General features: G+C 47.2%; 1 protein-coding gene and 1 non-coding gene across 2 annotated transcripts; one reads left to right on the top strand and one right to left on the bottom strand.

The window, feature by feature from the left end:
* Positions 1-2,793: 2,793 nt before the first annotated feature.
* Positions 2,794-39,380, bottom strand: PTAR1 (protein prenyltransferase alpha subunit repeat containing 1). The gene is made up of 7 exons (XM_072151134.1): positions 39,191-39,380; positions 32,111-32,280; positions 23,159-23,225; positions 22,044-22,148; positions 18,619-18,832; positions 14,949-15,211; positions 2,794-4,801 (listed from the first exon to the last, which is right to left on the bottom strand). Exons 1-7 carry the CDS (start codon positions 39,274-39,276, stop codon positions 4,444-4,446), a joined length of 1,263 nt encoding a protein of 420 aa, XP_072007235.1. The 5' UTR covers positions 39,277-39,380; the 3' UTR covers positions 2,794-4,443.
* A 7,573-nt stretch (positions 39,381-46,953) lies between these two features.
* Positions 46,954-47,025, top strand: TRNAQ-UUG (transfer RNA glutamine (anticodon UUG)). Its single transcript has one exon. It is a non-coding gene; the product is annotated as a tRNA-Gln (tRNA).
* Positions 47,026-60,948: the final 13,923 nt, after the last annotated feature.

The raw sequence follows: 60,948 nt of genomic DNA, 5'->3' as shown, positions 1-60,948 counted from the left end.
CGCTCTATCACCCGCAGAGAAGACTGGAAGAGGCCTGCGTTTCTTGTCACCTTGGGATTTGAGATCTCGGACCAATTCTTTCACGGCAGGAACATTCACAGAGGGAGAGGTGGTTGTGGATGTTTTCATTAAAAAGGGAGCAGAGGCAGAGTCCAATTCCTTTCAATTGTAGGAAAATTCTGCCCAAAGTAACAGGATGGACCAGTTGTTCCGTCCATTAGACGGCAGATGCTACGTAGAGGAGAAATCCGGCTTTACTTAGGGTTGGCTGCAGTGGGAACACCAGAACTGAGAAACAAACTGGATCCCCGGTCCGACACAATATGCAGAGGAGATCATGAAGTGGGAAGATGAGGAGGTAGAACAAGCTGGCAAGAGAAGACTGCAGACCAGGCAGAAGAATAAAGTGGGACATCTTTGAAAACAGGTCTGTAACCACCCAGATGACGGTACTACCGAAAGGTGGCGGAAGATCCGTAACAAAGTCCATGGCAATGTGAGTCCATGGTCAACTGGGGTATCTGCAATGGCAAAAGTAGACCTGTACGTTTGAGGCATGATGACTTGTTATGGGCACAGGAAGTGGAGGAGCCCACAAAACCTTGTACATCCCTCTGACCGACTTCATATCCAGGACCTCTTTTACCTCAAAGACATTGATGGAATCAGCCTCAAGAGCAGGAGGGGGTACTTGTCGGGGAAAGCGGTTGAGGACGACTGGCTTCAGAAGAGAGATATGGAAGGTGGGATACACAAGTTCTTTCTCATTGACTGGAAGGGGTTTGGGCCGGAGGAGAGGTCTTTGGAGCCCGAGGACAAGATCCTGGATCATGGTCTTCTGCATTATCTCCTCCAGACCAAGAAGAGGGGGAACCCCAGGAGGGAGTACTGTCACGGGTGCTCGTGCACCCCTGTCTCCCCCAGCACAGCCGCGGCAACTCTCCTTTTTGCATCAACCTGCACTAAGCCTTCTTCACTATTAAAGGCCAGTGCACCACTGATTGGCGCCGGCCGCCCCCCTTAATTAATAGTACCCTTTCCTGCATACCCCGCTGAATCTTTGCGCCTAGTGCCCTAGAGAAAGTTTCCCAGTTGTTACCCTTGTGATTCTGTGATTCCTGCTGTGACCTCCTGCATGCCATTGACTGAATAAACTCCACAATATTATAAGGACCAATATATCTCGGTGCAAGTTTATCTGCAGGAACCTTAAGCAGAACATTTCTGGTACACAGCCATAACTCCTTCTTGAGACAAAACAAACTCAGCTGATGTCAAATTAGACCCCATGCCCACAAGGGCCCATGCACACAAATGTATGGCACCCATATGCTATCTGAAAGAAGTTGCATTGCACGGCCATCACTGGAAAAAAAGATACAGCATGCTCCATTTTTCCCTGTACTTACAGCCCGGCTACACGGCTCCCTATGGAGAGGGAGGGGTGAGGACAGGCCCTACTACCAGGATAAGCTGGTCTTAATGATCACGCCCTTTTTATAGTCCCGTCGACTTAGCCACATACAAGCCAGATATGGTTGGTGTAGGAGTAGCTGCATATGGCAACCCCTGCACCGACCTGTTGTACTTTGCCAACACTAGGGAATGATGATTGACTCCTGAAATAGCCATTTTTAAATACTTGCTTTTTATAGCATATTTTAAATAGCCCCCATTTCTCATCCTGGATCCTGTCGGGGTGGCAGCTGATTAGGGCTGCAACATATAGGGTATTCTAGGGCTTTTAATCACCTAGGGTGTATTAGGGACAGTCTCCTTAGTCCCAGGGGGCAAGATTTTACCCTATTCTACTTATCACAACAGCCTCAGCTACAAAACATACTTCTCTGACTACATAGTCTAAAGTCGCAACATAAGGTGATGTTACTCAGGGAATACCGATCTCCCGTTTGGCTTGTATATTCGACTATTGGTAAGCATTTTCCCTTAATTTCTACATCCATCTATACACTGTATATCCTTTAATCCTGGGTGTACCAAAGCCAAGAGGGATTATAGCAATGTCTCTGACCCTTGAAAACTGTAGATATAGTACTTTTTATTTTAACTTTGGGGGGGAAAAAAATCATCAAAGATCAGGAGGAAGGGCAGTAATCTAAGAGGGTCAGGCATCAGTGGTTTGCACTACAGCCTTGCAGTTGCTGGGGTCCTGGGTTCAAGTCCCACCCAAGTCAACATCTGCAAAAAGTTTGTATGTTCTCTGTTTGCGTGGGTTTCCCTTGGGTCCTCCGGTTTCCACCCACACTCCAAAACATACTAGCAGGTTGATTATATTGTGAGCCCCATGGGGAGAGGGACTAATTTGGCAAACTCTGTGCAGCGCCGGGTAATCTGTGAGCGCTATATAATGGAATTATTAATTAATGCAATCTCCAAGTGGGTATGGACAGTGGCAGACTTCACTTGCTACAGTTAGTAAGTGTTCAAGCATGAATGTACGCTGGCTATAATGCAATTCTACATCAGGCCCCCTGATATACAAGGCGGGACTTCATTGTGTGCCGGTGCACAAAGTGCCAGTGTATGATAAATCTCCCCCATTGACTGTGTTTTCTATATATGTATTATCTTCTATTGTTATCATATCCATTGTGTGGTTTAAGGGATGTCCAGACTAAAAATTGAAAGATACAGCAATAATTATTACATATAAAAAGACTGAAAATAAAACAGAAAAGTCAGTAAAATGTACTAAAAATACATTTCATTTAAAAAAAAAAACTGAGACTGAAATACACATATCTACAAGTCACACATGTAGAGGTCTATGGATTTAATGTATAAAGAAACAGTTTTTATTAAACCAGCTTACAGATATAGGAGAGCAAGTTAGCATTGTGCCAAATATGAAACATTGGATTCTCTTCTGGCAAGTGTCCCTCTTTACTTAACAAATGAAATTAGGAAATGATCCACACCAATCCCAGTTGAATTAAGAGAGTTCCAAAATTTCACTATATTACTGGTTCTGAGCAGTGAGAGAATGGCACCCTATAGCTTTCCAGCTGTTGTAATATTGCAACCCTTGAAATAGCTTGCACGGCCTGCTGGGTGTTGCATCTTCAAGACAGCTGGAAAGCCACAGCTTGTCTTCCACCATTTCAGACTATGTGTAAATGAATACAATGAAAAAAGGACTGGAAACAATCAGTAAAGGTTTGTGTATTCATGTGTGTAAAACAAACCCTTAAAAAGGGGTTGGCTAGGATTTAGTATTGATGGACAATCCTTGATAGGTGGTGGGGTGACAGCCTGTCCTTGAGATGATCCCTTGTTCGCCACCCTGTAAGCACAAGGACATACAACCGGAAGCAGTTGACAGTGTTTCAGTGGATGAGGAAATTACACCCATAGCTCAGATTTCATCTGGAGAGGTTCCATATGCTGATGTAGCAGAGTTCTGTACACTTTTTATATGGGAGAGATAGCAATGAAAAACAACAAGACACCTATGATTTAGGCTGCATTCGTACGACTCTATGGGGGATGTCTATGGCACCCCAGGCTCAGTACGGTGAGCACAACGAGCCGTCACCGATCCGAGCTGTAGCCACAAAAAAAAAAAAAAAAAGATAGAGCATGCTCCATCTATGACCCTAAGAACGACTGTGCGGCTTTATTATATTTGTAGAGGGGAGGGGGCGAGCAGTGCTATGCCCGGCTACGAATGCAGCCTTCGTTATATAAATGTTGCCAATGTGACTATGCACATTGCTTGACTTCAAGTTAAAAGTAGTTAAGTAAATTACAAAATGTAAGCTCATGTAGGTCACCTGGTAAGCTAAAAAGAAACCACAACATGCAAAAATTCATGTTCACCATCTTCATTTTCGTGTCTTTCGAGAAGTTAGTTGAACTAAGCTCCCATGGCAGCCAAGCCACGTTAATTATTGTGCTGAAGTCCTGCAGCACACCGTCTCTACCCGAAGCTTCTTAATATCGGTCATTGTTCAAGATGCCTTGTTCATCTATTGTCTGCATTTTGTCTTTATTTTAGCAAAATAAAGTTACAGCACAGTGATGTCGCGGAGGACTGAATACTTCATCCAAGCCCCTCCAGTTATAAAATCAAAAGATTAAGTTGTAACTTGTTACCTAAATTTTGTTAAGTAACCCCCTTACAATCCCCAACGCCCCTAGCTTTAACTAAAATCAATATAGTTTCATGTAACAGTTTGAATTGAGTATGGCAGAACATTGAGAAGTCCAGTGACCGCCGTAGTGTCTTCTCATTCCATCCTTGTGTATTGAAGAAAAATGGAAGAAAAAAAACTGAAGATGGAAAGATGAGGAAAAAATAAATTAAACTGAATCTTGCTGCAGTCTTGAGGAACGTGGTTCGAAGGCTTTGGAACCAAGACATGTTACAGCTAAAGATAATATTGCACCATAAGTAATCCATACATAATGCAGAGAGCAGGGTTAGTGACCTAGCAATGACAGCAGCCATTTTCTGTATGAAGCAGCAAACCTGGACTGCTCAGCATTTCTGCAGCTGGACAAAATGCAACTAATGAACCTGAGCTCGGATTCGTACACAAGAGAGTCTTGGACAGGAGCACGTTTTAGTCGTTTCGTTTCTTGGGTATAGCTCTGCTTGCTTGCTTCGCATACGCCATCGATTTCCATAGTGTTTGTGTGGTAAGCCAGAAAATCAGTGCAGAGATGCTGCAATTCACTTCCCGTGCTAACAGCAGCTGTGTCCACACATGTGACCTGTGGGGGCTCCACGTGAGATTGCTCGATGTGCAGTTGGTGAACCAAGCCGAGGACATGGCGCCTGGAGAAATTATAAAGAAAAAAAACATGTTAAATGTATATTTAATTCCAACCATTTCATTAAAAGAAATCTACCAGCAAAATAAAGCATAATAAACTATATGCACTAATTCATGGATCCAGATGCTGAAAAAAAAAGTCTTATATTTGTTATTCATGGCCTTATTCCTTCTGATATCAACTTTCCAAATTATGCCAATGAGCCTGTGATCTGGCTTTACAGGCTGTTACACGGTCTACCCTTACTTCCTCAGCACTGCTGCAGTAAGCACTTCCTACTACGGCGCACAGCACGTTCCGCTCCCTCCCTCCCCCCCCACCGGCACCCAGCACGTTCCGCTCCCTCCCTCCCCCCCACCGGCACCCAGCACGTTCCGCTGCCTCCAACCCTCCCCTCCACCGGCACCCAGCACGTTCCGCTGCCTCCAACCCTCCCCTCCACCGGCACCCAGCACGTTCCGCTGCCTCCAACCCTCCCCTCCACCGGCACCCAGCACGTGCCGCTGCCTCCAACCCTCCCCTCCACCGGCACCCAGCACGTGCCGCTGCCTCCAACCCTCCCCTCCACCGGCACCCAGCACGTTCCGCTGCCTCCAACCCTCCCCTCCACCCAGCACGTTCCGCTGCCTCCAACCCTCCCCTCCACCCAGCACGTTCCGCTGCCTCCAACCCTCCCCTCCACCGGCACCCAGCACGTTCCGCTGCCTCCAACCCTCCCCTCCACCCAGCACGTTCCGCTGCCTCCAACCCTCCCCTCCACCGGCACCCAGCACGTTCCGCTGCCTCCAACCCCCCCCCCACCGCACACAGCACGTTCCGCTCCCACCAAAACACACAGCACGTTCCGCTCCCCCCACCCTCCCCCCCACCGCACGTTCCGCTGCCTCCAACCCTCCCCCCCACCGCACGTTCCGCTGCCTCCAACCCTCCCCCCACCGCACGTTCCGCTGCCTCCAACCCTCCCCCCCACCGCACGTTCCGCTGCCTCCAACCCTCCCCCCACCGCACGTTCCGCTGCCTCCAACCCTCCCCCCCCACCGCACGTTCCGCTGCCTCCAACCCTCCCCCCACCGCACGTTCCGCTGCCTCCAACCCCTCCCCCCACCGCACGTTCCGCTGCCTCCAACCCTCCCCCCACCGCACGTTCCGCTGCCTCCAACCCTCCCCCCCACCGCACGTTCCGCTGCCTCCAACCCTCCCCCCCACCGCACGTTCCGCTGCCTCCAACCCTCCCCCCCACCGCACGTTCCGCTCCCTCCAACCCTCCCCCCCACCGGCATCCAGCACGTTCCGCTCCCTCCAACCCTCCCCCCCACCGGCATCCAGCACGTTCCCTCCCTCCAACCCTCCCCCCCACCGGCATCCAGCACGTTCCGCTCCCTCCAACCCTCCCCCCCACCGCACACAGCACGTTCCGCACCCTCCCCCCCACCGCACACAGCACGTTCCGCTCCCTCCCCCCACCGCACACAGCACGTTCCGCTCCCTCCCCCCCACCGCACACAGCACGTTCCGCTCCCTCCCCCCACCGCACACAGCACGTTCCGCTCCCTCCCCCCCACCGCACACAGCACGTTCCGCTCCCTCCCCCCCACACACCGCACACAGCACGTTCCGCTCCCTCCCCCCCACCGCACACAGCACGTTCCGCTCCCTCCCCCCCCACCGCACACAGCACGTTCCGCTCCCTCCCCCCCACCGCACACAGCACGTTCCGCTCCCTCCCCCCCACCGCACACAGCACGTTCCGCTCCCTCCCCCCCACCGCACACAGCACGTTCCGCTCCCTCCCCCCCCACCGCACACAGCACGTTCCGCTCCCTCCCCCCCACCGCACACAGCACGTTCCGCTCCCTCCCCCCACCGCACACAGCACGTTCCGCTCCCTCCCCCCCACCGCACACAGCACGTTCCGCTCCCTCCCCCCCACCGCACACAGCACGTTCGCTCCCTCCCCCCCACCGCACACAGCACGTTCCGCTCCCTCCCCCCCACCGCACACAGCACGTTCCGCTCCCTCCCCCCCACCGCACACAGCACGTTCCGCTCCCTCCCCCCACCGCACACAGCACGTTCCGCTCCCTCCCCCCCACCGCACACAGCACGTTCCGCTCCCTCCCCCCCACCGCACACAGCACGTTCCGCTCCCTCCCCCCCACCCCCGCACACAGCACGTTCCGCTCCCTCCCCCCCACCGCACACAGCACGTTCCGCTCCCTCCCCCCCACCGCACACAGCACGTTCCGCTCCCTCCCCCCCACCGCACACAGCACGTTCCGCTCCCTCCCCCCCACCGCACACAGCACGTTCGCTCCCTCCCCCCCACCGCACACAGCACGTTCCGCTCCCTCCCCCCCACCGCACACAGCACGTTCCCCTCCCTCCCCCCACCGCACACAGCACGTTCCGCTCCCTCCCCCCCACCGCACACAGCACGTTCCGCTCCCTCCCCCCCACCGCACCAGCACGTTCCTGCTCCCTCCCCCCACCGCACACAGCACGTTCCGCTCCCTCCCCCCCACCGCACACAGCACGTTCCGCTCCCTCCCCCCCACCGCACACAGCACGTTCCGCTCCCTCCCCCCCACCGCACACAGCACGTTCCGCTCCCTCCCCCCACCGCACACAGCACGTTCCGCTCCCTCCCCCCCACCGCACACAGCACGTTCCGCTCCCTCCCCCCACCGCACACAGCACGTTCCGCTCCCTCCCCCCCACCGCACACAGCACGTTCCGCTCCCTCCCCCCCACCGCACACAGCACGTTCCGCTCCCTCCCCCCCACCGCACACAGCACGTTCCGCTCCCTCCCCCCCACCGCACACAGCACGTTCCGCTCCCTCCCCCCACCGCACACAGCACGTTCCGCTCCCTCCCCCCCACGCACACAGCAACGTTCCGCTCCCTCCCCCCCACCGCACACAGCACGTTCCGCTCCCTCCCCCCCACCGCACACAGCACGTTCCGCTCCCTCCCCCCCACCGCACACAGCACGTTCCGCTCCCTCCCCCCACCGCACACAGCACGTTCCGCTCCCTCCCCCCACCGCACACAGCACGTTCCGCTCCCTCCCCCCACCGCACACAGCACGTTCCGCTCCCTCCCCCCACGCACACAGCACGTTCCGCTCCCTCCCCCCACCGCACACAGCACGTTCCGCTCCTCCCCCCCCCGCACACAGCACGTTCCGCTCCCTCCCCCCCACCGGCACACAGCACGTCCGCTCCCTCCCCCCCACCGCACACAGCACGTTCCGCTCCCTCCCCCCACCGCACACAGCACGTTTCCGCTCCCTCCCCCCACGCACACAGGCTCCTTCCCCCCCACCGCACACAGCACGTCCGCTCCCTCCCCCCCACCGCACACAGCACGTTCCGCTCCCTCCCCCCCACCGCACACAGCACGTTCCGCTCCCTCCCCCCACCGCACACAGCACGTTCCGCTCCCTCCCCCCCACCGCACACAGCACGTTCCGCTCCCTCCCCCCCACCGCACACAGCACGTTCCGCTCCCTCCCCCCACCGCACACAGCACGTTCCGCTCCCTCCCCCCACCGCACACAGCACGTTCCGCTCCCTCCCCCCCACCGCACACAGCACGTTCCGCTCCCTCCCCCCCACCGCACACAGCACGTTCCGCTCCCTCCCCCCACCGCACACAGCACGTTCCGCTCCCTCCCCCCCACCGCACACAGCACGTTCCGCTCCCTCCCCCCCACCGCACACAGCACGTTCCGCTCCCTCCCCCCACCGCACACAGCACGTTCCGCTCCCTCCCCCCCACCGCACACAGCACGTTCCGCTCCCTCCCCCCCACCGCACACAGCACGTTCCGCTCCCTCCCCCCCCACCGCACACAGCACGTTCCGCTCCCTCCCCCCCACCGCACACAGCACGTTCCGCTCCCTCCCCCCCACCGCACACAGCACGTTCCGCTCCCTCCCCCCCACCGCACACAGCACGTTCCGCTCCCTCCCCCCACCGCACACAGCACGTTCCGCTCCCTCCCCCCCACCGCACACAGCACGTTCCGCTCCCTCCCCCCACCGCACACAGCACGTTCCGCTCCCTCCCCCCCACCGCACACAGCACGTTCCGCTCCCTCCCCCCACCGCACACAGCACGTTCCGCTCCCTCCCCCCCACCGCACACAGCACGTTCCGCTCCCTCCCCCCCACCGCACACAGCACGTTCCGCTCCTCCCCCCCACCGCACACAGCACGTTCCGCTCCCTCCCCCCCACCGCACACAGCACGTTCCGCTCCCTCCCCCCCACCGCACACAGCGTTCCGCTCCTCCCCCACCGCACACAGCACGTTCCCGCTCCTCCCCCACCGCACACAGCACGTTCCGCTCCCTCCCCCCCACCGCACACAGCACGTTCCGCTCCCTCCCCCCCACCGCACACAGCACGTTCCGCTCCCTCCCCCCCACCGCACACAGCACGTTCCGCTCCCTCCCCCCCACCGCACACAGCACGTTCCGCTCCCTCCCCCCCACCGCACACAGCACGTTCCGCTCCCTCCCCCCAACACGCACACAGCACGTTCCGCTCCCTCCCCCCCACCGCACACAGCACGTTCCGCTCCCTCCCCCCCACCGCACACAGCACGTTCCGCTCCCTCCCCCCCACCGCACACAGCACGTTCCGCTCCCCTCCCCCCCCACCGCACACAGCACGTCCTCCTCCCCCCGCACTCTCCCCCCCACCGCACACAGCACGTTCCGCTCCCTCCCCCCCACCTGCACACAGCACGTTCCGCCCCTCCCCCCCACCGAAAAAACACACAGACGTTCCGCTCCCTCCCCCCCACCGCCACACAGCCCCCACCGCACACAGCACGTTCCGCTCCCTCCCCCCCACCGCACACAGCACGTTCCGCTCCCTCCCCCCCACCGCACACAGCACGTTCCGCTCCCTCCCCCCCACCGCACACAGCACGTTCCGCTCCCTCCCCCCCACCGCACACAGCACGTTCCGCTCCCTCCCCCCCACCGCACACAGCACGTTCCGCTCCCTCCCCCCCACCGCACACAGCACGTTCCGCTCCCTCCCCCCCACCGCACACAGCACGTTCCGCTCCCTCCCCCCCACCGCACACAGCACGTTCCGCTCCCTCCCCCCCACCGCACACAGCACGTTCCGCTCCCTCCCCCCCACCGCACACAGCACGTTCCGCTCCCTCCCCCCCACCGCACACAGCACGTTCCGCTCCCTCCCCCCCACCGCACACAGCACGTTCCGCTCCCTCCCCCCCACCGCACACAGCACGTTCCGCTCCCTCCCCCCCACCGCACACAGCACGTTCCGCTCCCTCCCCCCCACCGCACACAGCACGTTCCGCTCCCTCCCCCCCACCGCACACAGCACGTTCCGCTCCCTCCCCCCCACCGCACACAGCACGTTCCGCTCCCTCCCCCCCACCGCACACAGCACGTTCCGCTCCCTCCCCCCCACCGCACACAGCACGTTCCGCTCCCTCCCCCCCACCGCACACAGCACGCTCCGCTCCCTCCCCCCCACCGCACACAGCACGTTCCGCTCCCTCCCCCCCACCGCACACAGCACGCTCCGCTCCCTCCCCCCCACCGCACACAGCACGCTCCGCTCCCTCCCCCCCACCGCACACAGCACGCTCCGCTCCCTCCCCCCCACCGCACACAGCACGCTCCGCTCCCTCCCCCCCACCGCACACAGCACGCTCCGCTCCCTCCCCCCCACCGCACACAGCACGCTCCGCTCCCTCCCCCCCACCGCACACAGCACGCTCCGCTCCCTCCCCCCCACCGCACACAGCACGCTCCGCTCCCTCCCCCCCACCGCACACAGCACGCTCCGCTCCCTCCCCCCCACCGCACACAGCACGCTCCGCTCCCTCCCCCCCACCGCACACAGCACGCTCCGCTCCCTCCCCCCCACCGCACACAGCACGCTCCGCTCCCTCCCCCCCACCGCACACAGCACGCTCCGCTCCCTCCCCCCACCGCACACAGCACGCTCCGCTCCCTCCCCCCCACCGCACACAGCACGCTCCGCTCCCTCCCCCCCACCGCACACAGCACGCTCCGCTCCCTCCCCCCCACCGCACACAGCACGCTCCGCTCCCTCCCCCCCACCGCACACAGCACGCTCCGCTCCCTCCCCCCCACCGCACACAGCACGCTCCGCTCCCTCCCCCCCACCGCACACAGCACGCTCCGCTCCCTCCCCCCCACCGCACACAGCACGCTCCGCTCCCTCCCCCCCACCGCACACAGCACGCTCCGCTCCCTCCCCCCCACCGCACACAGCACGCTCCGCTCCCTCCCCCCCACCGCACACAGCACGCTCCGCTCCCTCCCCCCCACCGCACACAGCACGCTCCGCTCCCTCCCCCCCACCGCACACAGCACGCTCCGCTCCCTCCCCCCCACCGCACACAGCACGCTCCGCTCCCTCCCCCCCACCGCACACAGCACGCTCCGCTCCCTCCCCCCCACCGCACACAGCACGCTCCGCTCCCTCCCCCCCACCGCACACAGCACGCTCCGCTCCCTCCCCCCCACCGCACACAGCACGCTCCGCTCCCTCCCCCCCACCGCACACAGCACGCTCCGCTCCCTCCCCCCCACCGCACACAGCACGCTCCGCTCCCTCCCCCCCACCGCACACAGCACGCTCCGCTCCCTCCCCCCCACCGCACACAGCACGCTCCGCTCCCTCCCCCCCACCGCACACAGCACGCTCCGCTCCCTCCCCCCCACCGCACACAGCACGCTCCGCTCCCTCCCCCCCACCGCACACAGCACGTTCCGCTCCCTCCCCCCCACCGCACACAGCACGTTCCGCTCCCTCCCCCCCACCGCACACAGCACGTTCCGCTCCCTCCCCCCCACCGCACACAGCACGTTCCGCTCCCTCCCCCCCACCGCACACAGCACGTTCCGCTCCCTCCCCCCCACCGCACACAGCACGTTCCGCTCCCTCCCCCCCACCGCACACAGCACGTTCCGCTCCCTCCCCCCCACCGCACACAGCACGTTCCGCTCCCTCCCCCCCACCGCACACAGCACGTTCCGCTCCCTCCCCCCCACCGCACACAGCACGCTCCGCTCCCTCCCCCCCACCGCACACAGCACGCTCCGCTCCCTCCCCCCCACCGCACACAGCACGCTCCGCTCCCTCCCCCCCACCGCACACAGCACGCTCCGCTCCCTCCCCCCCACCGCACACAGCACGCTCCGCTCCCTCCCCCCCACCGCACACAGCACGCTCCGCTCCCTCCCCCCCACCGCACACAGCACGCTCCGCTCCCTCCCCCCCACCGCACACAGCACGCTCCGCTCCCTCCCCCCCACCGCACACAGCACGCTCCGCTCCCTCCCCCCCACCGCACACAGCACGCTCCGCTCCCTCCCCCCCACCGCACACAGCACGCTCCGCTCCCTCCCCCCCACCGCACACAGCACGCTCCGCTCCCTCCCCCCCACCGCACACAGCACGCTCCGCTCCCTCCCCCCCACCGCACACAGCACGCTCCGCTCCCTCCCCCCCACCGCACACAGCACGCTCCGCTCCCTCCCCCCCACCGCACACAGCACGCTCCGCTCCCTCCCCCCCACCGCACACAGCACGCTCCGCTCCCTCCCCCCCACCGCACACAGCACGCTCCGCTCCCTCCCCCCCACCGCACACAGCACGCTCCGCTCCCTCCCCCCCACCGCACACAGCACGCTCCGCTCCCTCCCCCCCACCGCACACAGCACGCTCCGCTCCCTCCCCCCCACCGCACACAGCACGTTCCGCTCCCTCCCCCCCACCGCACACAGCACGTTCCGCTCCCTCCCCCCCACCGCACACAGCACGTTCCGCTCCCTCCCCCCCACCGCACACAGCACGTTCCGCTCCCTCCCCCCCACCGCACACAGCACGTTCCGCTCCCTCCCCCCCACCGCACACAGCACGTTCCGCTCCCTCCCCCCCACCGCACACAGCACGTTCCGCTCCCTCCCCCCCACCGCACACAGCACGTTCCGCTCCCTCCCCCCCACCGCACACAGCACGTTCCGCTCCCTCCCCCCCACCGCACACAGCACGTTCCGCTCCCTCCCCCCCACCGCACACAGCACGTTCCGCTCCCTCCCCCCCACCGCACACAGCACGTTCCGCTCCCTCCCCCCCACCGCACACAGCACGTTCCGCTCCCTCCCCCCCACCGCACACAGCACGTTCCGCTCCCTCCCCCCCACCGCACACAGCACGTTCCGCTCCCTCCCCCCCACCGCACACAGCACGTTCCGCTCCCTCCCCCCCACCGCACACAGCACGTTCCGCTCCCTCCCCCCCACCGCACACAGCACGTTCCGCTCCCTCCCCCCCACCGCACACAGCACGTTCCGCTCCCTCCCCCCCACCGCACACAGCACGTTCCGCTCCCTCCCCCCCACCGCACACAGCACGTTCCGCTCCCTCCCCCCCACCGCACACAGCACGTTCCGCTCCCTCCCCCCCACCGCACACAGCACGTTCCGCTCCCTCCCCCCCACCGCACACAGCACGTTCCGCTCCCTCCCCCCCACCGCACACAGCACGTTCCGCTCCCTCCCCCCCACCGCACACAGCACGTTCCGCTCCCTCCCCCCCACCGCACACAGCACGTTCCGCTCCCTCCCCCCCACCGCACACAGCACGTTCCGCTCCCTCCCCACCGCACACAGCACGTTCCGCTCCCTCCCCACCGCACACAGCACGTTCCGCTCCCTCCCCACCGCACACAGCACGTTCCTTCCTCCCCCCCCCCCACCACACCCACCATGTTCTGCTCCCTCCCACTACATACACGTTGTGCTCCTCCTCACCGTCCCCAGTATGTCCTGCTTAATAGAGCCGTAATGACAACAAAAGGACATTTTATAACCTACCTGAGGATACTTGTCGGTTGGGGAGGGAGTGGGAATCTGGTGACAGATTCCCTTTAACATTTTTTTAAGTATATTCAAATAGAGGTAAGAGACAAATACATTTTGGAGCACGTCTGGCTGATGCTTGGTCTCTGCAACCCAGAGAAGTTTATACCTGAATCCTCAATGATAGTAAGAAAATACATTGTGTATACTTGAAGCAACAATATTTTTCTCTGTGGCTCTTCAGCCAGAGGCATATTCCAGGAATAAACCTCCACTGTTCTAGCAGAAACAACTGGTCGGGCTGGTCACATTGTCAGAGCAGCGAGCTGAGAATGATTGCTGCAGAGCTGCTGGGGAGCCATCTGCTTACACAGATAACCATAACTTTTCTATGTTAATGCCAGCGTAACACTCAGGTCATTGGCAGGACAATAAATTGCACGGTTATAAACTCTTTCACTCATGGAGTATACTGCAGAGTTTCATAGGGAAATCAAAGATTTACAGTTTTGTTTGTTGGAGAAACAAGTCTACAATGTTCCCTTCTTGGCACTGCACTGCTTAGGCGTTATAAACCACTGATTCTGGTACACAGGCATGCAAAATAGTCCTATCCCATATTGGACAATGAACTTAACTAAAATTTTAATGTAGACTTACCCAAAACAAGTTTATATTAGGGAAGAAACCAAAACAGTTTTGTCACAAGAGTTGAACAGTAGATGCACTGGGAGTCGGGAGCCTGGCAATATTATGTTGATTACCTAAAACAAGTCCTGGAATACCCTTTACATATAGTACCATAATATTATATATACAGACAGTCCCCCTGTTATGTACATGATAGCTATTGTAGTTTTTTTTTTTGGAAGTTGTAACAAGTATATTTAAGTGCAAGGCTACTTCCACACTAAAAGTATGCTCCCCCGGCTACAGCCGGCAGCGCACTGGGGAGGCGTCTATGGGGTCATATATACAACCCGATATATGTCCCCACAATGCCTGTGTGTAAGGGTCCTTATCCAATTTTTTGGGTTGTCAAGGGAACAAGGAGTAACAATAACACTTTATTGCAGACACTTGAAAATTTTTGCAGTTGATTATTGCAGCCTGTGGCTAAAGGTCATTAAAATTAATAGCATTAAGAGATCATCACCAGAAGTCATGGTGGGTATAGAGTCATCTGTAAGTCGTATTCTCAGTAGCTGGCCAATCATGTATTGATCCTAGACAACTCATTTACATACATAGTTAATTAACCCACCTGTGACACCATAGCGCTTCATGTCCGGGGTAAGACTCAATTAGATCTCTACTTAGTTCCAGTTCTTCTTCTATCAAAACGGGAAGATTTGGCCGTGGAGTCTCCCCTTCTCTGGAAAGACTTGCACTGCTTGTGTTTTCACAGTCTGTTTGTGCCCTGAAGAGTAAAGACTTCAGCAGGAATTGACGGTAATGGAAGCCACTATGGTCTGATACATGCATTGAGACCCAGTGTTTTGTGGAAGACAACTCATCTATGAGAAGCTGAAAACAAGAAAAGACATGAAATTATTGTTTATTTCTTGCAGATACTTAATTAGGGGGAATTAAATATAGGATTCCATAGCCGAATGGGAATCAAAATAGTCACCCAAGTCAAGCACATGCAGAGAACAATTAGAAAGCTGGAATCACACACAATGACATCTATTTTATATCTTCACACGGATTACAATGACGCCAAACCACAAATATAAAAGTACCTTCAACTAAGGCCCTTCACATTACCAACGGCATCATTCTGCATTTCCATCATTGCAGTTTTAGTTATTCTGCAAACTTGGAATAAAACAGATGACAAAGACCCATCCCCTTCAAAAATAAAGACCCTGTAGACACCTTAGCAATATGCAGTGTGCGCTATTGCAAAAACAGACTAAAAATAATTTAATTTTTTATACCAGCAACAGCAAACAAACAAACAAAAGTAAATGGCTATAAATACGGGCTGGGTGATTTTGGCAGAAAATTAAATCTCTATTTTTAATTGAGATGATCTCATTCAAGCTCCTTCCTCCTAAGATATGTCCCCATTTTTTCAATACCACCAAATTCTCTATATTTGATCTTCTTATCTCTGGGAGAAACGGAGAGGTGGGGGCAACATAGATGAAGCTTACAATTTTTCCAATGTTCTTCCAATCATAATCCACAGGGTTTAAAAGGAAACCTGTCACTAGAGAACCTTTTTTACCCTCCCCCATGCCCCACAAACAATAAATAGCATATCTCCAAACCATTTTTATCAGAATTCTGTCATTTGTGGTTCAAATGATAATTTTTGTTAAAAAAAGCAAAGAGCAGTTATTTACTATCCTGGGCAACCTCGGCTACTACAACTAGTCCACTATAAAGATAGAATCCATTTAATTCATACTTCTTTGTAAGAAATTGAAAAGCCTGGTACACTAATATGACATTTTTGTATGCAAATGTAGAACAGCAGCGTAGGGCAGTGTTTCCTTTGGGTGTGGTTTAGTGAGTATTTCCACCATTCACATTAAAGGGACACCACGAATATGAGATGAACATAGTCTTACAAATACGTGACACGCAGAATATATGACTATCATGATGATAGTGACTGGAGTGTAGCTATCCGGAACATGAATGCCATATATATATATACAATTTGCTTACCTCCCCTGAAGTAGGGTTGAGGTGAAACTTTATAATAATTATTTAGCTGCACATAGATAATATGGATTTAGCAGCAGAAATCTATAGGCAAGAGAGCGCTTCTCCAAACACTTTGCAGCAGTCCTTCCCACCAATAGTGGATAAAGCACAAGATGCTTCTCATTTTACAGATCTTTTCCCTAAGGAGGAAACTAAAACAGCTTCCATTACTATAATCTTTAGGTGTCAAACTCAATTTCAATAAAATATAGTTAATTTTCTTGGATACTTTATAGGAAGCTTTTTGAGGTCTCTGGAGACATTGTGATCCGTTAAAAAGAAATATTTCAACTAAAAAATGTTTACAGCAAAATAAAGTAAAAAATAAACTAGCAGCCTTCTTAAACACATGTCAAGAAGGGACAAGGAGAAAAGCATTCTGGTGGCTTCTTTTATCACCTAGAAGAGTGGGGGGAAAAAAATCTATGGAAACAGCTAAGTGCAGGTTACACACATACAAAGGGATGTGTGAATTCATTTTACACTACTGTCAGTAATCCCTATGTGTATTAATGGTAGTCTCTATGGTCTGCTTAACAGTCACAAACCAGCGTATGGCTTAATATGAGGAAAGAGCTTTTGCTTTTATGAATGGTAGTCTAACCGGTCCTGAAAAATATATTATATATGTAATGTTGAGAGAGCAGGATAACACTGCAATTGCCTTCTTTTGGCAGGTGTACTGCTCACAGTTAAAGGGTAACCGTCATTTCAGATGATCTTTGATAATGTGGGGAGGGGGCAGTTGTGAACATTTTTCTAGTATACTTCTTTAACAAATTATCAATAATTACAGTAACAAGCTGTAAAGTTCCCCTTAGTTAGGCGCTTTTCTCTATGGAGGGATCACCTCCTGCTCCTCTCCAGCGCACAGCTGTATACGGCTGTGTAAATGTGCCCTAACTTCTACGTTGCTAGGGAAAATCTGTCTACAGGATTAAAGACAGATCTCTCTCCTATTTTCTCGACAGCTGTGAGTGTACATGCTGGAATATGCATCTATATAGGAGGGAGTAGCTTTATTTATTTTATTTTTTTTTCAAACAAAGCTAAATTTGTTAAGTATATTAGAAAACGTTCACTACATCCTCCCATACAGGATATAAAACATTATTTCAAATGACAGCTACGCTTTAAAGGAAATCTACCATCAAGTATGATAAACCAGGGACACCTACTCATAGATTCAGGCATCATGACTGTGGTAATATCCTTATTTGTTAAGGGCTCTGGAGGAGGGGGTTTTCAAGAGCCCCTCTGTGCTGTTTCTTCACAGGCTGTTACAATGAGCAGATAAGGTTTCCTCCTCCCCCTTGCACTGCCTGCTGCTAGATTACACATGCAGAGGTAGAAGAGAGCAGGGGGAGGGCAAGATATGTCATTTATCTGCTACATCAAAACCATTTTAGGCAGGTGCCTGTTGCTTGAGATATAGCTGCAGAATTACCACTAGTATTCTGCAGATTTCAAGCCAATTAGTATCTCTTTTTAGCCTACAAACAAACCATCATAGCAATCAATATAAAATAATGGGAGAGGTTAATCTTTCCTCACAGTCTACAGTTTTTTATGGCAATCTAAACCTTGGAGATAAGCACTAACAGTCTATTGTAAAGGCATCGAGGACCATCACAGTACTGAGACAATTAAGAAGGAGAGCACCAGTCATCGACAAAGGATGTAATACCAATGGCAACCAACCACTGAAGAACGATCAGAGCATTGGGAGATGTGCTGCGATAGAGCTGGAGGTCACGAGAAACTCAAAGACCAAAAGATTCCTGTTCTTACCTACTGTACCAGAACCTTAACAGTAAATTACAAAGTTCGCCTCCTTTACAGACAACCTGATTATCACCAAAGCTTATTCTGTATTGTAACGAGGAAAAAACATGGCCCTTTTCTATTTCATGTAGGGGGCATACAGAGATCACAGAGGAAGGGTCCAGCTATGGAGAATTCAGCATCACATCACACGGCCCTAACAGTCTGCAGCCTTCCCTGACAACAACATCTACTGCTCGAATATCAGAGCTTGAAACTAAAGTGGATAAATCCTTCAAGTAAAAGCAAGGTCAGAGTGTGTAACAACTTGTCATTTCTTACAGAGTAACATCAGAGCATGTAGCTTTTGTTTTTAGCACAATACTATACTGAGATTAAGTTACTAACAGAGCCATATCCAAAGCTTTACTTTTCACTTTTGCAAATACCTTGACATTAAGTTTGCCCAGGTGCTGCAGAACCCAAATCCTATGGGACCAGGAATTGTAGTTGCTTGGATATCTTCCAGCGGCTTCAGAACAGACGTTCATCTCTTCATGCACAACTCCCTGGAGCTGCTCCGAGAGCACCTGACAACTCGCTTCCTTATTCACAATGGACGGAGGGATGTTCTCCTGCAGAAGGCGCTGCAAAACCCACCTCCTGTGAGGCAAAAACAAGGCATCATCACAACTGCTGAAAAAACAAATCCAACAAATACATTTTAATCAAAATAAGTAAATACCTTCCTTACAGTGCACTGTATTAAAGCTACAGCCAGTTTTTGGCAACTTGTTCAATGTTTCCATTGAAAAAGTGTACAGTAATATTAAAAGGTCTACCTCATCTTTAAATCTTTTAGCGAACAAGGGCAGAGCCCCCGTACAGCGCTGTGCGCCCATTGCCATCTTTGGGGGATGTATATACGTCCCCCATTCAGCCGTGTGAATGTAGCCTTACACAGTGAGCCCTGCTACATCTCACAGACATGTGCCTGACTCCCCCTTCCTCTGGGTCACTTATCTCCTTGTAGCTTGTAGTTTGCAGCCTCTCTCTCTGCTCACCATGTGCTGACAGGCTGTGAATCAGTCAGTGTCTGTGAGCTCTGTGCAGGGGGCGCAGCTACAAGCACACAGCAGAGACAGACAGAAACCCAGCTCAACAATCTCATCCAAGATTGGGCCAACCCCAAGTCAGAAATTACTTGGTCGTGTCTAGGGGAAACTGAAATAGTGTACAGCAGGACTGATAGTGACAGGTTGGAAGTATATCTGTGAAATGCTGTGAAAATAACAGTGAATTAGAGAATGCGTTATTTTGTTATCCTGAGTACATATAAGAAACTTGTCTTCGCGGGAATACCTTTTTAAGTAAATGGAATCAAGGTTTTTAAGTAAGTCTACCATCAAAATCAAGCATAGATAACCAGAGACACTTAGTCATCCAGGCAAATGGACCTTGAGTAATCTTATATTTGTTATACATGGCCTCCTTCCTTCTAAAATCAAGTTCTACTATTATGCTAAAGAGCCGGAGGGGCTACCTCTGATCTGGCCTTACAGACTGTAACAACGTCTCACTCACCACCATCTCTGCTGTACTTTGCCACAACTTAATCATAGAGTTATCTGACTTTTATTGGTTTTCATGATGCAGGTTTATTATAACATTAGTAAATAACCAAAGGGGCCTTCATAAAACGTTTGTAATTATACTGTTAATAAATGACATCCAGATGCACCCCATTTACCAATTATATGCCTTATATTGGTCATACTGAATTTTTTGTTTGAGGGTATCAGAGTACAGGGGGCTGAACACATTGAACTCCACATTTTCAATTTTTTAATTAGCAAAAATGTGAAAATGCACATATCATTTTCCTGGCACTTCAAAAAAATAATCACAAAATAATTTTAAGTTTGTGGCTGTAACATTTACAAATGAGGAAAAGAAAAATAAAAAAAAATCAAGGGGTGTGAATAATACACATATACATACTCGTTTGTGTGTGTGCAAACTATGACTACCATGATTTAATGTCCTCTTGTGATATACTAGATGTTCTTACCATGGCCTACAGCAAGGAGAAGATTCCACAGATAAGAATCTGATAGGAAACTAATCACAGCTCCCATGGGAAATTATTTAGAATGCAGTTGGAACATAAAATCGCTAGAAGCTTCCATTACAGGAAAAACAAGAATAAAAGCCTGCCAATATAATCATGACATTAGCACCTGAAAACACATTTAGTACATTTGTTTTCAGGTTATTCATTGAAGTGAAGAAGTAATCCATGTTCTATATAAACATGGCTACATATACCACAACATATGTGGTTGACCACATGAGAGTTACTTGAGGGAGATGTATTAATGTATCGGTCTTTAGACCAGTGCAGAGTAGGACCAGCCAGTTCTCTGCTGCACTAGATTAATCATTGTGTCTGATACTGGATGAGGACTCTGGTGCAGTATAAGACTGGAGAGTCCTACTTTGCACCTCCTATTAGTTGGTCTATTTTGCTGCAGCACAATATAGCGTTAGCATCTTCGCGACGTAGAGCGCTAAGAGGTTAAACGAGGTTAAACAGCCTATGGGTACATGTGATTGGGCCAAAATGTGAAATCCTGATGACACGTTCCCTTTAAGAGTAAAAAATTAAATTAGAGGGCAAACACGCCATAGAACTACCGTGATGTGCGACTCTAGAGTCATGGCATTTCTAAATGCAAACAAAAGTTTTGGGTTAAAAAAAAACCTAACCAGAAAGTAAGAAGCTAAACTTCTCTTACATTTACTTACTGTGGCCAAAATTTTGATCTCTCTTTTTTGGAGAACAGTAGTCCCACCTTTGACCTTAGATTTACATTCCCAAATATCAGACCAGAGGAATCTAGAATATTTGTCGGCCTCCCTACAGGGCCATGTAGACTGTTTTGTATATATTTGGGACTTTTGGAATAGGTTAGGGAGTGCCTTACCCAATCTTTGAAATTTACCTTCTTGTTAAGGTTTTTTCCCACGAACACAAGTTAGGCTCTATCCACAGGATAGGGCCTAACTTGCTTATCAGTGGGGGTGCCAAGACACCCACAGATCACTAAAATGAGGGGTCCCGCATACCTCCGTCGAAACACTTGTTGCTCTGTCAGAGTAATGGAGCAGGTGGCCACGCATGACCATTATTCTCTATTCATCTCTACTCTGACGGAGCAATGAGGGGTCCGAGTGCCACCGATCAGCAAGTTAGGCCCTATCCTGTGGATAGGGCCAACCTTATGTTCGTGGGAAAAGCCCTTTAACCCTGCCCCTCTCTGCACTTTTTCCATGTAGATTAATCATCCATGCTCGCTATATGCTGGACTATGTATATTGTGTGCTTCCTTGAGTCCATTCCTTGCATCCCCATTGATTTAAAAGTCCTCTTACTGTGGACTCTTGTTTTCCCTGCTTTATTGGACTGCATTGGTATAGACCAGGGGTGGGCAATTAATTTTCCCATAGGGCCACAGGAAAAATTTGAATGGTTTTAGAGGGCCAAACTAATATGCTTAACTCAGTTCTACAGCATACCTATACTGTATTCAGTATATAAACCATCCCTACATAAAAAAAAACAAAAAAACAAAAACAATAAAAGATTATAATGATCCAATAAAAATATGGAGGTCATAATTGCATCATTATTTAAAAAATGGGGAAGGGAGTTACATTTTTTCTAATTCTTTAATTCTTAGTGTTATCTCCCTTACACTCTCTTCTGGGGTTTTTTTGTTGGAATTTTTTTTTTTTAATTCTTAAATAAAGTTGGAAAGAATGAAAGTGTGAAAGTGGTAATACATTCATTTAACTGCATGTAATACTAAACCTGTGAATCCATGTTTCTGGACTTTTAGGGAACTTGGTCAAAGCCAATTTTCCAAGTTGTAGATCCTTCTCTGGGTTAATGGCACCAGACTGGATTAACTCTTTCCTGTTAAACACAAGGCATGTTATTGATGTCAGTTAAAGTAAAAAAGGTATAAAATAAACAAATGCACTCTTTCCAAGTCCTTTACATATGTACTCATCTTACTGGAAACCATACATTTGGATGTGCCCATATTATGGTGCAGAAGGGAAAGAGGGACATGCAGCAACCAGATTTGCCCTATAGGTTATAGAACTTTTTTTTTTAGTGTGGCCATGTGAGGTCTCAAGTTTTGCAAGATGAGATGCATTTTTCAGGAATTATATCGAGAGGGCAGGATTATGCCTGATTGATAAAAATGTATTCATTTTTTGGTGCTTGTGGGGAAGGGAGGGGGATACAAAAAAATATCAGTTCTGATATTGATTTTTGACTTTTTGGTGTTCACTGTGAAATAGCCTAATGAACATGTTACCATGATTGTATGGGTCAGTAGGATTACTGCAATACCATACCTTTATATTTTTTGTTATGCTTTACAAATTTAGCAAAATAAAGCCTAATGCGTGGGAAGGGGGGAATCTATCAATTTTGCACTGCCATCTTCCAAGTGGCATTACACTTTTTTTTTTGGCTATGGAATTTTTTTTTTTTTTAATTTTTGACATTTTATTTAGATCATTCATTGTACGGCTTCATTTTACGTCATGTCAAGACCAAGATATGTGTGAGGATTGGGGAAAAGATGCCGACATGAACGTATATTTAGCTTAAATTACTGACACGCAAGTGGTAGATTTCCTGTTAGGGAGCTTTATTTATTATTTTATACTGCTACATTTATCTCTAGATATAACCCTGGGCCTGTCTTATCAGACGCAACTGTAACAAGAGATCGCTGCACCGTGTAACCACATTATTATGCGGTACATTCCATAAAAAATGTCATTACATCAAAAGTTCTGATGGTTGATCTCCGTAGTCTCCAAAACAAAACCCCACAAACACCATGTATATGGAACAGGGAAATGGTTGTGGTCAGAGAGATCCCTACTAGAATAGGAGTAGCTTACCTTACATTCCATGCTGTGGTGAAATCTGGGTTCAGCAACAACAGGGTGCAGGTTACATCAATCAATTCTATTAAAAAAAAAAAAAAAATAATTCAATGGTTATAGGTACAAATAATTTTATGTACCGTATATACTCGACCCGTGTACAAACGGAGGTCCCTAGGTTGGGAAATGTATTGGTCACAGCCTTCCCCAGTAATGAAATGCCCCATGCAGCCTGCCCGCCCTAATGTTGAAATGCCCCATGCAGCCATCCCCACCACCCCAGATAAAATGCCCTGCAACCCCTTGGTGTATAAAAGATAAACGTACATACTGACCTACTGGCGCTCCATGCACTTTTTCTTCCTTCTTCCCTTTGCATGTAAATACCTGCTCATCAGCGGCGACACTGTCGCATCATCACATCTCTGCCCACTGTTATATGCAAAGAGAAGAAGGAAGAGGAGGCTCGCAGAGCATCAGGTAGCGCCAGAAGGGGAGTATGGAAGGTTACTTTTTTTTTTTTAATACACTTGTGTATAGGCCAAGTTAAGGTTTTTCAGCACATTTTTTGTGCCGAAAAACTCGGCTTATACAAGAGTATATACGGTATATTGTATACAGGTGGTGCCCAAAGTGACCTCTGGTGAAGCTCTCTGAATGCTTTACTATGGTCCCACGGTGTCATGTGTATGGTGTCTGTAATGAAGCTTTATTGATAATCCTTGGCCCCATTACAGCAAAAAATTTTGGTGTGTGTGACATTCAGCCAGACATTCCTGTCCATAAAATGCCCGCATATGGAGGCCAGGACTTTAATCTTATATTCATGAATACTTTTATAAAGCCTTGGCAGGGTGATTGTTAATGGACAGATAAGATCACAAGACTCTCCAGACAGGACAGGAATGTCTGGCTGATGAGCCCACATGTATTAAATATATATATTAAATTTTAAATTAATGTAGAGCAGTAGACGACTAAAGCCCGGATATGCAAAAATACAGGCAGTACCCGGGTTACGTACAAGATAGGTTCTGTAGGTTTGTTCTTAATTTGAATTTGTATGTTAGTCGGGCTTGTACATTCTATCATTGTAAACTGAGCCAAAATTTGTTTGGTCTCTGTGACAATTGGATTTTCAAAATGTTGGGTTGTCAGAAGAACCAGAATTAACAATACAGCTCAATTGCAGACACCATTGATAACTGTTATAGCTGTTTATTGTAGCCTAAAGCTAAAGTACAAAAAATTACCAACATCCAGAGGTCGTCTGTAAGTTGGGTGTTCTTAAGTAGGAGATTGTATGTATATATATATTTTCTATGGCAAAAAGTAAGTATCATTATTGCATTAATAGGTTTATCAGGCAGCTAAAGATTTCCAAGTGAGATAAGTACCTTCATTTCCATTTGGAAAGGAAGTCATTTTATTTTAAACTGCTATTACTAAGAAGGTTAGGGGCATAGTTGAAGAGAAACTCCACAGGGATTCTTAAATATAGAACATCTAAAGAGCCACGCACCGCCACAGTTTATGTGGGTTTATCTTTGATCTTCCAACTGATTTTTTCGGTCTTAATACACAGCCTTTAATGTTATTTTAAGTAGGCAGTCACACATCTCGTAAGGGCACGTAATTAGATGAGAACAAGATGAGGAGAAAAGTTATGGCAAACTTTCAGTACACAAAAGTGTAACACAGAGGATAAAGTAACAGAATTGTTGGAGGGCGCAAATGAGACCAGTGAATGACGCAAATGAGAAAAAAATGTATATATATATATATATATATATATATATATATACGTTTGGTAAAGCTAATAGAGAGCCAAGGTTCATGGTTCAAGTCACTCCTCCACAGGCTAAAATATCGGAAACACTTTTTGACATAAAAAATCCACCAAAATCAAAAATCAAGCATGCTAAACGAGGAGCACCTGCTCATGGATGCAGGCACAGTGACTGTGGTAATCTTCTAATATTTGTTATCCATGGCCTCCTTCCTTTTAAAATCAATTTTTAAATGTATGGTCATAAACTACAATTTGAATATTTTAGAGGGAAAAAAGGCCATGGATAATAATTATAAATATAGGAAGATTACCATGGCAACATTGTCTGATTCTATGTGCAAGTGTCCTTGGTTTATGATGGATTTTGATGGCAAATTTCCTTTAACTTTAAAGAGGACCTGACTCTAAACTACCCACCACTCCTTATGGACCAGTGGTTTAGTGTCCCAAATCTCCGATGTTCCCTGCACCTGTGCAGTAATTCAATGAAGCAGGAGTATTACACCCTAGCTAGTGTTTGGGCCCTGGTCCGATAGCATATGCAGTACCAGTGAAACGCATGTGATCAGTAACATGTTTGGAAATACACATACGATTGTGCCGAAGCCCTGCCCCATGCGCTAGCATTGCTTTTACAATCAGAGCGGCACGTGTTACCGCACCCTCAGAAAGAGAGAAAACTATGTCAGAATCAGCCGACCAACATCTTTTAAAGGAGGAGAAAGACATGAAACATTACGGACAGAACACGGCTACTCTTAATGCGTAGATCAGTGATTTTCAACCTGTGTGCCGCGACACATGGTTGAGTGTGCCGCGGGGAAAATTCCCTGAACTATGGTGCCCCTGTGTAATGCTGCCGCCGCACCCCCGTGTTTCTGCCCCATACTTACCTACAAGCCCCGCGTCAGCGATCCGCCCATCTTTTGTAGCTCCTGCACCGCGCGGCCCATGTCACGTGACTGACGCGACCTGACGGGCGGATCTCCATTAGGAGTGAAGGTACGCGGAAGAAGACATCAAGGGTAAATATATAAGGTTATTATTTGTAAAGGGAAGGAAGCTAGGGTCTTTTTTTATTAGTAAAGGGAGGCTGGGGCTTTTTATTAGTTAAGGGGGGCCTCTAGGGCCTTTTAATTAGTAAAGGGGGGGGGGGCTCTAGGGCCTTTTAATTAGTAAAGGGGGGCCTCTAGGACCTTTTAATTAGTAAAGGGAGGCCGCTAGGGGTTCTTAATTAGTAAAGGGAGGCCGCTAGAGGTTTTTATTAGTAAAGGGAGGCCGCTAGGGGGGTTTTATTAGTAAAGGGAGGCCTTTTATGACTGTTTTAGTGTCATTTTGTGCTATTTTGGTTGGTGGTGTGCCCCAGGATTTTCTAAGTATAAAAAGTGTGCCGCGGCTCAAAAAAGGTTGAAAATCACTGGCGTAGATGATCGGGCCGGTCATGTGAATAAAACCTACTTCTTATGACTATGTCCAGAATTTGGAGTTCTATATCTAAACAAAACTCTGTCCCCCAAATCCATAGATCAAGGCGTAAACGCTGACTAAAGAGCAGACTATGCTAAGAGGAATCATGTTAATGCAAAGTGGCCTTAATTCGTCATGCAATTCTAACAGAGACTTTAATGATCCACAAACCAATTTATATTCAGGGCATCATTAAATTCATCCAAGATTAATGACGCTTTCCTTGCTTATAAGGACGGTGTTAAGAATATTTAAAGAAATCTAAAGCAAAACTATTTATAATCTGCTGTACGCTTGAATGTTTGCTGACCAATTAAGCAGTCTCACCATATATTTGTTACATCAATGTAGCTTATTATACACACATTTAAAGGGGTCAACCAGAAAGAGAAGGGTTTTAGAATTGGGGAATTAAAAGCAGTGTCCCCCAAATTTCTTTGTCACCCACAAAACTTTTTCCAGGGCAGGGTGGGTAATTCTCTTACCATGGTCCCTGGACAAAAAAAAAAAAAAGTACCCTACAAATATCTAATATCATCTAAGATCATATCTAATCCCAACCCATATAATATCCCAGGCCCTGCAGCCCCCTTTTCTGTAGCACACCTCTATACTGCCCCTTTTGATGTCTAGATAAAAAGGGGCTACATAAAAGGGGACATTATAATACCATTTTTTTTCTATAGAACCCTACAGACACATACACTCACCGGCCACTTTATTAGGTACACCTGTCCAACTGCTCGTTAACACTTAATTTCTAATCAGCCAATCACATGGCGGCAACTCAGTGCATTTAGGCATGTAGACATGGTCAAGACAATCTCCTGCAGTTCAAACAGAGCATCAGTATGGGGAAGAAAGGTGATTTGAGTGCCTTTGAACGTGGCATGGTTGTTGGTGCCAGAAGGGCTGGTCTGAGTATTTCAGAAACTGCTGATCTACTGGGATTTTCACGCACAACCGTCTCTAGGGTTTACAGAGAACGGTCCGAAAAAGAAAAAACATCCAGTGAGCGGCAGTTCTGTGGGCGGAAATGTCTTGTTGATGCCAGAGGTCAGAGGAGAATGGGCAGACTGGTTCGAGCTGATAGAAAGGCAACAGTGACTCAAATCGCCACCCGTTACAACCAAGGTAGGCAGAAGAGCATCTCTGAACGCACAGTACGTCGAACTTTGAGGCAGATGGGCTACAGCAGCAGAAGACCACACCGGGTGCCACTCCTTTCAGCTAAGAACAGGAAACTGAGGCTACAATTTGCGCAGTTCCTTTTCTCCCCGCGGTTTCATGTGTAACAGAGTGTGCAGAGATGCATCCATGTGCTCTGCCCGCTCATACTCTATATGACGTTATCACGTTACCTCATAATGCCCTCTATGTTACACATGAAGCCACAGGGATTAGGGGTAAGTATCTATTTTTTTTTATATATATATATAATGAGGGGCTTGCACAGGGCATTTCTCTATAATATCGCAGCTTTAGCAGTATAGTATACAGTTTATTTCCCAAGAAGGCTTGTTTTCTGCATAACAAATTGTACTTTCCTTTGACTGCATATATTTCCTTTTGTATACGGGGTTAGGGGAAAAACTTCAAATGTGGTCTGTGGCCCCCTCTTGGGTAAACATGATCATGGAAATACCAAATGTATATAGGTATAGCGGTGTATCGTGGATTTTTTAAAATTTTATGGGAAATTGCTGCCTGGACACAAGATGGCGCTTCTGGATCTATATCCAATTGTGCGCATGCATCTACTCTTTAGTATTTGTGCTCTTCACGCTACCACCGACATGCGCAATCGCCCTTTTTTGATGTGATTTGCGGACGCCGTCTCTGTTTGGTCAGGAGGGACTCCACATTCCTATTCACACAGGTAAATTCATACATTAATTAGTATGTTTAATCGCTTTTTCACCTTTTCTCACTATTTTTGCTTTATTTATATATATACGTCACAATGGAATAATGTTATACTTGAGTATATTTATTATATTTCACAGGGTGAGTTTGTATATTTTTGTACTGATATGCTAATGGACCATTGATGATGTCACTACATTGTGCCTTTATATGCCTGTCTGTAACACTGCACATGGTTCTTGACAAAGGCTGCGATACAGCTGAAACGTTGCATAGGATGGAATAAACACCTTTTCTTTCACTTGAATGGAGTGCTGCAGTTTTTGCTTTCTACATTTGGACTCTGCTGGCGAGAGAATAAGGATAGCACCCCAATTCTTTATTCATGTTTTTGGATAGACTGTGCCGCTGGTTGTACATACATACATACATACATACACACACATTTAACCTGTGCCGCTATTTTATCTCCATCTATGAATCCCCAACGTCTGTGTCTTGGTTATATGCACACTACCTTGTTGGTTCCTCACCCTATATAATTCCGTTACTGATTAGGGTTGTGATTTATTGTGGTGCCATATCTGGAAGTTGAGTGGACAACTTTAAATCACTTCCTGCGCCTCTCAGAACCCGTGCATTCTGGGAGTGTCTAAAAAGTATAATTAAGTGACCTTGCGTACCCTTAAGGGGTCTGAAACGTCACGGTTTCCTTCACAGCCTTGCTATACACAAAGAGGCCTTTCAATAGTAAACTTTATAAAGCTAGCCAAGTCTATCTGGAGATGTTCTGCTGAAGTGTATCCAGCATAGGAACAAATGGATCTTTTGTTCCATTACCAAGTCATAGAGTTAACATTTACATTTTTTAGATCATTTTGTAATTGTTTCTGGAAGCATCAATATGTGCAGATAAGGACTATGAAACAAATATTAATAGATTATATACAGAATATATGTATAATATATACACACACACAAACACTGGAGGAGATCAAAATTAGAAAGCAATGTATGATCACGTGAGTTTTCCTGAAATCATGCAATCGCCAAGGATGTTAGTAAGTTGTACAACCTGCTACTAGAACAGTGTTTTACAAAATTAACAAATTTATCAACTTAAAAACCTTTATTTTGTAAAAAATGTGATGATCATAATTAGAGAACAGAAATGATTGTAGCAGAGAGAAAAACTGATCTAAATTTTGTGAAGTTCACACCAGTCACATCAATAAGAAGTGTACGGGCTTTTGCTTTGATGGATTTCAGCACATCTGTGGCCACAGGACATCACTAGTCTCCAACACTGCTCTAGTGGTATTCTGGTCCGCTCTTCTTCCAGTCTCTGCCACACATCTGTGACCATTATGGGTTCCTTGGTCATAATTCACAAAGAATTTTCCAGTGGTTTTCAATTGGGTTTAGATCACCAGTTCATTGTTTCATGGTTTTCTGTTTCAATGTACTACTTATCCTGTTTTACTGAGTGACAGAGGGTGCACACCTGCGTCTAGCTGTATGAGAGGTTCATCTCCTCCTGCAAACTATGACACTTCCTCAAATACCTTTCACCAACTTACACACTTAGGGTTTAGTCCTTCCCAAGTTTGTTGACAAACAATGTTTCCCCACCAGATCCAAATCAATTAAACTAAAGTGAACCAGGGACCACTTATGCACTGTCCAGCAAAGGAGAGTCTAACCTTTTAATTCCTTTCTGCTAATGAAAGGTTTGAGAGGTTTGGTCACTGCACTGTTCAGACAATTTGTAATTTTAGAAATGAGAGTTCTGCTTCAATAGTTTTTCAGATTTTTTAATTGCTTTTAATACAAATCCCCCACTAGCCAATAACATGCATTGTAAATTTGAAATTCAGCAATGAGAAGGCCCTGGCAAACTAATACTCTACAAAATAGTGTATAGCAGTGGTGGCGAACCTATGGCACGCGAACCTCTCTGTGGGCACGCGCGCCTATCCCTCAATTACTGCGGCAGGACTTACAGCAAATGTATCCCACCGACGGAGTGATGCTGGGAAACTGAGCTTCCTGCCCAGGTTATTCTGCAGGTTTCTGTATGCTAGCGCTGCTCTCTGCTCACAGCTTACATGAGCTTCAGCAGGCAGCAGCACGAAGCTGGCCACAGAGGTCAGAGGTTGTGTGTGGGAGGAGTTACTGACTCTGGACACTCACACAGCGTCTCCTGCCTTATCTCTGCTCTCTTCCCACGTGCCATCAGCAAAGCACTGAAGATGTAGGACAGGAGTCTATGAGCTGATCTGAGCTGGTGGGTGAACTTTCCATTTAGCCTCCTGTATCACCCGACCCCATAAACAGCCCTGATTCTTATTTATTCATTGCTGGAGCCCAATCCATAGCAGACAGTACATAGCCCTGAACTATTGTATTTACTGACACAGGACTGTATTCTGCATGGTGGGAAAAGCAGCAGTTCTTTGTAATTTATATACATAGGACTGTTGTCTCTCTTAGGAGTCCTAAGTAAACTATGGAGCAATAGATTCCAGCAGGCCTGTGTAAAATACAGAGTTACATGCTGCAAAAGCCATTTAGTAACAGACTGCTGCATCTTATTGCACCATATTTTACACAGAACTTCTGTTGCTAGACAGCTTTCTTTCCTTACATAGAACTGCTGCCTCTTCCTCAGTGTTAAGCAGTCATTTGTAAAATGACACTTAACACAGGACTTTCTGCTTGACAAAAAAAAAAAGAATCAGTCCTATGTAAGGAAAGAAAGTAGGCAGAATGTAGCAGTCCTGTGCATGGTAATAAATTCTGTCTGGTATCCCAGAATTTATGTAGTTATTTATTACTAGCAGGACTGCTGCAGATTTTCTAGCTATGTACTTTGACATAATTGGGGCGCATTCACATGTGCCGTTTGAATTGCATTTCTGTTTTGGGAGCCCCAAAGTGAAGATCCAAAGATTGGTCATTGGCCAATTACTGCCATTATCCCGGTACTTTACTAGCAGTGATGTGCTGTGGTTAGCTGCAGCGGTAAACACTGTGGGGAAAAAGAGGATGCAATGCCAGATTATTTCCCTTTTATTGTACAAAAGCGTACAACCTTTTAAGCTGTGTTATTGTGTTTCTATACTTAAACCTATGTTTTCAGTATAAACTGCCTTATTGGCACTATGCGATAAGTAGATAGGTTTTACGTTGCAGTTTGGGCACTCGTTCTCAAAAAGGTTCGCCATCACTGGTGTATAGTATTGGTTATCTAGCCCTCTAGTGGTAGCAACCAAGGGAGTCTTAGAGGGACGGCCCACATGTTTTTGCAATGTGTGTAAGTGTGTGGGGTAGAATATTAGTTGACTTACCAATAAACATCTATTAAAATTTCTACTCCGCTTTATTGATAGGTTAAATGAAGCCTTTTTTACCTTTGGTACCTATTAGAGTTATTTGACCTAAAAATAGAAAATCAGTTTCTTATGATATTTGTTTTTAATGGGGAAAAAGGCTATGTTTGTCTAATTATAGTTATAAATACGATTTAATGCTTGACTCTATACTGATATAGAATACTACAACCCAATCAAGGATCTATTTCCTAAGCAGGACTCAACTTGCTTCCACACTACAAGATTGCTGCCCACCACTGTTGGAACAAAGAATAAAGAAGCCGGAAGGGGTTTCTGCTGCAGATCATTTCCGCATTGTGTGTATGGGATTGTCATCACTGCCATATTACACTGCAGAAATTCCACACGGAAAATATGCTATGTGTAAATACTTATTTAGTCAGTACTCCAGCCAAAAGGGAAGAGTAGAAGTGAACTGAACATATGGATATATACAAAAACACTCACCGTCTCTATTAAGCCATAGTTTTTTCTGCCGGTAAAGCAAGAGCTTGTTATGTACATAAGGAAGCAAAAACTTGATGCACCAGCTCTCCACTCCCAACTTATTATCCACCAGGACGATAGGACTACGGTTAAATTTTGCTTCTGGACAAGGGATTAATCCAATTTCATCTCTGTGGAGACAAACATATATTTACATCAGCGCTCAACAAATGTATCTGCAATCTAACCATTATGGCAGTTTCATGTCGTGTTTATCCTCCAATTTTTTACAACAAAAATATATGCTGCGACATGCCAATATCCAAACTTGACAACCATTGCTGGTACTTTAAGCAGAGGTTGTCGTGCAGCGAGACCCAGAAGTAGCCTGATTGCTCACTCATCTCATCAATGCTGGTAGTGAGCATTGGGGCGCAAACTCACGTTTCCAGACCTTCAGGTAACCAGACCTCCAACCAGCGGCTACACATGCTTTTTTCTTAGGACGTTCATGGGTTGCCGTTGTGGTGAAGGGGCAAACAACAAATAACTACAAGTCATATATTGGTAAATACGCAAATGCATGATGCCTTAAAGGGGTTATCCATGTTTTAAAAAATACTGAGGGCAGTGCTGGGGCGGGCAATTTAAACATAATAAACATGTACTTACCTCATCCGGCGCTGCTGATGTCCCGCGCCGCGGCCGGTCTTTTCTGTGCGCCGGTTTCATCACAAGGGCGCACAGGGAGCTTCCGGGCGGCCAGAAGCTCCCATCCGACACCATCTCCCAGCGCTTACAACGCTGGGAGATAGGGACGGATGGGAGGACCCGGCCACATCGCGGACCGGAAGCTCCCTGTGCGCGGCTTCAGTGCGTCTGTAAACAAACAGGGGCACGGATCGAAGGGACCGTGGCGCGGGACATCGGCTGCTCCGGAGGAGGTAAGTGGATGTTTATTATTTTTAAATAGCCCGCCCCAGCCTGGCCCTCACTAGTTTTTAAAACCTGGATAACCCCTTTAATTGGCAAAGTTTGCATAAGGAGAACTCTTACTCCCTAACCCTAGTCAAATGCCTAATACTCAACTAAACCAGTTCCCTATACTGTACTGAAGAGATGCAAACTCATAACATAATTGTCTACAGTTATCTTTTAAAAGACGGGGTGTGGGATAGGATAGTATTGTTCCCACATGTGGACAACTATATGCAATATATACAACAAGCAAATGTGATGTTGGAAAAAATAATCTTTATTAAATTACACATGTCATAAAACACTTAAAGCTTACCCTACCTCCACTACCCCCTCTTTCCTATCCCCTACATTGTCTTGTGACCCAGTGTTGTTCACATGATTAATTGCGTTATTGTTCAAGGTCCTCCATGGACGGTTTCAGTTTCTTGATTTGTATGTTCGAGAACATTTGATATTATGATGCACTTAATGTTGTCAATCTAAATATACGTTAAACTGGAACCCATAAACATGATATGATTCTCATAACCTACTTTATTTGTTAAAGTGCATAACAAAATAAAATTATTATTGAAAAAAAAAAAAAACCACTTAAAAACCCATATGCGGGCACATATCGGCTCACCCTGCCCCTCTCCATAGCAATGTATGGCGCACAACGTTGTATTACGGGCAAAGATAGGGCATATCCTATCTTTCTCCCCTCTATGGAACGGTAAGGCGCCACATGTTTCCTGCACCATACCGCTCCCGTACAGCGCCGTGAGCCTGTTGCCCTGTATGGGGGGACGTATATACGGTGTATATATGTCGGCCGTATATAGATCCCCATATGGCCCTGTGAATGTAGCCTAAATTGGATAACCTAGGCCAGTGATGGCGAACCTTTTAGAGACCGAGTGCCCAAACTACAACCAAAATCCACTTATTTACCATGAAGTGCCAACCTGGCATTTTAAGCAGTAACTTATTGCTACCTGTTCTTCAACATCATTCAATTGTATTGGCCGCCTGGGGCCACCAATACAATTTAAAGAAGGTGGGAAAATTCAGACCATCATTGTCCAGGAGGAATGGTGGGTCCAGCAGGATGACCTCCAAAGACAATGCAGTTCTGTCAACACCCTCTCACTTTTCCCGCAGTTTTAAACAACCAATGAAGTGTCGCTTTAAAATAGCACTGTTGTTAAGTTGCCTGGGACTGCAGGAAGATTTGGTGGATTTGGTCCTGTTTGGTGAAATTGGGGTGATGGCCTGAGTGCCCACAGAAAGGGCTCCGAGTGCCACCTCTGGCACCAGTGCCATAGGTTCGCCACCACTGACCTAGGCAAAGATTTATGTAAAATAAACCAGAAAAATAACAAGAAAAACATTACCGAATGATGAGTCTCAAGAGTGGAGTAGATAAGCTGCCCCATGTGTATCAACCGCTGCACAGGCTTCGTCAGGGGATTGCATTGTCTAAAGTTTGTAAACTTATAAGCTCATTCAATAAAACATTGTCTACACTTAGAAGTGTATTCCAACTGCTTTGTCTTTAATCCTGCATCCCATATAATAAAACTTCCTGTAAATCAAGATTGATGTTAAGGTGGCTGCCCTACAAGGTTCTCATAATCCCCCAGTGGAGCATCAACGGCTGTAAGTCTCCACATACCTGTAAGGCGGCCTTAATTGCCAAAGTCTCCGAAAGGAGAACTCTTAGGGTGAAGACACACGTGGCGTTTTTAGGCCGTTTTTAGTTCAGATCGTAAAAAACGCATGCGTTTTTGACAGGTTTGACCAATTTTCTTAATTCAAACTGGTCAAAAAACGCATGCGTTTTCAAAAAACGCATGCATTTTCAAAAAACGCATGCGTTTTTTATGATCTGAAAACGCAAACTAAAAACATCCCAAAAATGGCCTAAAAACGCCACGTGTGTCTTCACCCTTAGGGTGATGCCACACATTGCGTTTCGAACCGTTTTTGGTCCGTTTTTAAGCAATCCGTTAAAAAATGCATGCGTTTTTGACAGGTTTTCCGAATTTGCGCAATAAAAAATTGACAAAAACGGATGTGTTTTCAAAAAACGCATGTGTTTAACGCAGTGCTTAAAAACAGACCAAAAACGGTTTCAAAACACCATGTGTGGCATCAACCTTACTTTCTTAAAAAAAAACATGTCCACAAATAGTATTACTCCTCCTCTGATACACATACACAGGACAACTGATTTCTGCAGTTCAATTAAAGGATAGGTATGCTTACATGCATACATTTCATAAAACATGACCACTTTAATTCATATGTGGCTTTTGCTACAGAATAAAAATAGTTAAATGCAATAATCAATACTGTACAAGCATTAGTAAGCACATGACCTTATGCAGTAGTGCTGCTAGGATTAGCAGGGGTGACAGGCCAGGAGAAGACAGTGACTGATCCTGCAGTAGATTATGCTTTCAGTCAGATCAATGTTTTCCTTCCTATGTTAGCAATCAAGCACCAGCCCTGCACCCTCAATCATGCCCAACCACAACATTAACACCCGAATAAGGTTTCAGATGGCATAGAACCATTTCCTCATGAGCTGCCTCTTAGGTCTACACTTCCGCCCTAGATTATACTAGGTTAAAGGAGAAATTTAAAGTACAAAACTGTCTAGTGACAAATGACCATACTGCTATATACTTATATAGGGCTACTTATAAAGCATCACCGTTAATCCATATGGACATTATGCTATGTGACATAGCTCGTTAAGGAAATAGTGTAAAAAATGCTGGCCGATTTTCTAAGTTATATAATGGGTTCTTTAGGTTTGTACTTAAGTTGAATTTGTATGCAAGTTGGAACAGGTGTATGTTATAGTTGTAGCTCCATTCAAAAACTTTTAATTTTGTCCAAATGACAATTGGATGTTCAAAATTTTGTGCTGTCATGGGAACAAGTATTATCAATATAGCTTGATTACAGACACCTTACAGCTGATAATGTCAGCCTATTACTAAAGTAAAGCATCCAGAGACACCTTACAGCTGATCATGTCAGCCTATTACTAAAGTAAAGCATCCAGAGAGCTTCACAAGGGGTCACAAGGGGCAAAGAGGTCCATCTGGAACTAGGGGGTCGTTTAAGTTGAGTGTCCTTAACCCCTTAAGGGCGCAGCCATTTTGTAGCTTAAGGCTCAGCCCGATTTTTTGGATTCTGACTTGCTTTGCTTTATATGGTTATAACTTTTGAACACTGTTACTTATCAAAACGATTCTGAGATTGTTTTTTCCCCACATGTTGTACTTCATTTTAGTGGTACATTTTGGCTGATAAGTTTTGCGTTTATTTACAAAAAAAAAGAAAATATGATACATTTTTTGAAAAATTTGCCATTTTCGAAATTCTAAATCATTGCGTTTTCAGGCAGATAGATTTACCACCTAAATAAGTTGCTGAATAACATTTCCCATTTGTCTACTTTACATTTTCATAATTTCTGAAATGTCTGGATAATTTATTTTGATGTCACGCGGCTTACAAATAGAATATCGCTTTCCCGGATTTTCAGAATTGACTATTTTGGGGATAAATGCAGTTTTGAATGAAATTTTACATATTTAGCATCAAATCCTCCTATATAATCTACCCATTTTCAAATCTGCACCCCTCAAGCTATCAGAAACAGCTTTTACGAAGATTGTTAACCCCTTGAGATCTTCATAGTAATTGAATCAAAATGGAGGTGAAATTTAGAATGGTCATATTGTTCCCTTATACGTTCATTTAGCACAAAAATTTACACATTTCCAAAATATAAAAAGAGAAAACCCACCATACAATTTGTTCTGCAATTTCTCCTGAGTACAAAGACCCCCCACATGTGGCTGTGACTTGTTTTATGGGGGCACAGCGAGGCGCAGAAGGGAAGGAGCACCCTGCAGCTGCCAGGATTTTAGTTTCCTCATTGGCCCCTTTTGAAGGCTATAAAATTTTCGCTTTTTCGTTATTGGGGCCATGTGACGCCATTTTTTTTGAGGGATGAGATGCTTTTTCCATTGTTACCATTTTGGGGTTGGTATCGCCTATTGTTGAAAATTTAGGAACTTTTTTTGAGGGCAGGAGTAGAAAAGCATCAATTCTGTACTGGATTTTTTACTTTTTTTTTTTTTTTGGTGTTCACCGTATAGACTAATAATCATGTTATCTTTATTCTATGGGTTGATACGATTACGGGGATACCAGACATGAATATATTTTCTTACGTTTTACTAAATTTGTCAAACAAAACCCTAATTTGGGGAAAAATCTATCATTTATGTATTGCCGTCTTCCAAGTGGCATAACATTGTTACTTTTTTGGCTACGGAGCTGGTTGATGGCCTGTTTTTTGCGGGACATGTTGTACTTTGCACCAGTATCATGTCTGAGTACATATGGTTTTTTGATCGCATTTTATAGCATTTTTTGTGGGATTGAAAAGGTAAAAATCATAATTTTTGGAGGGTTTATAACAGTTTTTTTTTACGGCATTTATCGTGGGGGTTCAATAATGATTTACTTTTATTCTACGGGTTGTTACGGACGCGGTGATACTATATATGTGGGGTTTGTGTTATGATTTAGACTTTTTTTTTAGTTATATGTCTCTTTATATGTTTTGGGGGTTTGGGGCATTTTTAGTGATTTATGACTTTATTTTTTTATTGAATAACTTTTTTTTTTACTTTTTCACTTTTATACCATTGGACATGAACAAGCAATCTTCTGATTGCTTCTTCATGATAATATTCTGCAATACTGATGTATTGCAGAGTATTATCAGTGTCAGCCTATGCACTTGCATAGGCTGGCACTGTGCCAGTAAGATGACGTCACAGACGCCATCTTACTGGCAATTCTTGCAAGTAACTCTGGGGTCCAGATCGTCTCCGATCGCGGGTGTTACACTGGGGTGCCGGCTATTAGTTACAGCCGGCACCCCGTGTTTCTCAATGCCGGTTCGGCTCTGATCCAGAGCCGAGCCGGCATAAGCGCCGTGGCGGATATATCCGCCACTGAGCGCTAAGTCACTGCGCTCCGTGGCGGATATATCCACCACGGAGCGTGAAGGGGTTAAAGGACATCTACCACCAGGATGAAGGATTGTAAACCAAGCACACTAACATATTGGTGTGTGCCCCCTCTGATAGGACCTGCTCTTCTTTTTAAGAGAGTCTTAGGGGCACCAAGCTCCATTAACACTTATGGAGTCCAGAGCCGCTCATGCTCATTTGCAGAATTAAAAAAAAAAACTACTTTTTTTTGTATAAACCAGAGAATAAGCAGCTAAAAGAAGCGCAGATCCTGCTAGAGGGAGCACACACAAGTATCTCCGTGTGCTTGGTTTACAATCCTTCATTCTGGTGGTAGATGTTCTTCAAGTCGGGACCATTTGTATATAGTTATATTTACTGTCCCTATGAGACCACCAGTGTGGTCATACACTGTACCATGGAAAGCTGGGGGAGCTCCCAGCTGGGATCATTAGGCTAGCAATGACAGGGTAGAGTGTAATGTTTAACAGGATGGACGGATCAGGCTACCTTACCTTTGACCCCCGTAGTGTTGTGATGTAATGATTAGAGAGGCAGGACACAGCATAGCATTTACAAAGCTTTGTTGGTTTATGGGCCACTACAAGCTATACCAGAACCAGCGCAGCAGATACCAGAACTGGCCATTAGTCACCCAGTTGGCAGAAGAAGACACTAACTCTGAAGCTAGAAGGTGTTGTGGCCCGTAATAAGGTCTGCAGGCAGTTTATAGTAAATAAAGTGACAATTAGCAGATTATCTATAAGGTGACAGAGCAGTCAGTTGTCACATATGCTAACAGCTGAATGTAGTGTATGTGGTTATGTGAATCGGTCCACATACAAAACAATGGATGACTACCATGGCCATCATGGACACTAGATGAAGAACAGTATCTTCCTATGACATGTGGCAGAGCAGGACTGACTGCCTGGGACATGCACACAGCTGAGCCAGATGCCTGCAGGATAGCGGTTACTACAGGACACGACTCCCAAACTTTCCCAACTCCAGCCCCACTGCCACAGCGACGTCACGACAACACGGTGACGTCACCGCCTAGCTCACTCACATGTTCGGGTTCCTGCGGAAAGCGCCAGTGATGTCCTTCACCACCCGCTGTACCAGCACCTCCACCTCCTCCTTCCATTCCGCCATCTCCGAGGCTACGGGCGGAGAATCATGCGCTTCCGGGTCAGCCTGACACTCCCCCTGTGCCGGGCCTTAACCATTTACTGGCTACACAGCGCCGTCACCCAGTAATGGTGTATGCAGCTTGCTGCCCGAATACAGCGTGGCCAAGCTGTATATGTGTGCTGGGCACAGGAGGGCACCTGCCATGGGCTGCGGCTTATAATACAAGTAACTAACAACTGTTTGTCAGATGACGCTGGCTCCAGGTACTGTCACATCAGGGCTCTCAGGTTCTGCTGTAAATCCGAGGAAGTCAGGTATCAGCATATTGGAAGAGGGCAAATTGAGTAAAATATTGCAGATTATAATCCTAGTTCGAGTGATCAAATAAAATCACTATAGAAATGTATACTGGCACTATGTATTTATATGTATGTTACTTATATTTATATGCAAGTTATTATATTAACGTGTACAGTTATAAAACTCATGAATGAAAATTTATTCTCAGAGTCAGTGGCAGACTAAGTGTCCATGGGCCCTGGGCTGTCCAAACCAACCTCGTGTCCAGAGGCTTATGGTCTCCGCCCTGGCACCCCTTTAAAGAAATGACCACAGCAGAGCCCCCCTTTAAAGAAATGGCCACTGCAGAGGCCCTCTTTAAAGAAATGGCCACTACAGGCCGCCTTTAATGAATTGTCTACAGTGGAGCCTCCCTTTATTGAAATCTGCATTGCAGAGCCCCCCTTTAATGAAATGTGCACTGCAGAGCCCCCCTTTAATGAAATGTGCACTGCAGAGCCCTCCCCCATAAATGTAATGTCCATAACAGGGGTCCTCCTTTTACAGAAATGTCCACATTAAGCCCCCTTGAAAAAAAAGAAAACGCTATACTCTCCTCTGGCTTCTTCTCTTTGCAGCTCTGTCTTCTCCTCTTGCTGCCCTTGCGGTGGCTCGACTCCAGAAGGTTAGTATCGAGTTATTTTTCTAACTAAGGCTATATTCACACGAACGTATGGGGGACGTATATACGGCCGACGTATATACGGCCGACGTATATACGGCCGATATACGTCCCCCATACACTCCTATGGGCGCACGGCACCCTACGGGAGCGGTACGGTGCAGCACACGTGCGGCACCGTACCGTTCCGTACCCGGGAAAAAGATAGGACCTGTCCTATCTTTTCCCGTAATACGGGGCCCTGCGCCATAGGTTGCTATGGAGAGGGGCGGGGGTGAGCTGCGCTCACCTCCTCCTCCTCTCCCCGTACACTGCCGTTGCCCGCTACGGTACGGTACGGGCGGGCAACGGCAGTGTGAATATAGCCTTAGGGCAGTGATGGCAAACCTTTTAGAGACCGAGTGCCCAAACTAAAACCAAAATTCACTTATTTACCGTGAAGTGCCAACATGAAATTTTAAACAGTAACTTACTGCTACTTGTTCATTCATATCTTTCAATTGTATCGGCTCCCTGAGGCCACCAGTTCAAAGAAGGAGGACAAATTCAAATTATCATTGTAGCTTCTCTACAGGGTCTCTCTGTAAAGGAAGAATGGCGGGTCCAGCAGGAGGACCTCCAAAGATAATGCTGCCAAAACCTTCTCACTTTTCCCACAGTTCCAAACAGCCAACAAAGTGTCGAATACCGGTGAGAGCAGCATCTCTTAATTTGCCTGGGACTGCAGGATTCAGTGTTTGGTGAACTCTGTACTGGGGCGATGGCCTGAGTGCCCATAGAAAGGGCTCTGAGTGCCACCTCTGGCACCCGTGCCATAGGTTCGCCACCACTGCCTTAGGGTATGGCCAGACGTGGGCCCCTGGATAGCGCATACTGCCCGCCCATACTGCCTATATGAACATCCTCTATCGCTCAGAGTACAAACAGCATGTCATCGCTGTGTAAGGTCCACTCACACACCCATAGGAGTAGAAAACGCTGAATGAGGCGCAAACACGTGCAGGAATAGGACCTGTTCTATAACTTATGGCCCATGCAATCATCTCACACAAGGGACCATGGAAACCAAAACCTTGTGTATGATCCCTGTGGAGTAAACAGACAGCACATAAATAATTATTGTGTGTGAACGTAGTCTTAGGATATACTCACGCAACCAAGCCTTTTCTTGGTGATGAAAAAGGACAGCTTTATAAGTTTTTCATAGCCAAGCTACATACATACATGTAGCATCATGGGAGGTGTTTATCACAGCCTAGCGAATAGCCAGGAATGGATATGTAGTCCAATAAAAAATGGCCACATAAATAGTTCAATTTAAATGTATTGCATTTAGTGCAGCCAGAACTTTTTTTTTACTGTTGTGTGAATAGGCACATGAGATCTTTACTTGACAATATAATAATAATCTTTATTCATTTAGCACCATCATATTCCATAGCGCTTTATAAATCAATATACTGACAATGCAGGGCTATTCACAGAAACACAGGAGCCATATTGTTTCCATAGCTCCCAGAGGTGAATTGGAATTACTGAAATAACATAGATGGACTAGCTATGCTGTTTGCCTAATATGTAATAATAGAAATAGCGTAAGTAGATTAGCTGTAGTTAGCTGTTAACTCCAACCATCTCAGCAGAGTAAACCCTGATGCATACAAACTTGTTTTTCATGTGTGCTAGCAATTGTTTTACGGCCAGCTCACTTCCCTGTGTCTTTCTATGAGCTAATATAGTGCTAGTGCCCCTGAGAGAAAAATCCTATTCTTGCTGTGTTTGCATCTCTGCCTTCCCATAGAAGTCCATTGGACTGTTAAATACAGGTGCCACACATATGTCATCTATGTGCTGTCAGTATTAGCTGATCAGTTGCTAGGTAACACAATCATCTCTTAGGCCTAATTCACACAAAAGACAATTGCCATAGACGGCAATAGGCCCACAGAGCGATACTGCTGAGACTGCAGCAGGCACGGAGGGGCACACCAAGGCACACGGGTGAGCCTGTGACCCAAGACATGGACACACTTTCTCATTTAAAGAATTTTCTGTGTTTTCATGACTATAAAAATTATAGATTCACACAGCAGGCATCAAAACTATGAATTAACACGTGGAATTATATACTTAACAAAAAAGAGTGAAACAACTGAAAATATGTCTTGTATTCTAGGTTCTTTATTGTAGCCACCTTTTGCTATGATTACTGCTTTGCACACTCTTGGCATTCTCATGATGACCTTCAAAAGGTAGTCACCTAAAATGGTCTTCTAACAGTCTTGAAGGAGTTCCCAGAGATACTTAGCACTTGTTGGCCCTTTTTCCTTCACTCGGCAGTCCAGCTTACCCCAAACCATCTTGATTGGTTTAGGTCTGGTGACTGTGGAGGACAGGTCATCTGGCATCAGGCCCGGCGTCAGCACCCGGCTGACCTGGGCAAGTGCCGGGGCCCCAGAGCTCCTAAGGGGACCACCACGACGATCAATGAGAACAGTGGCGTAACAACAACAGCCCTATTACGTGCTCCCGGGCCCATTCCACTACCTCCCCTGATTCCAGGCCGCTTAGGAGGTGGGCGGGCCTGGGGGCAGAGTATGATCCCATCCACTCCCGGTCCATCCCTTGACCTCCCCTGACTGCCTGCCCACTTCACATGTGGAACGGCGCGTTCCCGCGCCTCTCCTCCGGCCCGGCCAGCTGCATCTCGTCTGGTCTGCGCGCCTCTCCTCCATGGCATGGCGCATCCCGTGCCCCTTGTCTGGCACAACCATGCATGCTTCTCCATGCCGGCCAGCGCGCCTCTCTTACGCCCTGACCAGCGCGCCTATAGTGCTGCTCGGCCTGCAAGCTTCTCCTCCATCCCGGCCTGCAAGCTTCTCCTCCGTCCCGGCCGCCGCGCCTCTTCCGTCCCGGCCTCCGCGCCTCTTCCGTCCCGGCCTCCGCGCTGGGGCTGTCCTGTGCGCGTCATGTTAGCCCTTAACTGGTCTGCATGCTCCACAGGCCTGTCCGTCTTCACCTACGTGGTCTCCTTCCTGACCCTGCAACCAGGTCCCGACCGAGCAACATCCAGCTAGGGTGAGTATAATTGCTACATATGTAAATGCATCGATGTGTTTGTATGCTGCATATGTGTATATATCTGTGCGTACGTGTTGTATATACTGGATGTGTGTGTATAGATGCTGTATATCTGTGCGTACGTGTTGTATATACTGGATGTGTGTGTATAGATGCTGTATATCTGTGCGTACGTGTTGTATATACTGGATGTGTGTGTATAGATGCTGTATATCTGTGCGTACGTGTTGTATATACTGGATGTGTGTGTATAGATGCTGTATGTCTGTGCCTACGTGTTGTATATACTGGATGTGTGTGTATAGATGCTGTATATCTGTGCGTATGTGTTGTATATACTGGATGTGTGTGTATAGATGCTGTGTGTATACTGGATACGTGTGTATGTAGGTTGTATATGTTGTAAATTTGTGTATATACTGTATGTGTATAAAAATGATTGTGTAAAAACATGCGTTTTTAAGGGAATGGGGGCCCCCTTCACCGTTAAGGGGCCCGCTGAGGCTCTATCGCCCAGGGGCCCACTGAAACCTGGAGCCGGCCCTGTCTGGCATAGTACCCCATCACTCTCCTTCTTGGTCAGATAGCCCTTACACAGCCTGGAGGTGTGTTTGGGGGTCATTGTCCTGTGTAAAAATAAATGATAGTCCAACTAAATGCAAACTAGTTGGAATAGCATGCTGCTGTATGCTGTATACCTTCAATTTTGAATAAATCCCCAACAAAGCACTCACACACCATCACACCTCCTCCTCAATGCTTCATGGTGGGAACCAGGCATGTAGAGTCTATTTGTTCAACTTTTCTGCATCGCACAAAGACATGGTGGCTGGAACCAAAGATCTTAAATTTGGACTCATCAGATCAAAGCACAGATTTCCACTGGTCTAATCTCCATTCCTTGTGTTCTTTAGCCCAAACAAATCTCTTCTGCTTGTTGCCTGTCCTTAGCAATGTTTTCCTGGTGACTCGGATGAACTTATCCTCTACAGCAGAGGTGAGTCTTGGTCTTCCTTTACTTGGGCAGTCCTCTAGTGAGCCAGTTTCCTTGTTGCGCTTGATGGTTTTTGCAACTGCACTTGGGGGCACTTTCAATGTTTTCCCAATTTTTCAGACTGACTGACCTTCATTTCTTAAAGAAATGATGGCCACTCATTTCTCTTTTCATTTCATTTTCTGCTTTTTTTCTAGCCGTAATACAAATTCTAACAGTCTATTCAGTAGAACTATAAGCTGTGTATCCACCTGACTTCTGCAAAACACAACTGATGGTCTCAACCCCATTTATAAGGCAAGAAATCCCACTTATTAAACCTGTCAGGGCACATCTGTGATGTGAAAACATTTTCTGGTGACTACCTCTCAAAGCTCATCAAGAGAATGCCAAAAGTGTGAAAAGCAGTAATCAAAGCAAACAGTGGCTACTCTGAAGAACATAGAATATAAGATATATTTGCAGTTGTTTCACACTTTTTGTTAAGTATATAATTCCATATGTGTTAATTTATGAATCTACAATTTTCATAGTCATGAAACTACAGAAAACTCTTTGAATGGGAAGGTGTGTCCAAACTTTTGGTCTGTACTGTATATATGTATATATTCACCAACATATTTACTCTACCCTTATAGACCATTTATATGTTACAATTACACACAAACCACAAACATGATATAAACACATTTACAGATACTACACACTATATTGATTAAACACTCAAATATCGGCCCGCGAGCCCTCTTCATGCACCGGCACCTGGCATGTGATGTACTAATATGTCACATGTCGGTAAGGGGTTAAAAACATCATGGAGAACCTTCTACAGAGGTTCTGACGAGTGTAGATGAGCATAAAACCATAAAATTCCTCTAATGACCATGTTTTTTTCCTGCTCTGTATATACAGCTGTATTTTGGCCTTTAATATAGGGCGTTTTTCTATTCTTTTACATTCACTTCTGTTCTTTGATTTTGTAGGAGCTGCAAAGTTAGTGACAATTTAACCCACAGTAAAACTATCCTCATTGTCTTTTTTGTCCTGATATAATATATTATATAATTAAATACTATTTTTGATATATTAAAACTGAAGTCTTGCAGAAGAAGGATCAGTTATTTTTTTTACATTGAAATTAACAAAAGGCAACATATGAAACAGAAAAAAAGATTTCGAGTATTGTCTTGTGTCTTATATACAGTACTGTATATACTTGGGTATAAGCCGAGTTTTTCAGCACCAAAAAAATGTGCTGGAAAACTCAAACCCAGTTGTGTACTCAAGTCAAGAAAAAAAATGAAGTCAAAACTCACCTGTCCGGCGCCCCCTTGAGGTCTTCTCCTCTTCTCATGCTGACATCATAGCACGCGCTGGCCGGGGCCACATGCACGGACCCGCCACTGACCTGGAGCTGGAGCAAATAGAGGACCTGCCCATGGCATCAGAAAGGTGAGTACTCTGTTTATTTTTTTTTTTTGCTGGACAAACTAGGGGCTAGGTAGCTATATACTACACAGGGCTGGCTATATAATAAAGGGGGCTTGCATTATACTACACGAGGCTGGCTATATACTAAAGGGGGCTGGTATTATACTCCACGGGGCTGGCTATATACTAAAGGGGGTTGCTGGCTTTATACTAAAGGGGACACAAAGCCGATGACGGACCATCGATGGATAGAAGAGGACCTGCCGGGGGAAGGGGGGATGTCGAAAGGTGAGTACACATTTTATTTTTTCCTAAAGGCATTATATTGGGGGCAGTGGCTGCAGGCTATATACTACAGGGGAATGCCTGGCTGTATACTACAGGGGGCTGGTTATATACTAAAGGGGGATAGTTGTCTATATACTACAGGGGCTGGCTGGCTATATACTACAGAAGACTGGCTATATTCTACAGGGGTCTGGCTAGCATTATACTATAGGGGGCTAGATAGCTTTACAGGCGGATGGCTGGCTATATACTTAAGGGGGATGGCTGGCAATATATTACAGGGGGGTGGATGGCTATATAGTGGAAGGCTGTGACCAATGTATTTCCCACCCTTGGCTTATACTCGAGTCAATAGGTTTAGCCATTTTTGGTGGTAAAATTAGGTGCCCCGACTTATACTCGGATTGGCTTATACTTGAGTACATATGGTACCAATGCACCACAACTTTCATTTTATGAATAAATATGTGTGTTTTTGGATATCATGTTATCCCTTACTCAATGAAGAGACCCATAAGAAGTTTCCTAGGCATGCACTTTGCAGGTAGTAGCTGTAAATTAGCTCCAACATTATCTTTTGTCTGTAGGAATCACATTTTCTATAATGGTCTTATCTTCTGCAATCTGTCTGTTTAATAAATGAGATGATTGCTGTATAGAAAACTCCCTGGGAATAAGCAAGTATGAGAATACCAGTATGAAAATTTTTAGGATATGGTATTTTTTATTTAATATAGATGGAGAAATAAAAATATTTTTTACAAAACAATTGCACATAATAACACAGGCAAGAATGTTTATACTGTATAGCCTTATCCCCTATATTACCAGCATATCGTATGTTCAGATATATAATTATTTCTGATGTTTCTTTCTACTCCACCCAGGGCTGATCCGCATAATTATGTAAGATTAGTAAATGTGAAATGAGAATTCTTCATCAGGTTCCATGGTGTAATGGTTAGCACTCTGGACTTTGAATCCAGCGATCCGAGTTCAAATCTCGGTGGAACCTTTATTTTTTTTTTCCATTTGGCAGTTTGTACTATAGAGGACAATTCAGTCAATACTGCTGGTTCCTTTTGGAAGACAAGGTTCCTTTTTCCAAACCAATGTATTTCACAAAATTTCTTCTAGAATCAAAAATATTCACCAGAAACGTTCAGAACTAATGTTGATGAAAATGTTTAATATTATAATTAATTATAAGTGTATAAGGCGGAGCCCCCAATTAATGTGAAATAGGTTAGGGGCTTGGTAAATCACCATATATGAATTTTCTATGTTTTTGCATAAAAAACCCAAACATGCATACTTACCTTCTTCCAGAGCCCCCAGCACCTGGGAACTGATGTAGTCACTCTGGCTTCACTGCGGCACAACAGGGGACGTATATCCAGTCACAAATATGCAGCTGTATATACGCACCCCCCATATGTTTTGTGTGAATTCAGCCTAAGGGAGTATCAATTAAGAGTACAGCTACTAATGTGGTCAATGAAAAGAGGGGGAAGGAGCAGGAAAAAAACAAGAAAAACTGTAAAATTAATATGTTTTTACATTCGCCAAGCCCAGAAACCAGTGGTAAAAACATAAAGAATCCTCTTCTTTTACAGGGAATAGAAAGTATAGTTCACCAGAAATCTTGAAAGGGAAAAAAAGAAGCAGACATTGCACTGATTAGAGCTGACATGAATAAGTTAGGTAGAGGTTGGATGAAGTGGGAAACAGGGTGGGGGGTATTTGGAAGACATGTCAAGTAAATCTCAAAAGGGGATAGAAAAGGTTAAATAGAATAAAACCCTACAAAAAGTTGTTAAAATGGAGGGTAAATATAAGGATTACCTGAAGTAAAAGAAGGAAGAAACTGTACCCTATGTATTGAAAAATGACTGGTGGTGTACGTCGGTAAAGATAACATTGGGGAACAAATTTAAAAAAAATTAAGTGGTACCTGGAGTTTTTCCTCCCACTTCTTGGTATTTTTGAGTGCCTGTTTCTGGAAATACCTTTCATTTCTCTCTAGTTGCTCCAGTTTATGAGATGTTGAGCATTTCCATCAAGAAATAAGTACGATGGAAAAACACTACAGTGGTTCATGGGCTAAACACAGGCTCGGACTGACCCGCCGGGATGCCGGGAAAACCCCCGGTGGGCCCTGACTCGTCTGGGCTCCGCCCCCTCATTATAATATGCCTAATACTGATGTCTGGCCTCCTGCATCTGCAATAGCAACTACAGAGTGATCCTGCTGGTAGTCGCTGTGGAGGGGTCTCATCTTCCCACAATGCAAGTGAGAGAAAACTGTATGTTCCACCTCACTGCCCGAGTGCAGGGACAGATGAGAGACTCCTCACTGTCTGCACAAGCCTGCAGGTAAACATGGGGTTAATGGTTCTGCCGCTGTTGCACTGGGAACCCAGCATAAAGTATCTCCAGCACTGGATAGCCAATCACACTAGACCTGGGGATGTGGGCCCACCTCCTGCTCCTGACAGGCATCTGGGGCCACCAATGAAAAGCTGCAGGTCACACTGCTGACCCCTCACACAGCCTGCTCTTCATAAGAACCTCGTGTGTGGTGATGGTGGGACCTCAGTGATGAGAGAAGGCTACTCCCTGTGCTCAGTCCTGTATGATGGCCTCCTGCACAGAGAAATAGGTATTTACTGAAATAAGTGCCCTACACTTCACATGAGTAACTTTCCATCTGAGAACTACAACCCCCAGCAGTTGATGGAGCTGCTGAAAGTTGTAGTTCTTCAGCTCACTGTAATTTTCAATAGCTTTACTTTAACTCCCTCTGCCATGTATACCCCCCTCCTCCGCAGATTGTTGAAAATGTATATTTTCCATCATTTGAAAAAATATTTCAATAAAAACCAATCAAAAGGTTGTACATTACACATAGGGCACATTTACTTAGCCGCTCCTGCTGCGATAAAGACTGGGATGGATCCTTGTGAGCTGCTCCTACAGGTAGTAGTGACAAGACTAGTGACACAGACCTGATGACAGGTGTCCTTTAAATGTGTAGTGTCCATGAGCGTAGTGTAGTGTCACATAGTTTTCACATTCCCACAGACTTCCACAGCAATGCAAATGTCAATTTAACATAGTCCAGCAATGGCGCACAGAGCGATACGGTGCAGCACACGTGTGGTACGGTACCGCTCCGTGCTAATGGAAAAGATAGGACATATTCTATCTTTCCCCGTGTTACGTTGCCATGCATCGCTGTGGAGAGGGAAAAGGTAAACCCTCCTACTCTCCATCGCTACGACCCGCCGGGCATGCGTTCCTGTGAATGCAACCTTATTGAGTAATTGCTTTCTATGGGTGTTTTCACATCGGCTTCTTTTTTTATTGATCCACTAGACATCAATGGGTCCGCAAGAAAAAACTGATGACAGTTCAGACTGAGTCTGGGGAATCAGGTTATGTTTTCAAACCGATTGTTAAACCTTCAAATTTTTTTTGTGGATGTGGAGACTAAACAGAAACAAAATGCAACATATGCGCTTTACCCACGCCAATGTAAAACCACCCTTAGCCCACGAACACATGAGTGTGGTAAATCCTTGTATCCAGAGGTTGCATTAACGCCTCACCACGCGTCATGGAGGCGTGATGAGGCGCAATTACCCCCCAAAATAATTGCCATGCGTAAAAGAACGCATGGCAATTATTCCCTGTAGCGTGCAGGCTAAGCGGCCCGGCGCACGCTGCAAAAGCGGGAAATGTTAGTAGCGGGATTGCAGCGCACGCCGGGCCGCTCAGCGGGGCACGTGACACAGTGTTCTGTGTCAGCAGCGCTCCGGAGAGACCCGGAGTGGGAGCGCAGGCCCCGGGAGACACGTGGACAGCAGGGCTGCGGCTCCTCGACTGTAGAATCCCGGCAGGACCGGAGACCAGTGCCAGGTGAGTGGGAAGCCCACCTGTGGAGTGCACCGCGCTCACTGCACTCTGTGTAGTGAGTGTGCTCTGTGTGTGTGTGTAGTGAGTGTGCTCTGTGTGTGTGAGTGTGCTCTGTGTGTGTGTAGTGAGTGTGCTCTGTGTGTGTGTGTAGTGAGCGTGCTGCTGTGTGTGTGTGTGTAGTGAGCGTGCTGCTGTGTGTGTGTAGTGAGCGTGCTGCTCTGAGTGTTCTCTGTGTGTGTAGTGAGCGTGCTGCTGTGTGTAGTGAGCGTGCTGCTGTGTGTGTGTAGTGAGCGTGCTGCTGTGTGTGTGTAGTGAGCGTGCTGCTGTGTGTGTGTAGTGAGCGTGCTGCTGTGTGTGTGTAGTGAGCGTGCTGCTGTGTGTGTGTGTAGTGAGCGTGCTGCTGTGTGTAGTGAGCGTGCTGCTGTGTGTAGTGAGCGTGCTGCTCTGTGTTTGTGTGTAGTGAGCGTGCTGCTGTGTGTGTGTAGTGAGTGTGCTGCTGTGTGTAGTGAGCGTGCTGCTCTGTTTGTGTGTGTAGTGAGCGTGCTGCTGCGTGTGTGTGTAGTGAGCGTGCTGCTCTGTGTGTGTGCGTGTGTGTGTAGTGAGCGTGCTGCTCTGTGTAGTGCGTGTGTAGTGAGCGTGCTGCTCTGTGTGTGCGTGTGTAGTGAGCGTGCTGCTCTGTGTGTGCGTGTGTAGTGAGCGTGCTGCTCTGTGTGTGCGTGTGTAGTGAGCGTGCTGCTCTGTGTGTGCGTGTGTAGTGAGCGTGCTGCTCTGTGTATGTGTGTGTGCGTGTGTAGTGAGCATTCTGCTATGTGTGTGTGCGTGTGTAGTGAGCGCGCTGCTCTGTGTAGTGTGTGTGTGTAGTGAGCGTGCTGCTCTGTGTGTGCGTGTGTAGTGAGCGTGCTGCTCTGTGTGTGCGTGTGTAGTGAGCGTGCTGCTCTGTGTGTGCGTGTGTAGTGAGCGTGCTGCTCTGTGTGTGCGTGTGTAGTGAGCGTGCTGCTCTGTGTGCGTGTGTAGTGAGCGTGCTGCTCTGTGTGTGCGTGTGTAGTGAGCGTGCTGCTCTGTGTGTGCGTGTGTAGTGAGCGTGCTGCTCTGTGTGTGCGTGTGTAGTGAGCGTGCTGCTCTGTGTATGTGTGTGTGCGTGTGTAGTGAGCGTGCTGCTCTGTGTATGTGTGTGCGTGTGTAGTGAGCGTGCTGCTCTGTGTATGTGTGTGTGCGTGTGTAGTGAGCGTGCTGCTCTGTGTAGTGTGTGTGTAATGAGCGTGCTGCTCTGTGTGTGTGTGTAGTGAGCGTGCTGCTCTGTGTGTGCGTGTGTAGTGAGCGTGCTGCTCTGTGTATGTGTGTGTGCGTGTGTAGTGAGCATGCTGCTATGTGTGTGTGCGTGTGTAGTGAGCGCGCTGCTCTGTGTAGTGTGTGTGTGTAGTGAGCGTGCTGCTCTTTGTGTGTGTGTAGTGAGCGTGCTGCTCTGTGTTTGTGTGTAGTGAGCGTGCTGCTCTGTGTGTGCGTGTGTAGTGAGCGTGCTGCTCTGTGTGTGCGTGTGTAGTGAGCGTGCTGCTCTGTGTGCGTGTGTAGTGAGCGTGCTGCTCTGTGTATGTGTGTGTGCGTGTGTAGTGAGCGTGCTGCTCTGTGTGCGTGTGTAGTGAGCGTGCTGCTCTGTATGTGCGTGTGTAGTGAGCGTGCTGCTCTGTATGTGCGTGTGTAGTGAGCGTGCTGCTCTGTGTGTGCGTGTGTAGTGAGCGTGCTGCTCTGTGTATGTGTGTGTGCGTGTGTAGTGAGCGTGCTGCTCTATGTGTGCATGTGTAGTGAGCGTGCTGCTCTGTGTATGTGTGTGCGTGTGTAGTGAGCGTGCTGCTCTGTGTATGTGTGTGTGCGTGTGTAGTGAGCGTGCTGCTCTGTGTGCGTGTGTAGTGAGCGTGCTGCTCTGTATGTGCGTGTGTAGTGAGCGTGCTGCTCTGTATGTGTGTGTGTAGTGAGCGTGCTGCTCTGTGTGTGCGTGTGTAGTGAGCGTGCTGCTCTGTGTATGTGTGTGTGCGTGTGTAGTGAGCGTGCTGCTCTATGTGTGCATGTGTAGTGAGCGTGCTGCTCTGTGTATGTGTGTGCGTGTGTAGTGAGCGTGCTGCTCTGTGTATGTGTGTGTGCGTGTGTAGTGAGCGTGCTGCTCTGTGTAGTGTGTGTGTAATGAGCGTGCTGCTCTGTGTGTGTGTGTAGTGAGCGTGCTGCTCTGTGTGTGCGTGCGTAGTGAGCGTGCTGCTCTGTGTGTGCGTGCGTAGTGAGCGTGCTGCTCTGTGTGTGCGTGTGTAGTGAGCATGCTGCTCTGTGTGTGCGTGTGTAGTGAGCGTGCTGCTCTGTGTATGCGTGTGTAGTGAGCGTGCTGCTCTGTGTATGTGTGTGTGCGTGTGTAGTGAGCGTGCTGCTCTGTGTATGTGTGTGTGCGTGTGTAGTGAGCGTGCTGCTCTGTGTATGTGTGTGTGCGTGTGTAGTGAGCGTGCTGCTCTGTGTATGTGTGTGTGCGCGTGTGTAGTGAGCGTGCTGCTCTGTGTATGTGTGTGTGCGTGTGTAGTGAGCGTGCTGCTCTGTGTATGTGTGTGTGTGCGTGTGTAGTGAGCGTGCTGCTCTGTGTATGTGTGTGTGCGTGTGTAGTGAGCGTGCTGCTCTGTGTGTGTGTGTGTGTGTAGTGAGCGTGCGGTGAAGATGATTTTCATGTATAAATAGCGTCTGTTAACATTATATACAGCTAGAAGTTTTATATTTTTATTACAAAAAATTTAATACTCCTCCTTGGCTAAAAATACTCCCCAAAAATAGGAGGAGGAGTATTATTACCCTTCTGTAAAAATCTTAGTGCGACCTCTGCTTGTATCCCATACAGTGCACTGGCCAGAATTATAGATCTAACAATGTGCAGAGGATGGGAATCTATGTTTCATAGTGATATTGATGCCAGGAGCCCCTGTGGAACAGTGGCATCAAAAGCAAACAGCTTTGTGTTTGATCTGTGATATTCTGCTAGCTCCCAGGGTCTGACCAGGGTCTTGTGCTTCTAGCCACATGCTAAGAGCCACATTTATTAAAGTTTTTACGCCAGTTTTCTGTCTGACTTTGCACTAAAAAAAGAACGTGGAAACTGCATGTACATGTAGTTATAAAGGGTTTGTACCTAAACGGACGTTCTAGAGTCAAACAGTGCGGAACCTTTATTAATGCGACTCAACAGAATTGTGTCACACCCAGTATTTTAAAGGTGCAATGAAGAAAAGATGGTGCACACTTCCAGATGAGTGCATTCAATAATCTGGTGCACCCTGCACATTGGTGATGCAAACTGCACATAAATGTGGGACAAGGTACAGCATTTACCAATAGTTCTACAGTCGGGACAGATTTTATTAAATTGAATCCAATTATTAAATGCTGATCAATCTGCAATGAATGAAATGATAGAATTCATTCTTTTATGCAGGATACCATAAAACTGCTTTTGTAAAGTTAAACGTACTGCTTTGGCGGTCTGTGGCCGATTGGTAGCATAGACAGTGACAGGTGTAGGCAGAGGTCGCATTAACGCCTCACCACGCGTCATAGACGCGCGATGAGGCGCCATTACCCCCCAAAATAATTGCCATGCGTAAAGTTACGCTTGGCAATTATTCCTTGCAGCGCGCAGGCTGAGCGACCCGGCGCGCGCTGCAAAAGAGGTAAATGTCGCGCGATGACAGCGTGCGCCGGACCGCTCAGCGCGACACTTGACACAGTGATCTGTGTCAGCAGCGCTCCGGAGCGAGAGCGCAGGCCCCGCGATACCTGTGGACAGCGGGGCTGCTGCTCCCTGTCCTGCTCCATCTCTACGTGCCCGCAGATCCGGACGGGTGAGTGTGTGATTGTAGGTGTAGTGTTCTGTGTGTGCAGTGTAGTGTAGTGTTCTGTGTGTGCAGTGTAGTGTTCTGTGTGTGCAGTGTAGTGTAGTGTTCTGTGTGTGCAGTGTAGTGTAGTGTTCTGTGTGTGCAGTGTAGTGTAGTGTTCTGTGTGTGCAGTGTAGTGTAGTGTTCTGTGTGTGCAGTGTAGTGTAGTGTTCTGTGTGTGCAGTGTAGTGTAGTGTTCTGTGTGTGCAGTGTGGTGTAATGTTCTGTGTGTGCAGTGTAGTGTAGTGTTCTGTGTGTGCAGTGTAGGGTAATGTTCTGTGTGTGCAGTGTAGTGTAGTGTTCTGTGTGTGCAGTGTAGGGTAATGTTCTGTGTGTGCAGTGTAGTGTAATGTTCTGTGTGTGTAGTGTAGTGTTCTGTGTGTGTAGTGTAGTGTTCTGTGTGTGTAGTGTAGTGTTCTGTGTGTGTAGTGTAGTGTTCTGTGCGTGCAGTGTAGTGTTCTGTGTGTGCAGTGTAGTGTTCTGTGTGTGCAGTGTAGTGTTCTGTGTGTGCAGTGTAATGTTCTGTGTGTGTAGTGTAATGTTCTGTGTGTGCAGTGTAGTGTAATGTTCTGTGTGTGCAGTGTAGTGTAATGTTCTGTGTGTGCAGTGTAGTGTAATGTTCTGTGTGTGCAGTGTAGTGTAATGTTCTGTGTGTGCAGTGTAGTGTAGTGTTCTGTGTGTGCAGTGTAGTGTTCTGTGTGTGCAGTGTAGTGTAGTGTTCTGTGTGTGCAGTGCAGTGTAGTGTTCTGTGTGAGTGTAGTGTTCGCTGTATGTGCTGTGTAGTGTGTGCTGTGTGCGCAGTGTGTGAGTGTAGTGTGTGCTGTGTGCGCAGTGTGTGAGTGTAGTGTGTGCTGTGTGCGCAGTGTGTAGTGTGTGCTGTGTGCGCAGTGTGTGCTGTGTGCGCACAGTGAGTGTAGTGTGTGCTGTGTGCGCAGTGTGTGAGAGTAGTGTGTGCTGTGTGCGCAGTGTGTGAGAGTAGTGTGTGCTGTGTGCGCAGTGTGTGCGCAGTGTGTGAGTGTAGTGTGTGCTGTGTGCACAGTGTGTGTGTAGTGTGTGCTGTGTGCGCAGTGTGTGTGTAGTGTGTGCTGTGTGTGAGTGTAGTGTGTGCTGTGTGCGCAGTGTGTGAGTGTAGTGTGTGCTGTGTGCGCAGTGTGTGAGTGTAGTGTGTGCTGTGTGCGCAGTGTGTGAGTGTAGTGTGTGCTGTGTGCGCAGTGTGTGTGTGTAGTGTGTGCTGTGTGCGCAGTGTGTGAGTGTAGTGTGTGCTGTGAGTGTAGTGTGTGCTGTGAGTGTAGTGTGTAGTGTGTGCTGTGTGCGCAGTGTGTGAGTGTAGTGTGTGCTGTGTGCGCAGTGTGTGAGTGCAGTGTGTGAGTGTAGTGTGTGCTGTGTGCGCAGTGTGTGTGTAGTGTGTGCTGTGTGCGCAGTGTGTGTGTGTAGTGTGTGCTGTGTGCGCAGTGTGTGTGTGTAGTGTGTGCTGTGAGTGTAGTGTGTAGTGTGTGCTGTGTGCGCGTGCAGTGTGTGTGCGCAGTGTGTGAGTGTAGTGTGTGCTGTGTGTGCAGTGTGTGAGTGTAGTGTGTGCTGTGTGCGCAGTGTGTGAGTGTAGTGTGTGCTGTGTGCGCAGTGTGTGAGTGTAGTGTGTGCTGTGTGCGCAGTGTGTGAGTGTAGTGTGTGCTGTGTGCGCAGTGTGTGAGTGTAGTGTGTGCTGTGTGTGCAGTGTGTGAGTGTAGTGTGTGCTGTGTGCGCAGTGTGTGAGTGTAGTGTGTGCTGTGTGCGCAGTGTGTGAGTGTAGTGTGTGCTGTGTGCGCAGTGTGTGAGTGTAGTGTAGTGTGTGCGCAGTGTGCTACCGAAATTTTCATACTCCTCCTCGGGTAAAAATACTCCTCAAAAATGGTGAGAGGAGTATTTTTACCCTTCTGGAAAAATGTTAGTGCGACCTCTGGGTGTAGGTGATTTTCCAAGGTGCTTCTTCAGTGGACACGGACGGAAAATTTTGGATGTATGCAACCCATACCATACCGTTTTGGTACAGGTAGCATAGAGTCACATTCATTTCAAAGGACCGTACTGTCAACAGCATGGTCTATCTTTTCCTGTACTTATAGGAGTTGTACGGCTGCAGACATTGCCCCCCACTTTCTAGATAACCTATAAACACTGACTACACCAATTCAATGTTATTAACGATAATAACACACTGCTCCGTGGGAGCGGAGTATCATGGGACTTGAAGTCCCCATGCGGAGTGCTGCGGCCATCTTGATTCATCAATCCTGGCATTCAGAAATAAAAAGGTAAACCATTATAAAAATAATGATTTCCACATGATTAAAGCTGAAAACATTGTATTGGTATGATTAGGGGGTGTATTTATCACACCCAGGACTTTTTTTTTTTTTGGTTTGGGGATCGTATAGCTCCTTTATGGCTGGGTGGCTGGGTGGGAGGGGAAGGGTTATCAGCACTCACCTCTCCAGCTGAACTGACAGATGTTATGCCTGGGTCCTGCCCGGGCATAGCATTAATTTGTGGTATTGGAGCCTTAATGCATGTTCATATGTGGGGTTAGTGTTGGGTTTAAACGTTTGCCTCAACCTAAATGCTAGTGTTGCATGTGAATTTGTGCTGTTTTACTGCTGGAAAGCAGGGACTCCTTTTGACTATATATCCTTATGATGCATGAAGTCCTGTTCCCAGAACTAAGGTTGTTAGCTGGTTCACCTCGCTTGTCTGCTTTAACTCCTTATACACATAGGGGCACATTTACTAAGGGCCATGGGCCAGTTTTCTGTTGGACTTTGCATGTTTTTTCTATTGCAAACTACTTGCAGAGCTATTTAAGAAGTGTCCGAAAGGGTCACTGAAACGCTGTTAGCTCCGTTTAAGGCGCCTGAAATGAAGTTGAAATGTGTTTGGGGGGAAAAAGTTCATTTTCTAGGCAAATATTGACTTTGCGATTAATTGCTGTTGAGCTGATCACTCTTTATAACATTCTGGAGTATATGCAAATTGCTATTATAAAACCTGAGGCAGTAGACTTGGTAACAATTAACATTTGTATCATTCTCAAAACTTATGGCCATGACTGTACATATACAGGTATTGCAGATCTAGAAATGAATGGAGCTTGGTTTGTTTTGTTTTTGAAAGAAATCAGCCCCCAGACAACCCCTTTAACATTTCTCAACCGGATACCATATTTACATTGTTAAATAAAAAAAAGTTCACTTTTATATACTGCAGTGGCGAATACAGTTGTTTTTGTAAGTTGCGCTATAATCAACCCGTCCATATTGAGAGGCATAAAATAGATATGTAATATTTCCATGAAGCAGTAGGTGGGCCCCCACAATCAATTTCACTGGTGGGCCCTAGGCACCCCAGTCCGACACTGGCTAAACATATGATGGCTGATTACTGTTGGAGCATCAAATGTCCAAGAACATCTCATTGCAAGACAGCACAGAAATAAGGTTTCACCAATCTGAAATCTGAATTTTTTTTAACACAATATTGAGTGACCAGTAGTTTGGACAGCAATATGACATTTATTAATTAGTTGACATTCATTTCCAAAACCTCTTAAGTACAATATTGAGTGATCACTAGTATGAGCAGTGTATACTTTGTAAGGTGGCAATGGCAGATCACCAAAAGTAGATCTGAAAATATAATATATATTATATATAATAGCATATAATTATTCCTGAAAATGATTGCAATCACAAATTCTTTGGTATTAATATTTCCATTTATTTTGCTCGCAATGAAAAAACACAAAAAAGAATGAAAAAAGTCAAATCATTGATCATTTTACACAAAACTCCAAAAATTGGCCAGACAAGTATTGGAACCCTCAGCTTAATACTTGGTAGAACACCCACTACCGGTTACCATCAATGAGTTTCTTACAATGCTCTGCTGGAACTTTAGACCATTCTTCTTTGGCAAACTGCTCCAGGTCTCTGAGATTTGAAGGTGCCTTCTCCAAACTGCCATTGTGAGATCTCTCCATGGGTGTTCTATGGGATTCAGGTCTGGACTCAATGCTGGCCACTTTCTCTTAAACCATTTCCTAGTGCTTTTTAATGTGTGTTTGGGGTCATTTTCCTGCTGGAAGACCCATGACCTCTGAGGGAGACCCAGCTTTCTCACACTGGGCCCTACATTATGCTGCAAAATTTGTTGGTAGTCTTCAGACTTCATAATGCCATGCACATGGTCAAGCAGTCCAGTGTCAGAGGCAGCAAAGCAACCCCAAAACATCAGGCAACCTCTGCCATTTGACTGTAGGGACAGTCTTTCCTTTTTCCTGTTATCTCTACGTTGATGCCTTTTCCCAAAAAGCTCTACTTTTGTCTCATCTGACCATTCTCCGAAAACTTTTAGGCTTTCTCAGGTAAGTTTTGGCAAACTGCAGCCTGGCTTTTTTATGTTTCTGTGTAAGAAGTGGGGTCTTCCTGGGTATCCTACCATACAGTACATTTTCATTCAGATGCCAACAGATAGTACGGAATGACACTGTTGTACCCTCGGACTGTAGGGCAGCTTGAACTTGTTTGGATGTTAGTCAAGGTTCTTTATCCACCATCCACACTATCTTGCTTTGAAATCTCTCAATTTTTCTTTTCTGTCCTAGGGAGGTTAGCCACAGTGCTATGGGCTTTAACCTTCTTGATGACACTGCGCATGGTAGACACAGGAACATTCAGGTCTTTGGAGATGGACTTGTAGCCTTGAGAATGCTCACAATTTTGATTCTCAAGTCCTCTGTGTCACAGTCTATGGGAATAGTCCCTTGGGACTAAAGTCAGTGGACTCCCTGGACCACCGTGGGAGATAACGGTGCCAGACGCAACCCGGGAGAGGAGTTTAAGTGGACTCCTGGTCTTTGTCAGAGCCCGCCGCAAAGCGGGATGGTCTTGCTGCGCCGTGGAGCCACCAGGTCGCTCCACGGGTGCGACTAGGCCCGCGGTGACAGCCAAGTTAGGGACACAGGGCAGGCAGGACCTCGGGGTGGACGGCTGGCAGGACCTCGGGGTGGACGGCTGGCAGGACCTAATATGGATGGCTGGCAGGACCTCGGAAGGACAGCTGGCAGGACCTCGGAAGGACGGCTGGCAGGACCTCGGAAGACCATTAGGATACTGGACCGCCACAGGATAACCGGACCGCCACAGGATTACAGGACCACCACAGGATTACAGGACCACCACAGGATTACAGGACCGCCACAGGAGTACAGGACCGCCACAGGAATTCGGGAACACGGAGGCGTCTGGAAACGCTCAGGAAACTCGGAGGCATCTGGAAACGCTCAGGAGGCTTTCTCTTCACAAGAATGACTTGAAGATTCGGCAGGGGATGCTGGGAGTCGCCAGGCTATATAGCAGAGCCGGGATGCCAGTGCCAATAAGGAAGACGCTGGCCCTTTAAATTCCTGAAGAGTCGGGCGCGTGCCCTAGCATCGGGAGCGCGTGGCCTCGGCAGGAAGCAGGAGCGTGGCCTTGGAGGAAGTCGGCGTGGGACCAGAATCGTCGTGAAGTCCGGAACCAGGTGAGGAGAGTATGGACCTGGGGGAGCTCAATGTGGTACACACAAGGACACAGGACAGAGGTTGAGTGAACTTTAATCCATTTCAACTGGCTGCAAGTGTGATTTAGTTATTGCCACCACCTGTTAGGTGCCACAGGTAAGTTACAAGTGCTGTTAATCACACAAATTAGATAAGCATCACATGATTTTTAAAACTGTGCCAATACTTTTATCAACCCCTTTTTAATGTTTGGTGTGGAATTATATCCAATTTGGCTTTTTGACAATTCTTTTTGTGGTTTTCCATTGAAGACAAATTAAATGAAGATAATAATAACAAAGAATTTCTGATTGCTATCATTTTTTGAGTATTATCTGACACAATTGCAGGGGTGCCAATACTTTTGGTCACCACTGTATATAATTCCTTCAAAAATTACCACATCTTAGAGCGATTATAGTTAAAGTCCAATCTTACAGGGGAAAAGATCATATAGTATGTACTATGAGAACTGAGGAAAAGGAGTTTTGAAAATTGATTCTCTTTGTATCACAGTATTCCTTGGAAACACAGAAGAGCAGGTGAAAATTTATAGAGGTCAAAAGACAGCGGAGAGAAAAATGGGTTGTTTACGAAGAGAAAACATTTTTTTACATCACCAGAGGATGCACTTAACTGGTTTAAACTATTTACATAAATGTAGTATTGAGAAACAAAAGGATAAAATGCATATGCTTTTCATAAATGGGTGGTACCAAGAACAGCTCCATGTTTCAGTAGGACCTTGGGTGTCAGAGCCTCACTGGGCCCCTTTGCAGTAAACTCACGTAGCGGCATGGATTCCTTATGTGCCACCATGGATTATATGCAGCCCCTCCTCACCCACCATGGATTATATTCAGCCCCTTCTTGCCCCCCATGGATGATATGCAATCCCCTTACCCCCCACCAGTAAATGTGATCAGTAATTAAAAAAATGCAATACTGAATAATAATGAGCGAGGGAATGATTGTATAAAGTATTGAAACAAGCAAGTGCCCATTACCATTTCTAAAGCGCAACCCCCAGGACTTGGGAGCTCGAGCTGGCTGGGAGCCAGGTAAAGTTTACCAGTGAATATTTCTAAAAGTAAACCAAATAATAAACATGTTTGCTATGTGCTACTTAGTTTTTATTGGGAACTATCACCAGTGAAAAAGAGCCCACCGATGAAAGGTTCCCTTTAAAAGATATTTTTTCAGTGGAATGAGGGCTTGGCTAGTAGGAAGTCCGAATGGGATTTAGGAAAAGGGTTTTTTTCAAGTGTATTTGGTTAAAAGATATAATATAAAAGAAAACATTTATAAATTATGAACAACAAAGAATAGAGAAAATGGATGAGAAGAAAGGAAATATAGGTATAAAAGACTGGCATAAGATAGATTTAGATGGGAACAGGAAGAGAGAGAACTGAAATTTTTGGAGCAAATGAATGAACAACAGGCAATATTTAAAGAAACCTGTAAGTATAAATAGGGAGGTAAACCAGCAAAATAAATATATACAGCTCCCCAATAACACACATATGTACAGCGCCACCTCCAGTAACACATA

The sequence above is a fragment of the Engystomops pustulosus genome, chromosome 1 (assembly GCF_040894005.1).
Source record: "Engystomops pustulosus chromosome 1, aEngPut4.maternal, whole genome shotgun sequence".
Lineage (NCBI taxonomy): Eukaryota > Metazoa > Chordata > Amphibia > Anura > Leptodactylidae > Engystomops > Engystomops pustulosus.
The sequence above is the reverse complement of the archived record's forward strand: the minus strand, read 5'-3'. Positions and strand labels throughout refer to the sequence as shown.

Coding starts and splice junctions, on each gene's coding strand:
- PTAR1 (XM_072151134.1), bottom strand. CDS start 39,276: ATGGCGGAATGGAAGGAGGAGGTGGAGGTGCTGGTACAGCGGGTGGTG. Junction 22,149..23,158: donor ACCACAGCATGGAATGTAAG/GTAAGCTACTCC, acceptor TGTGTTTAACAG/GAAAGAGTTAATCCAGTCTG. Junction 18,833..22,043: donor CCAGAAACATGGATTCACAG/GTTTAGTATTAC, acceptor TTTGCCTCACAG/GAGGTGGGTTTTGCAGCGCC.